This window comes from Cavia porcellus, unplaced genomic scaffold (assembly GCF_034190915.1).
Source record: "Cavia porcellus strain 051 isolate PalLab524CR breed Dunkin Hartley unplaced genomic scaffold, mCavPor4.1 scaffold_22, whole genome shotgun sequence".
Lineage (NCBI taxonomy): Eukaryota > Metazoa > Chordata > Mammalia > Rodentia > Caviidae > Cavia > Cavia porcellus.
Genome location: NW_026947505.1, coordinates 32803946 through 32858550, shown reverse-complemented (window position 1 = coordinate 32858550; position 54605 = coordinate 32803946). Strand labels below are relative to the sequence as shown.

Genomic DNA, 54605 nt, shown 5'->3' with positions numbered 1-54605 from the left:
CACCAGGACTGCATTCCAAGTTGGTTTCTCTCAGCCGAGATCGTTCCTAAGTCAGCAGAGCATAACTCCAACTGCTTATGTCTCTTTAGTCCGCACCATACCTGGCTTCTGAGCCTAGTTTTTCAGAGAGCCTCCAGTAGTTGCTGTTATCTGTCCGCCATGTTCTCCCGGAAGTCCAGTTTTTATTGTTAATGACCAATCTATATTATATCACTGCAGCAATGTGGATATAAAATGGAGAATGTCTTAACTTACATACCATCTCTACTGGGAGGTCTACACTGATAAAAACTGGGATTGGAGGTTTTGTGCAGTAGATACTAAATGAGTCATATTCAATACCATCTGAGGAATTTAGTGATGATCTTTTTTTAAGGTGCCAATTTTTAAATTTATTTTTATTATTTTTAAAGAGAATAAAATAAAAGAGAACAGAACAAAGCAAATCATAACAGGACAATGCAAGCAAGACAACACTTCACAACAAGGCAACTGGACATCAACAGTAGCTACCATAGTGTCTCTTTTGTTCGACATAATTGAGCATGTCAATAATATCAAACATAACAAAATAGTATAAAACCATTCAAAAGAATGAAAGCATTACAGGACTTCAAAACCAAATAACAAGAAATGCACAATGGCTACTATATCTCATTTTCCTCAAAAATTTGTTTATACCATCTCACATAATAAAATCAAATAAAACACAACAGGATAGAACCAATCAAAACAGAAGAACGCAAGCATGGTAGGACTTCAAAACAAGATGATAGTAAGTCAGCAATGGCTGCCATAATGTCTTGTTTTCTTCAAAATAGCTGTTCATACCATCACACATAATAAAATCGAACAAAACAGAATAGAACCAAGCAAACCAATGAATGAAATCATTCTGGGGTTGGGGATTTAGCTCAGGGGCATAAGCGCCTGCCTTGCAAGCAGGCAGTCGTGAGTTCAATCCCCAGTACCGATAAAAAGGAAGACCAAAAAATAAATAAATCGTTCTAAGACTTCAAAGCAATATAATAGGAAGCCATGATTACCATAAAATTATGTAAACAATGCAAGAGTTCAAGATAAGACAGTAAGAAATTGATAGTAGTTTCCACCTTTCCCTCCCAGGTGTTTCCTCCCTTTTGCTCTTACATTAACTATTTTGCTTTTGGATTCCATTAACTCCTTCTGTTTCTTACGTTAGGGTTCACTGTTTCTTATGTTAGGGTTCACTCATATGAGTATGAACTGTATCAGCCATGAAAATGATCTCAGTTGCATCCATTTATCTACAGGAACCTTGAGATTATTCTACTTTATAGCTGAATAGCTCTCCACTGCATGAAAATACTGTAATCTTTCTTATCCATTCTGCAGTTGATGGGCAAGTTACTCTTCCTTTTTTTTTTTTTTTTTTTTTTTTTTTTTTTTTTTTTTTGGTCTCCTGTCACATAGAACAATTGTTTTCTCTCCTTTGATTTTCCATCTGTGAATTTCCTTTCCAGTTAGATGTGTTTCTTGTACACAGTATATTGCTGGATCTTGTTTCTTGATCCACTCTCCCTGTGTTTCCTTTTATTACTGACCTGAGGCCATCTACATTAATGGTTACAGCTATCATACATAGGTTTGTCTCTGCCATGCTATCCTCCTGTTGTTGGCCCTCCACTTTTCCCCTCATTCAATTGCCTGTCTTGTTTGGCAATCCTCCTCTGCTGCTGGTCCTGGAACTATGGTCATCTTTATCTCTCTCTAGAATAACCTTTAGCACTCTCTGTAGGGTTGGTTTGGTAGTCATGAATTCCTTCAGTTGTTCTTTATCATGGAAGTATCTTATTTTTCCATCAATTTTGAAATAGTTTTTCTGGGTCGATCAGTCTGGGTTGGAAGTTGTTTCCTTTCAGGGTTTGACTTGATGGTTTGTGTTGACACATCTCCTGTGATTCTGACTGGTTTTCCCTTATAAGTGATCTGTCTCTTTTCTCTAACAGCTTTTAATATTCTGTTCTTGTGCTGGATTTCTGGGATCTTAATTATTATATGTATGGGTGTAGATTTACTTTGGTTATGGCTAGTTGGAATCATATATGCCTCACTTAGCTGCATGCCAGATCCATTTTCCACGTTTGAGAAGTTTTCTTCTATTATTTCTGTGAATATCCTTTTCATTTCATTTGTGTTGACCCTTGCTTCTTGATACCTGTCCCTCTTAAATTATGCTTCTTTGCAGCCGTTATTTCCTGATTCTGTGTTATTTTTAAGAGATCTTTGCTTTTATGATCACTAGCTGCAATCCTGTCTTCAAGGTTTCAAAGCCTATCTTCAGTTTCTTTCAAGCAGTCTTGCCAGCTTTTGATTGAAGTTTTAATTTCCTGCCATCTCTTTTTGAATCTGTTTCATGCATTGTAATTCCTTTCTACATTCATTCAAGGTTTCCATCATTTTTCTATGCTCCTCTTTATTGTCTGTCTTTAGACCTACTGAGGGGCTGGAGATTTAGCTCACCAGCATAAGTACCTGCCTTACAAGCAGGCAGTCATGAGTTCGATCCCTGGTACTGATAAAAATGAAAAAAAGACAAAAAAAAAAAAAAAGACCCACTGAACAATTCTTTCAGTCTGTTTGTGACTTCTTCTTTTACCTGAGACATTATTTCTGATTTGACTGCTTTTACAATCTCATGAAGCTGTTTCCTTACTTCAGTTGCTATTCTCTCAGAGATTTCAGGTGTGTGACTGCCGTTTTCTTCCATGACTGTATCTCCCAGACTTATTGTGTGAGGGCTAGAGGTCTGAGTTTGCCTTTTGCTCCTTCATCTTGACATTCTCCTGGGTTCCTCCCAACAAGTTGGTTGTGAAGTCGTAGGCACTTCCCACATTTGTTGCCCCTAAGCAATGTAGGGGAATGGGATAGGCACCTGGGTTCCTCTAATTCCAGATTTACAGGGAGGTAGTAGGGTGTGGACTGAGCTTCTCCAGAGCTATGCAGCTATACCGGAGCTTTGCTGACAATCAGTGTGTCTACACTGGAACTCCCATGATGGTGACAGGAGGGTGTGTTTGTCTGATTCTGCCGGTAGATAATGGCTGTCTGAGGGAAACAAGGGCCTCAACAGTGGCCCACAGATGCACAGCTTTGTGTTGCTGCCTTGCTGTGTGTTCCTAATTCTGCTGGCTGCCTGCAGGAAGGAGCCTTCCAGTGGGAGCTCCCTGAAGGTAAAGGTGGATCTGCTTGGTTCTCTCTGCCACACTGGCCACCTGTAAGACGTGGCCTTCTGGTGGAGGTGCACAGCAGACAGAGGTGGATCTGTTTGTCTTCTTAGGCCCCCGCTGGGCACACAGAGGAAAGGGCCTTCCGGCAGAGGCACCCGGTAGGCAGAGGTAGGTCTCCTCCTGCTTCTCTCTGCCCATGCTGGGTGTGCAGAGGTAGGTCTCCTCCTGCTTCTCTCTGCCATGCTGGGTGTGCATGCCCCCTTTGGGGGCATGGGTCTCCTCCTGGTTCTCAGATGATCTTATATACAAAGTCTCACTTTTCTCAATTACCCAGTGCCAGCCACTTCCTTAGGGATATGCTCAAATTTTCTGCTGCCTGACTGAAACATCAGAGTTTTGTATTCAATGGTCCCTGCACCAATTTCCACCTTCCTTTTTGTCCTCATTGTCTTCATTGTCTTCTGCTTTGGGCAAAGCATCACACTGCTGTGCCTTGACATTCTGCTCATTACCTTTAAAAGTTTCTGCTCTTGACTCAAGTTTTCTGTCTTGAATCCCACTCTCTCCACTGGACCAAGGACACAAAGCAATAGCTTTTTTCCCCCCAGGAATCAAAGGTCATCATGGCTACACTCACAGCAAAAAACCACACTTCTAAATTCACTTTGTATATAAACTCTCTTGCTAATTGTATGATATGCAATTTTTATTATTTATTCAATCATTTATTTATTTGTAGTACTGGATATAGAACACGGGGGTGCTCTACCACTGAGCTACATTCCCAGCCCATTTTTTTTAAAAGAGGGTAAAATTAAACAAAATAAAACAGATCATAACAATGTAAGAGACACAGATTTCAAAGCAAGACAACCTCCAGCCCATTTATATTTTTCATTTTCAGACAAGATCTCACTAAATCATTCAGGTTAGCCCCAAACTCGCAATCCTTCTGCCCTGGACTCCCAAGGCATCATGGTCCATGTACACAGTCTTTTACGTGTCAGCTTCCCAGTGTCCTAGGCAAAGTAAATAAGGTCAATACAACTTTTTAATTGTACCCAGAGAACCATTTCTTCTCATTCAAAAACCTTACCCATTTAAGGAACAAGGAACAGGAAAGGGAGCAAAACATAATATTGTTAACTCTTGTTGGTGTCCCTAGAGCCCTGTGTGAGTAAAATAGGTAAGAATAAAGACTGTCTCACTAGTAAGAATAATAACTGAAGTTACTTGCTTTAAAAAGAGATAATTTTGAAAATGAAGGGGATCTCCACTTTCTATCATTCAGCAACAGGAAGCACAGGTTTTTCTCAAATTTCCCATCAAAACAACAGTTTCATAGCAACAGCCCCGGAAAGGTAAGGCAGGTTTCTGTGATTTCGATTTTACTATCTGTTATGCATTCTTTATGACTCAGTCTAATGGTAAGAAACGTCAACCCTGATATTAAGTTCTTTTTATGATTAGTGAAAAAACAAAGATGAAATATATCTTCCAGTAACTGAAAAGCAACAAATTAAAGGAATTTATAAAAGTCTGATTGTTGAACCCATAGAAAGTTTTTCTCTTATTTAGCCTGTAATAGTTCTGACTAAAATCCTGGAAAATTCTACTGGTAAAGAGCAGTAAGTCAAAAATTACAGTAAGCTATTTTAATACCAAAAAAACCTACCCACAGTTCACTCAACTTTTTCAGTTTTAGCAGCAAGTAGGAAATATCACTGAAGCCTGGCATTATAAGTTCACCAAAAGTTTGGTAGTATAGCTCAGAAGTAAAGCACATACTTGGCATGTGTGAGGCCCTGGGTTCAAGTCACCACACCATGGTGGAGGTGATGGGGGTTGGGGGATGACTTGCCTAAAACCTAGAGAAAGGCAAAACCAAACACTGTCACTTTACCCTAGATATTAGCAGTAGTAAGAGCCAAGATCGCCCTGTATCTAATTAAGGATACTTGATGAACAGTACTAGAGGTCGTTATCATTAAAATCACTTTCTGATTAAAGTGTTTTATATACATGTTGTTAAAAGCAGTTTCTCATAATTTGCAATTAAGGATTGTTTTTTCTGAAAGCGCTAGGCTCAGAGAATTTTACCCACTTTGATTTTTCCCACTGGATCTATTAAAGTTTCCACTTTCAGTCACTAGGTTATTTCTTCTCATTGCTCCGTCACATGCAACTAAGTTTCCTGCTCATTCATTCTTTCAGGCTGCATTTCAGAATATTCTGTATGGACACCATTTATATTTCTGTATTTAGGGTGACAGTAACCTATATAATTAAAGATTTTTCTACTGAGGGCCAAGAATTAACTACAGTTATAAAGACATATCTTCTGTGAGCACTACAGTAGACTAAATATTCTGAATTGTAACTATCTTCATACACCATCCACATGCCATAAAAATTAGTGACAATTTTAAACGTATTGAAGAGATTACGGTTTTAAATGTATTGAAGGGGGTAGGTTGAGCTGGGGACTAAAGGCCTCAGGTCACACTGAGGAGGGATGTTGATAAAGAGCATTTGGGCCTGAGTGAGTTGGAAAGTGAATCTAAGATCTTCACATCAAGCCAGAAAATAAAAAGTCCCAACACCATGGAAAAAGTAGGCTAGGAAAAAAATGTTCTGCAGGGATCTTCCCTAGCTCAACAGTGAAAAAGAAGATGGGGGACCTTAATAATAGACATGTTTCACACCAACTCTCACCATTTGCCTAGTGGTCCAGAGTACACTATGCAAGCATGTAGAATCTCCAAATCAAGAAAGGAGAACAGCCTCTAGGCCCTAAAAGCAAATATAAATTCATCTGGAAAAAGGCAACCTCAATGTGGGTACTTTCAGAGTTCCAAAGTACTTTCATTTTAAGGAAACAAAATCAAAATATGTAAGGAGGGGGTAGAGGTGTGTCTCAGCAGTCAAGCACTTGTCTAGCATACACAAGGTCCTAAGCTTGATCCACAGCAACAAGGGGAGAACAAGGGGAGAACACACACAGACCCCACTATGGTTAAGTCAGTAGCTTAAAACGAAAGATTTTAATTTTTAATTAAGAAAGACACTGGAAGTACCAAAAATAAAATAAAATAGCAGTAAAAATAAATAAGCAAGGAACATAAAAATAAGTAGGAAAATTTGAAAAAGAATCAAACAAATTTTCTAAAAATTAACCACTGAATATATACATATTTTTGAACCACTGAAAATGAAAATTCAATACACATGTTAAACAACACATTGGACTTACATGAAGAAAGAATAGGTGACCTAGAATACAGCCCTGAAAAAAAGCACTCAGAATGCACCATATGGAAAATACAAAGAACAGAACAAGGAAACCCAACATAAAAGCAATTGGCATGTAGAAAGAACGGATAGAATAAGAGAGGTAATATTTCAAAAGAAAATGGCATAGATGGCTCCATAATAATGAAAAACATGAAGCTATCTGACACAGAAAACAATATCCTAAAATGAAAAAATCTGTATGTAAACACATTATAGTGACATTCTAGAATACCCAAGAAAAATTTAAAAGCAGTCAGTCTTGTAACAAATGGTACTCATACAAGTGGATATCCATAAATAAACATAAAAACAAAATTCACATACATTTCAAAAATAGATCACAGAAATAATTAAAATATTTTCTGCAAAAGACTGTTAGGAAAATATAAAAGCAGCTGAAAATACAAACTGCGTCCTGAGAAAATGTGCAAACAATGCACTTGACAAAGAACTAGTACCTAGAACATATAAATTCTCAAAACTGAGAAACAAAATATATCTAATTAACATTGGCATTAATGTTAATTTCACCTAACAGGACATGCAGATGGCAGAGTTCTTAAAATATTTAAGATGGTTAGCAATCAGAGAAATAGAAATTAAAACCCAAATGAGATGATACTACATACTTAACAGAATGGCTAAGATAAACTATGGTGACCACATCAAATGTTGATGAGAACATGGAGAAACTGAATCACTTGTACCTTGCTAGTGGAAATGTAAAATGGATCACCTACTCTGGTAAAAGAGTTCAGCAGTTTCTTAAAAATCTAAATATGCAGCTGCATGCAGTGCTACAACTACAAAAGGAGGGCAAATCTGAGCCAAGCCTGGGCACCTTAGTGAGACATTGTCTCAAAATAAAAATACATGGAGATGCCATAAAAATTAAGTTAATACATGCAACAATCTGTAAGAATCTCCATGGAATTTAGCTGAGTGAAGGGTGTGGGGTAAACCCAGGACTACATATAAAATTCAATTTATATAAAATTCTTGAAATGACATACTTACTGGAATAGAAAACAACTAAGTAGTTGCCAGGATTGGGGGGGAAGCTATGGTTATAAAACGGCAACATGAGGAGTCCTTATGGTGATGGGAGTTTTGTATCCTCACTCTGTCAATGCCAACATCCTGGTTATCTACTATACAAGAGTTTGCAACATGTCACCTGGAGAGAAACTTGGTACAGGGTACATGAGATCTCTCTGTATTTTTCTTAAAACTGTATGTGAATCTACAATTATGTTCAAATTTAAATTTTTAATTAACAAAAAAGCAGCCACAGAAAGTTACATTACATCCAAAAGAATGACATTTAGAAGAGAACAGATCTCTCCACAATAGGAAAAAGACCAAAAAAAAAAAAAAAAAAAAAAAAAAAAAAATATATATATATATATATATATATATATATAACTGAGAAAAAAAAATAACTGTCAGATTAGAAATGTGCATACAGAAAATCAACTTTAAAGAACATGAGTGATTAAAAACACTATTGATAAACAAAAACTACCATGTTTACCATCAACAGATTTTCAAAAAAGGTATGTCAAACAGCATGCTTCAGGACAAAGGAAGATTGTTCTAGGCAAGAGGCCTGCGATACAAGAATAGTGAATAAATCTGAACAATTTATATAAAGAGTAATATCCACAGGATTTAAGGGTAAGAAGCACAAGCTAAGACTAAAATGCTGAGTAATTCTAGCACAAAAGTTGAGATAAAAAGATAAAAATATTAACGAGACACTTCAAGTATAGACATTAAAAATGAAAGAAAATTCTCCAAAATAAAAAAATGCGTAAATTTAAATACTTTTTAAATTAATCCAAAAGAAAAATGGAAATCACAAAAAAGCACAAAATATGAGGGCAGAAATAAACTCAAGTACTTCAATAATCACTGAAATGCACTAAGCTCATGAGTTAAGTTTTAAAACTAATCGTTATAACGCATACTAAAACATAAAAATATAAAGTGAAAGAGTAAAAATCTACTGAACTACATGAACTCTTAATTTAAAACCACAATTAAAGTAACAAATTCCCAGAAAAATGGAATAACCCAAATGACTAAGAAATAAAAAGGCTAATAATTTTATAGTCACTGAAATCTAATCAATACTTAGATAATTCCTCTCACAAAAGGAAATACAACTCTCAGTCAATATTATAGGCAAGCTCTATTCAACTTTCAAAGAACAGATAATTTATTTTTTTATTTTCCAGAGTAGGGGGGTATTCCCTAATTTACTGTATAAATTTCCTAATTTACTGTATAAACTATAGATGACAAAACCAGACAAAAACAATACAAAAAGAAAAATTACCTGTCAGGTTTATCACCATGCTAGAGATTACAGCCAGATAAATCACTAGAAATTAATATTCAGCACTTCTAGAAATTTCAGCTTGCAAACACTATAATATGTACATACATATTTTTTAATTTAAAAAAAAATAATTGCTGGTAAGATGCACAAGCCATGCGGGACCCAGAAGCCAGATAATTCCTCCCATGAGCCTACCCACCCCCAACCTCCACCCCACCCCATTGCCATGGGGAGCTGGCTGGTTCAGAGGACAGGCTAAGTTGGTGGCAGCTGACACACGGGCACGGCTGAGTGCTTGAACTGTTTGGTTGACTTTGCAGGCCCGGGACATTGGTGTGAGCATCTATCTAGAGGAAGGATAACAATGTACAGTATAGCAGGTATGGGGGATTTCCTTGTTTTTAAAATCCAATACTTTCTCATTGTTTTGTTTTACTTTATTCAATATTCTGTTTTGACTGGTTTTGTTTTGATTTTGTTATACCTGATGGAATGGACAACTACTGTGAATATAACAAAATATACTATAGTAGCCATTGCTGTTTTCCTATTATCCTGCTTTGAAGTTCTGTAACATTTTCACTGTTTTGTTTTAATTTGATTTATTGTTTTGTTTTGTTGGGTTTTATTATCTTTAAAATAAAATTTTGAAAAATTAAAAAATAATTAGGAAAGAAAAAATAAAGACTACCATTATTTACATAGTATTGACCACATAAAACACTCAAAAAGACTATGGACAAATGTCAAATACACATACATATGACTAGCAAAACAGCTGGGCACAATGGCACATGTCTATAATCCCAGCTATCCAAGATACTGTAGTAGGTCATGAATTGAAGGCCAGCCCAGGCATCTCTGCAGTAGACCTTGTCTCACAATAAACAAGGAAAAAGGACTGGGAGTGCAGCTCAGTGTTAAGAGTACTCGCCTAATATGCATGAGGTTCTTAAGTTCAATCCCCAGTTAAACAAACAAACACACACATACACACACATACACCAGCAAAATGGCTGAATTTAACAATAAAAATAAAACAATGTAATTTCTGAGTTCAGCGGTTATATTTTTAAAAGACACCACTGACAACAGAAACTAAAAATGAATACAATCAAAATTATTCAAACATTTTATTAGAAAAATCAGAATAGAAAAATATGCTAGCTTAATGTATAGTAAGACTCAGTACTATGCAATTTTTTCTTCCTCAGTGATGTTTCAACATGAATGTAATTAAAATCCAAAGAGAACTATTTGGGAGATAAGTTGGTTCCAAAATTGCTTCTTTGCCAGGTCATTCCTAGCAACAGAACAGGTGGAAGAATGGGGCTGGGGATTTAGCTCAGCGGCATAAGCACCTGCCTTGCAAGCAGGCAGTCGTGAGTTCGATCCCTGGTACAGATAAAAACAAAAAAAAAAGAAGAATTTGCTTAAAGATCAAGATTTCCCCTAAAGTCAGAGAAACATGTTTTTGGTGTTGGCCTGGGACAGAATAAAAAGTACATGAAATAAAACCCACAAATATACAAAAACTTATATACAACGAGGGGAACTGTATGTATGTCAATAGAAAATGGACTTGCTTTTCAATAACGGGCTTTAGACAACTGGTTATACACAGTTAAACAATGCCTAAAAAGTGAATTTTTTTTTGTTAGTGGGGGTGGGGGGTGGTACCGGGAATCAAATTCATGACCTTATGTTCTCCAGGGAGACACTTGTGCCACTGAGCTATATCCTCAGTCCCTAAAAAGTGAATTTTTATTCACTTTATTATAGCAACTATGTATGTCAATCAATATAGGCAGAGATTTAAATATAAAAATACAAAGCTTTCTAATGTTTAGAATGTAGACTGCCTTTATTAACTTAGAAAGGTAGATTTCTGGTTTATTTGTTTGTGGCACTGAGAAGCAAATCCAGGGACTCAAGCATTCTAGGTAAACACACTATCACTGACCTACAGCCCCAGCCCTGGTATGTTCCTTAAACAGAATAAAATAAAAACAGAATATAAAACACAGAAGTAAAGGTTAACCTAACTCTAGCCAAACATCTAGAACTAATTTCTTGTTAAAGGAAATAAAGAGAAGAGGATTCCATTAAATTATTCCAGAATAATGACCTAAAACTGGGGTTACAGTAGAGTTGGGTGGGAATCAATCAACAGAAACAGGCCATAAATGATACAGATGACAGAATGAACAAGAACATTAAAGCAGCTATTAGAAATATCCTAGAGCCAGAGATTTAACTCAGCAGCATATATGCCCACTTGGTAAGCACAAGGTCATGAGTTTGATCACCAGTACCAAAAAAAAAAAAAAAAAAAAAAAAAAAAAAAAAAAACCCTAGTAGATGTACCCCTAAAACAGAGAACACCATAAAGTACACTAAGGAGTACACATGAAAGACAGAAACAGACCCAAATGAAACTTCTAAAATATAACGTCTGTGGTAGGATGAAAGTGACATTAGGTACTTCAGAAGAAAAGATTAATGAACATGAGGACACATCAATGGAAACTACCTAACATAAAAAAACAGAAGGAAAAAAGGAGGAAGGGAGGGAGAGAAAAAAGAGGGAAGAGAGAAAAAGGAAGGAAGGGGGAAGAAAAAAGAGAAGACAACTGTGATTATGACTTAATAATCACATTAGGTCTATTTTCACAAACTGCAAATTGTGCTGTGACTTAACATACATGTAATGGAGCCCCAGGACAGAAAGGAGAAGAGCACGGCAACAAACATAAATGAGCAAACAATACCTCAAATTTCTGAATTTGATGAATACCATAAACCCACAGTAAATAGCTGTAGCAGGAAAAAACTACACTGAGGACATCATATTCAAACTGTGATTAAAAAATACCTAAAGAGGGGCTGGGGATTTAGCTCAGCGGCATAAGCACCTTCCTTGCAAGTGTGCAGTGAGTTCGATCCCTGGTACCGAAAAGACAAAAAAAAAAAACCTAAAGAGCAGTCAAAAGAAAATAATAGCTTACATGTAAATAAGAACAACAGTTTTCTTGCTAGAAATCACAATAAGATATCACTTTAACAATTAGTACGTTGGTAAAAATTTTAAAGTCTGAAATTAATGAGTATTGAAAATGTGAAACAAGGGTAACAATGAAAGACAGTGCTGATACGGGTATCAACTGGCACAACCACTTTAAAATATAATTTAGCAACACCTTGTAAAGACAAAGATACTCAAACCATGTGACCAAGCAGTATCACTCTTAGGTAAAGGATGTTCTTATAGCAGCACTGTTTGTAACAGCAAATACAAAAACATATGAAACCAAAATATACAAAAGAAGGAACAAATTATAGTACACTCATATAATACTACAATAAAAATAAAAATGACTTAAAAATGTTAAATTAAAAAAAGAAAGTCACAGAAGTAAACATACATTATGCCATTTATATTATATTCAAAAACATAGAAAATTAACAGTTCATTTAGGGATCCATACAAAAGTTGTAAAACTACCATCAAGAAAATAACAAAACAGGATAATAATTACTTGAGAAAAAGGGCACAGTTGAGACTCCTGAAATATAGGAAATGTTCTGTTTCTTAAGCTGGCTGATAAGTACAGAGACATTCGTATTAATTGTTCTTTAAATCTTATATATACATATTTATACATTCTTGCAGTATGAAATACTTCATTTAAAAAACAAGAGTCAAAATGTGAAAGACACTGAAAATGAATACTACCATTTATGTGTATTAGTGTAAAAAAAGTATACACAGAAAATGTTCAGTTCTTGATCAAGTGCCCTATTTCATCAGTCTTAATCTAAAAGGTCCAAAATCCTAGTATATATATTAAAAAAAAATAATACGTAGTTTTAACTTCTCTGAAAAAAAATCTAAACATCTGTTCTTCTGATCCTCTAAATGAGGCAGGAGTAAATATGTTAACACTCATTTCTGATTCATCTTTTATCTGTACTTAGATTTGTCTTTGGATTTCTTTGGACTTCTGCTTCGATCTCTCTTTTTACTCCTTTCTCTCTCATAAGCATCTGTTTGGTATCTGGACTTGTGACTATTACTGTAGTGCCCGTCTCTTTCTCGAGATCTACTACGACTTCGATTTTGAAGTCGGTCTCTCTTTTCACTCTTGTGTTTCTCCCAAGAGCTTTCTTCTTCATAGTGACCAAATCCCATTTCCCTGTAGATATCCTGTCAAATAAATGCAGACAGAGTTGAAAGTCAAAATCTGTAAAATAAATACTTCGTGAGCACTGTCAATTACATAAAACCTTGAAAAGTCCACCATTAGCAAGCTGTTCTAACAACTCAAATTTGAATAATACCATTAATGTCAAGAATATCCTATGTTAAAAAACAAGGTAATTTTAAAAGATTTAACCATTTTCCTCATCAATCTCACTGTTTTGCACTACTATTTTAGTTCAACTGAGGGATTAATACCACATAAAACTGAAACAGCCTGACCAAAATTGCTCCACTCCCTTAAAAATGTGAGCCCATACTGAGCTTTTTTTTTTTTTTCTGTCTTTTTCATACCAGGGATCGAACTCACGACTGCCTGCTTGCTAAGCAGGCGCTTATGCCGCTGAGCTAAATCCCCAGCCCCGAGCCCATACTGATTTACATAAAACTGCTAAAATCACTATACCAATTTTTTTTTTTTTTTTTTTTTTGATACCAGAGATTGAACTCACAACCTTGCACTTGCCAGGCAGGTACTTGTGTCCCCAGCCCAACAATACCAGTCCTTAAAAATCTCATTTAAATAGCACAGGAAGCAAAGGTTTTAGAAAAGACAATTGTCCTAAAATGAAAAATCGGATTCTGTGTAATTTGATATGGGCAAATAATCTTTAAAGAAATGTCTGATGCTGGGGATTAAACCCAATGCCTTGCACATGCTAGTAAGCATGCTGTCAACCACTGAACTATACTCAGTGCCCAGTTTAATTTTTAAAATTTTATTTCATAATTGCTCCTCTCTCAATCTTCTAATACATTGTGTATGTTTAGACTAGGCTGATAGTTTTTGTTAATATATATCTTAAAACTATTAGTTTAGAAACATTGGAATAATCCATTGCCCCCAGACAATACAATGGTTGCATTTAATTCTATTTTTAGTGATTATGTAGTAGGCATTTTCCCACAGAAGAGGGCTAGTTAACACAATTCTGTTTCTGTTTGTGTCCTACTCTTAATTAAAACAAGTACCTCAGTCAATGCCTGAAATCGAAAGTAACCAGAGCTAATCCTCTCTCCTTTTGCTCAAAGGAAAGGTAACTCTAAGGACGATAGTCCGAAATACTTCTACTCTATCACAATAGTTTTGTAGTAAGCATTGAGTGTCAAAGGCTGAAAACAAAGTGATACTCATAATAATTAAGAACCCGGTTTTATACAAATGATTATTTCATAGCATCCTCAACATGTACAAACAGGCACATAAGTGTTGAATGTTTAAAATAAGAGATAAAAAGCTCTGGGATTCCAGATGTAGTGCAATGGTAGAGTACTTGCCTACCATATGTGAGGCCCTAGGTGTGATTCTCTCTCATTAAAGAGAAAAAGAAGCTATGAAATAATTTTTGAAAATCTGAGGAAGCAGAAAATTTGAAAGGTACTAAAATTTTCAAACCATTTCTACTTGGAGTTGTTTTCAAAGCTAAACAAGCTTTGACATCAGGCAGATCTGGATTTAAACTGACTTTGCCACTTAGGAGATATGTACAGAGCACTCTTGAAGTTACATTTAATAGCTTCAAGAAAAAGTTAGGATTTGAGGTGAGCCTAAAAAGGACAGTGGGTTTGGGTTTGAGTTGCCTAGCAAAGGGGTGATGGAAATAGTATAAATGAGAACTGGGAAGCAGGGAGAAATCAGGACTGTGTGTTTGTAGGAGAAAGTTTAGGCGGCTGGATGAAGTCATATCAGACCAGAGCCTCTATGTGCCAGTTCAGTGTAAGCACTTCAGGAACATAATATTACCCTCACAACTGAAGCAAAAAGATTGAGATGCATGAAATCTACACAGGTCAAGGATAATTATTTAACCAATCGGTAACTTGACATACAAAACTGAAAAGGTAAGAATGGTAAAGAATAAAAGGAAAAGAAAAAAATCGATTGAATTAAAATAAAGTTCTACGTCCCCTTAAATATAAAGACCTAAAAGCTTGTAGGATCACCATCTTCATATCTAAAGTGAAAAAAACAAGATGAACAATAAGTCCTTTTTACCACGGACTTTAAGAAGTTCTATTATTTTATACATTTTAGACATGAAATAAGATGGCCAGAAAGGCAAACAAAGCACAGAGGCCAATTTAAGGCAATTAACACAGAAAATGACTTGATATAAAGTAGTCAAAATATGTCTAATCAGACTAAAAGCTAACCATGCTCGGATCTCTGGGATTAAATCTAATATTCCATTACATTTAAATCACTAAAATAATATTAAATTCTTTAAATCACAACAAAAATAGAGTGTCAAGTTATAAAGGTACATACACTACAAAAACACCAGTGGAGAACTAATACCCAGTGTGGGTATTTCTCAGCTAGGCAACCTCATTTCCTGTAACCCCAGTAAAACCTAAACTTCAACAACACGAAAACTATCTTTGGAATTAAGACATGAGATGGAAAAAATTAGAGAATTTTTCAGATTGAATAGTAAGGCTGTTGAATAAAAAGCAATTTAAAGCAATAAATTAAAACATTCTTAGGAAACTATACTCTCTCAGCAAAGTACCAACAAATAGGAAAATTTGAGGTATACCTGAAATGTAACTAGTGGTACAAATTCCCTTTAATTATTATGTCTTTCAGACTGAAATTAAAAAATTGTGCTGCTGAGTTTTATTAGAAAGAAAAAGTAATGTGGTTATATTATTAAATCAAACTTTAACAGCAAAAAACATTTTAATATACTGAAAGAAAAAAATAAGAGTTAAGAGATTATTATTCAGAAATTAGCAGTTTTATAGTTACCAACTCCCTTAAAATTATTTTGATAAAGAACTTGCTAGCAGGAAGTTTAGCATGATTGACATTCCTATTACATCAACTACTCAGGCTGAGGTAAGTGAGTCACAAGTTTGACAAGGCTTAATAAGGTTCTGTCTCAAACACAAAAAAGGGCCAGGGGACTCAATGGTAGAATGCTTGCTTAGCCAGGATCTGAGTCCAACTCCCACTATTGCCAAAAAGTAAAAATAAGGAAGGAAATAAAAAGAAGTAGCAGGTAACAGCATTCTTCCCAAAACATGTGATGCCCAAAGGGTGTTCTGTACTATAAAGCCTTAAGTAATCATTAATAGCAGAATCAAAAGGTTCACACAAGTGAGGATGGGATAGACTTAAAATGTAAGCTATCTTCCCATTTTTGTAGACCTTTGATCATCTCACACACATCAACGTTTATCTCTGGTCTCTTAAATTTATTTAAGATTCCACGCACAAGTTCAGAGGGAAAAAATGCAGCACAAGTTTGGATGGGAGGAGCATTAAGCTCTTCTGAAAACTGTGATATAACTTCCATCTTAAAAGTCTAGAGTCCCAGGGTGGTGATGCATGCCTGTAATCCCAGTACTTGGGAGTCTGAAGCAGGAGAATCACCACAAGTGCAAGGCTGCCCTGGGTTACTTAAGTGAATTCAAGGCCACTCTGCATCATACAGTGAGACCCTGCGCCCCACAAAAAAACCCTGGTGTGACTCTTTTGGAGGGAAGTGACTAAGTACAAAAATTCAGACAGAGGGGACATTTCAGTTATACCACACTGAAGCACTACTATGGACAAAGTATTCTTGGTAGAATAATAAGATTGAGGAAAGAAAACTGACAGGAATATATTCTTGGTACAAACTGCAGTAGAATAGTTAGGAATACGAATCTGATCTAAACTGGTTCCATTATTTACGAGCTATATAAAACCATGGACCAGTAACAATCTTTCTTATATTTCTGTCTTCGTTATGAAATGAGGCTAAAAGAAATCACCTCTTATTACAAAGACAATGAAGATGTTAGCTACTACTGCTTATATTATTACTGATTCACTTGAGGAATATTTAGAAAACACACAGGGCATCTTTTACTATTGGGACAGAGCATGAATGATGAGACTCTTTAAGCAGTTAATGGACTATGGAAAGAAGACTATACTTCTGCTAGGCAACAGCAAAGGGTAGGGATGTACACTATGCAGGACAAAGGAAGCAAGAATACTCATCAAATATATATTTCTTAAAAAAATTTTAAATGGAGAAACCATAAAATATGTAAAATAGTTACTATGGGGGAAGGAGAAAAAGGAGAAGAAACAAAAATATAAGTGGGTTCTTTGTATGTACCAACATGTATGCTGTATATTTTATTTTTCAATCATATAGCTTTTAAAACTACAAACCAAAAAAATGTTTAAGTAATCCTTGAACTTCAAAAATAAAGTGAGACAAATTAAAATGTTAGCTCAGTTAATGAAATAACCACAGGAGAAACTATTTCCACTAACTCTAAAACAGTAATGTTTCTATAATAGTACAAGCGATAGTAGTAAGAATATTCAGTGATGAAAATGTTTACACACACAGTTTTTTTCATTTAATCTTAACACATACCTATTAAGTATTTAAAAACTGTGGCTCAGAAAGTTAAATAACTTGTTAGATTCATATCAATAACTAGCAGTGTAGAAATATAAACCTAGGGGCTGGGGATTTAGCTCAGTGGCATAAGCACCTGCCTTGCAAGCAGGCGGTCATGAGTTCTATCCCCGGTACTGATAAAAATGAAAAAGACAAAAAAAAAAAAAAGAAATATAAACCTAACTGTTCAGACAGCAAGTTCTTAACCTTGCCTACTATACCCAATCCATCTGTCACTCACCCTAACCACCTCAGCCTGCTGAAATCCTTACCCACTAGGGCCTAGTTCACATGTCTTTCATGTGCTAAAACAAAAGCAAGGGGCTGAGATGTAATTTGCATTTTTTTAAACAACAAACAGTACATAGGATAGACATGCTCTCTTCATAATCAACTTTTTCCACCAATTTTTCATTTTCATTATTTCAGAAAATAATTCATTCAGGAAAACTTTGGGATGATCCAGTTAATTATTAGTTTAGTCTTACTTTCAATATGGAAGAACATTAAGTGTTTCATAGACTGTGAAACCTCAGGACTGCAAGTGCTGTGACTACAATACTACCTGATAACAGAGAAGCATTTTTCCAGTACAGTCACACTTGTTTAGATAGGAATAAATGAATAGACACAAATATGGAAATTGCTCTAGCTTAACAATATAGAAATATATATTAAGTCACTGTGAAAACAATCTTTTATAACTTGTGATACATATTCTTGAAATTAAAGCCCATTACCACATACAACCAATCTAAATTTTAGGGCTAGGAACTATATACCAATCCCTATGTAGAACTATCCATTACCTACTAAATTACACCACCAAGAGGTGATTTAAAAATGGACAACAGTCAGGCATGGTGGCACATACCTATAATCCCAGCACTTGGAAGGCTGAGACAGGACTGCTGTGAGTTTGAGGCTAACCTGAACTGCACAGCAAAACTCTGTCTTAAAACACACACACACACAAAGACGGGGGGACAACATACAGTGGCACCTTGGTTCAAAAAAGAGCTTTGCCAACAAACAATTTGATTCACAAATAAAAGCATTTGGCAAAACTTTGTTTTTGTTTGTGAACTATGCATCAGGTGACCAGCATGACCACAGCCATCTTTCCCAAATGTGGCTATCTTTTCCAAAATCAGAGAACAAATTAAGTTTGTGAGCCAAGATACCACTGTATCTGCTTCTCAAAACCTATGTCTGGGTGTTAGAAATACCTGGTTAACATTTTTGATTGGCATATAGTCTTCATCTTCTTTTTCTTCAGAGCAGTGTCGTGTTTTTTTCTTGTGTTTTTTACTTGTGTGTGAGTGACTTGATTTTGAGTCTTCTGCCTGCTCATCTAGTATAAGATCATATTTTGCACTACAGCATTTAGTTAAGGATAAATATGAGAAATGACAAATAAGACATCAAAACATAAGAATCTGATAAACAAAGGAAGTCACAAGGCTAAGTATAACTTTTTAAAGTGAACAGCATGTCAAAAGCATAGAATACATTTCTAAAAGAAAACTAATAGTTTCATTACATAGTTGAAACAAATGGAAAGAACAATCATCTTAGTTACCAACTAGTGGGCAAAAATATATAGAAAATTAAAAAATTATTCATAAATGAAAATTCAAATAGCATAAGAAATAAGGACCTGTATTTGTGAGTAATGAAAAAAATCTAAACTTAGAAAACAAAGCACATGTGGCCAGGGATTTAGCTGAGCAGCATAAATGCTTGCCTGGCAAGCTTGAGGTCATGAGTTCAATCCCCAGTTTTAAAAAAAAGAACAGAACAGAACAGAAAAGAAAGCATATTTTTACCTATAAAAAATTAAGATACTAAAAACACTAGTACCCAAGAAACCATATAAGATATTGCATATGACATTCCTTTTACATCAATTTCTACAGGAGGAAATTTAACACCAATACCAATAATTACCATGTTTAAATTCTAATAAACTTATGAAAACTAAAATAGTAAGTTATATAAACAAAGACATACATGTTAGAATTATTTTTAATGTCACAAAGGGGAATGACAAAATAGTAATAAAGATATACTTAAACACATTAATAGTTTTGAGACTGTTGCAAGATCCTACCCCTTCAATTTATTAGGGTAGAGAGGTACTGCCCTCTTGGCCCAGCCTCTGGTTCTTTGGCACTGGCCTATTGTATTATTTATGACCTTTAGGCAATATCAATCTTGGCATACCAGAAAAAAGAACTTAAAACAATCATATCACCTTACCTAAAGCAGTACCATCAACAGAAACAACAGCATTAAGCACAGCCTAGAAAATGAAGAATTGTGATAACTATTAATTTGCCAACTTTTAACTGTATCAACTAGATTTGTGATTATATAACAAGATTTAAAATGAATAAAGAATTGTATGCAGTAAATAAGCCTTCAGTATGACAATCTTACCCTCTGGGGATAAAATTTAAAAGGGATTAGGGGTAAAAATAGAGAAATAGAAGAAGAGGAAGAGATTAGAAGCAAGGCTTGAGGACAAAGGAAGATTACGCAAATTGGGAAACTAGTGAAGAATATGTAGGGAAAGAGAAGGAAGTAATAAAAATAGTAACAAAACAGAACAACAACAAAAAAATTAGAAACCATATTCACATTCATATAAAAACAAGAACAAACAAGGAAAAAACCAAAACCAAGGGGGGAAAAAAGGAAATGAGAAAAAATGTTCACTTCAAGGCGTGTCTCCACTGTCACTGGCAGAAAAAGTGGGCAGAAAAGAGTCCAGATCCAAACTGATTAATCTCAACAAGCCAGCTGTAGATATATGGCAGGATAGTGGATAATCCCAGCTAACCTGCACCTTTAGTTCCACTTAAATTCAGGCTGGTTTCTGGCTGTGAGGCTGGGATTTGTTCAGCCTGCAGCCCTCCATATATCTCCTGCTAACCTGACACTTAGCTTCCTGCCAGCATAAACTTGGCTCCCTAATCTCCTACCAACTGCAGCCTCACCTGGACCCTGGACCCAATAGATGGAGCCAGCCCACAGTTGTTCTGAGTTCCCACAGATTCACAACCCAGCCAGCTACGCCCAGAGGATATCTCTGAAAAGTATCCATTTCCTAAGGGTTCTATCCATAAGCAATTTACACACATCACACCAGGAATTAAACTAAAAAATATTATTTTTAAAGACAGAAACAAAAGAAAAAATAAAATGAGAAAAAACTTAAGCAAGATGCAATCCAAGATTTCAAATTCACAAACAGCAAACCCAGGGGGAAGTGAGGAAAAACACTTGAAAAGCCACCTACCGGGATTCTCTGAAGTGGTAATAGCAAAAATAACAAACCAGAAGAATGAGGCTTTAGAAAAAAATCAAGTCAGAAATAATTTCTCAGCTACAGAGATGGTGACCATAATGAAAGACATGGTTAGTGGCTTGGAGAAGACTGGGAAAATAATGGAAATCAAGAACACCTAACATAGGAAAGAAATGGAATAAATGAAACAGATTCAAACAGATATCCAGGAGAATAAAAATTCCACTGAAAGTACATAAAGAACAATGAGCCAATATGAGGCTAGAATATCAGATATAAAAGAAAATATTACAGTTAGCAATCATGCTTTGGTCCTGTGACCTGAATCACTGTTTCAAAGATGATAGTGTGTAATCTATTAATTGGTGATATCTTACTGTTTTTTTTTCTTTTATAATTCTATATTACTTGTACCCTTACACTGTTTTGCTTTGTTCTGTTTTTTTCTCTTTTTCCTTAAAAAAAAAAAAAAAAAAAAAGATGGCTTAAAAATAGGAAGAGACTACAAAAAAAAAAAAAAAAATTCAACAGTTCCTAGATGATGCAAGAAGAATAATACAAGATTAAATGGTGCCAAGGGCACTGGGAAACAAAGCAACCCACTTGCCTCTCTGGTAAGCAGCCATGGCTCGAGGAAGCGACAGGCACTCCAGGGGAAGAACCAACAGCATCTTCCAAGATCCGAGCCATGGTGGAACTTAGGGTGCTGGGAAACAAAGCAACCTACTTGCCTCCCTGGTAAGCAGCCCTGAACCTACTGGTGCTCGGGCTTCAAATCAAACATCCCATCCCCCTGCTCCATTACCATATGGGAGCCAGAGGTCTGAGCATCTCTTGGGAGGTTGACCATATGCAATAATAACAAGTATGGGGGATTTTCTTCTACCATCTCTTTGAAGGCAAATATTGTTATCACTGTTTTGCTTTGTTCTGATTAACTGTATTGCTCTATTCAATATTGTTTTGATAAGTTCTATAATGTTTTGTATTTGGTTTGATTTTGCTATACCTGATTGAAAGAACAACTACTGTGCCGATAATGAGATACACTATGGTACCTATTACTGTTATCCCGGTAACCTGCTGTGACGTTCTGTACCAATTTCACTGCATCATCTCAATTGGCATTGCTCTGTTGTATTTTACTACCTTCAAAATAATAAAAAACATTTTTAAAGAGATTAAATGAAAAAACAGGAGAAAGGACAAATGACATCAAAAATCTGTTCACAAATTAACAAAAGAAAATTTCCTAAGCAGGGAAAAGATTTGACATACAGATAAGTGAGGCATACAGAACGCCAATTAGCCATGATCAAAAAAAATCTATACCAAGACATATATTAGTCAAAATTCCAGAAATTTAACATAAAAGTAGAACACTAAAAGCTGTTAGAGAAAAGAAATAAATCACTTATAAAGAAAAGCCCATCACAATGACAGCAGACTTTTCAACACAAACCCTCAAGTCAAGGAGCGCTTGGAGTGAAACATTTCAAGTTCTAAAGGAAAACTACCAACAACTCAAATTGATAGACCCCAAAACTATTTTTCAAAATTGAAGGATAAATAACATACTTTCATGACAAAGAACACCTGAAGATATTCACAAATACCAAGTGAGCACTCCAAAATGTTCTGAAGAACATTCTAGAAAGAGGTAAGTTTCAAGGACTACAACTCTATGAACCTCAATAGAATGAGTCTACCAGGCAAGGCAAGTAATAAAATAAACACAGGGGGTAGGGAAAACGGGAATGAACAAAAAAATAAAATGACAAAGGATAAGTCAATACATATGATTTATAAGCATCAATATAAATATCATCAACTTACCAATCAAGAGAATACAATACATACCAGTTATAAGCATCAAATAAAGCATCAACTTACCAATCAAAGAAACATCTGCAGAGTAGATCAGGAAGCAAGACCCAACATTATGCTTCATACAAGAAACACATTTAATTCAAACCAAAATTCACAGACTGAAAATCTAAAGATGGAAAACAATACTCTGTGAAACAGGAACCCAGAAGAAAGCAGGGGTAGCTATTCTATTCGCAGACAAAGTGAATTTCAAGTCAAAACTGCTTAAGACAGACAAACAAGGTCACTATATACATGTAAAAGGGACAATTCAAGAGAAAGAGATAACAATCATATACATAAAATACCAGTGCACCAAACTATGTAAAACAAATATTAACAGACATGAAAAATCAAATAAGCACTAATACAATTACAATGGGGGAACTCAATACATCACTGCCACAAATAGATCAACAAGACAAAATATAAACAAAGAAATAATCAGAAATGAACCAAAATTCTGAACAAATGGATTTAGTGGATGTCTACAGAGATTCCACCCCACAACATCAGAATACACACTCTTCTCAGCTGCACACAGGGCATGCTAAAAAACAGACCACAGAGTAGTTCACAGAACATGCTTAAGTAAAAGCTGAATCATGAAGATATAAAAACCCTAAATAACCCAATATCAATAAATGAAATCAAAGGTATAATTAAAAAAAATCTATCAACAAAGAAAAGCCTAGGCCTGGACAGATTCACTGCTGAATTCTACAAGAAATTTAGACAAGACCTACCACCACTACTTCTCAAACTCTTTAATGAAACTGAAATTCATTCCTGGAAGCAAACATTACTCTGACACCAAAACCAAAGAAAGACTCAAATAAGAAAAACGAATTATAGGCCAATCTCCCTAATGAACATACATGCAGAAATTCTCAATAAGATACTGGCAAACAGAATGTAGCAAATCAAGAAAATATATTCCTTGACTAAGTAGGGTTCATCTCAGGGATCCAGGGATGGTTCAATATACATGAATGTAATATGCCACATTAACAGAGCAAAGCACAAAAACCATATGATATAGAAAAAGCATTTCACAAAGTCCAACACCCATTAATGATAAACTCCCTAGAAAATCTGAATAGTTCTTACCTCAATCTGATAAAAATCATCGATGACAAACCAATAGCCAACATCATACTAAATGGACAAAAACTGAAAGCTTTCACTCTAAAATCAGGAGCAAAACAAGGAGGTCTACTGTCATTGTTCTCATTCAACATAGTTCTAGAAAATTAGCCAGAACAATTTTTTTTTTATCTTTTTTGAGACAGTGTCTATTATGTAGTTCAGGCTGGGCTTGAGCTCACGGTGTAGTCCAGGCTTGTCTCAAATTTGTAACCATCTTCCTGTCTCAGCCTTCTGAGGGCCAGGATTATAGAAGAGTGCCACCATGCCCAGCTAGCCAGAGCAATTACACAAAAGAAAAAAATAAAAGACATAAGGATAGAAAAGAATTTAAAATATCACTATTGTGGATGATATGATACTTTACATAGAAGACTCCAAAAAGTCCACCAAAAGACTTATAGATTTAATAATCAAATTCAGTAGCACAGCTAGATACAAAGTCAACACTCAATAGCATTCCTGTAATAATAGTATACAAATAACAAACTCATTGAGAGAGAAATCAGGGAAATAACACCTGTCACAATAGCATCTAAAAAATGAGATACCTAGGATTCAACCTAACAAACGAAATAAAGACATTGAAAATTACAGTACTCTGAAAAAGGAGATGAGAAAGGATATCTGAAAATGGAAAGATACACCTTGTTGTTGAGTAGGAAGAACCAATATAGTGAAAACGGCCATACTTCCAAAACTGTTATACAGATTTAATGCAATTCTGATTAAATATCAATAGTACATATAACAGAATTAGAGAAAATAATCCTAAAATTCACTTGGAACTGGAAGAGACCTAGAATAACAAAAGCAATTCTGAGCCGGGCATGGTGGCATATACCTATAATCCCAGCATTAGGAAGGCTGAGGCAGGAGGATTGATGTGTGAGGCCATCAATCCTGAGCAAGAAAGTCAAGGCGGAGGCACCTCAATCCTTGACTTGAAATTACATACAAACCTACTATGATTAAAAATATCACAGTGCTATCAAAAAAATGCAAAAACAGACCTAGGATCAATGGAACAGATTAAAAGATCCAAAAATAACTCCAAATATGCTCAGCCACCTTATCTTTGACCAAGGGGCCAAACACATTCACTGGAAGAAAGATAGCCTCTTCAAAAATTGGTGCTGGAAAAACTCGCTTTTCACATGCTGAACATTAAAACTGGACTCATGTGTTCCACCATGCACTAAACTAAAATTGAAATGGATCAAAGATCTAAATATTAAACTAGAAATATTAAATCTTGGAAGATAGAAGGTGAAGAACTCTTGAAGACACTGGTGTAGGTAAAGACTTAAGAACAAAACTCCAATAGTGTGCTCACTACAGCAGCACACATACTAAAATTGGAACAATACAGAAAAGATTAGCATGGCCCCTGCACAAGGATGACATGTAAATTCATGAAGCATTCCATTAAAAAAAAAAAAAAGACCCTGATCACACAGGAACTATCACAAAGAATCAACTGGGATTTCATCTTATTAAAAAGCTTTTGCATAGCAAACGAAACCATCAAAAGAATGAAGAGACAACTCAGTGTGGGAAAAAATGCTTACCAGCTTTTCCTCAAAGAATTAATATCTAGAATACATAAAGAACTCAAAAAAAATTCAGTCCCGCCGTCCCACAATTTAAAGACCCAACCCAATAATAGCATCTGAAATGAATACACACTTCTTAGATGAAGAAGTAGAAACTGCAAATAAATGTATGAAAAAATGTTCGACATCACTGGTCATCCAAGATATGCAAATTAAAACAATACTGAGATTTCATCTTACCCCAGAAAGAATGGTTGTCATTAAGAAATCAACCAATAACAAATGCTGACAGAGCTGTGGGGAAAAAGAAGCCCTTCTCCACTGTTGGTGGAATTGTAGACTGGTGCAACCACTGTGGAAATTAGAGTGAATATTCCTCAAAAAACTAGGACTATGGGTGGGGGCTGGGGATTTAGCTCAGTGGCATAAGTACCTGCCTTACAAGCAGGCGGTCGTGAGTTCAATCCCTGGTACCGTTAAAAAAAAATAAAAAATAAAAAACTAGGACTACAGGCTCCATTTAACCCAGCTGTCTCTCTACTTGGTACCTTTCTGAAAGAATTGAAAGCATCATTCCACAGCAATACACGAACACCCATGTTTATAGTGGCACAGAATGAAATAGCTAAATCTCAGAAACATCCCAAATGCCTATAAACAATCAGCAGATAAAAATTTTTTCTTATACAATGGCATACTACTTGCCACAAAGAAGGATAAGCTTGAGGCAAGTCTAGCTAAGTGGATGCAACTTGTAAGTGAAATAAACGGAACATATTTAAATACGATATTGTTTCTCTGGTGTAATAAAATGTATTAACAGATATTGAGAAATGGATAGAAAATGTTCAAATGAGAAGGGGAACAAGGGCAATGGGAGTGGGAAAGAAGAGACAAAATATAGAAACAAAAGTTTTATAAATAAGGAGAGGGAGAGTTGTTGAGGAAGGGGAGGGGAATAAGACAAAAAGAAACCACAAGATATATCATGTATAGGTAAAAAATTCCCTATGATGAACGTTATCATTAGGTATATAAAATGTACCAACGAAAAAATAAATTTGAAAAACAAATGCTTTAAAAACTCAAAAGAATGTTTCATGTGTAAATTACATAAAATTCAAACTTTAGTGTCCATAAAAAGGTTTTAATGGAACACCTACATTTTAAAAGTGAGCTCAAAATACTGTGAATTTTAAAAAAACTAAAATTAACAAAATTTAGGACTGGGGCTGTACCTTAGTGGTAAAGTGCTTGCCTAGCATACTCAAAGGACTGGATTCAACTACCATACTGCAAAAACAACATCAAAAATAAAAATAAAAAAGAAAGAAGAGAAAGAATTAAAATTTAAAGTCATTTATAGATATGGGAATGTAGCTCAATGGTACAAGGCTTGTCTAGCATGTATGAGGCCCTGATTTTGATCCCCTTATAGTTACTCAGTTCATCCTCCATCTACCACATGCAGTTTGTATCCTGGACAATGGAAATGTACTACATTTTCATCACTGAAGAAAGTTCTAAGCCAGACATAGTAACACATGCCTGTAATCCTAGCGCTCGAGAGGCTAACGCAGGAGGATGGTTGTGAGTTCAAGACAAGCCTGGGGTACAAAGTGAGTTCAAGGCCAGCTCAAACTGCATAATGAGACTCTGTCTCAAGAAAAAAGAAAGTTCTATTAAACAATACTAGTAATTTGTTCACAAATATGCTTAGTTTTTTGTCTTAAATCTTAGCAATCTACCTACTTGAATCTAAAGCACTTTAATACTACAAATTTAAAACATTTCAGGCTGAACTGCTCCATGGAGAAAAAGATCTTCTTCTAATTTATGCTCTACAACCTCACTTCCTTTTACATACTTCCCTTCTTCCAGATGCAATTATTAGTGGTTAATCTAAATTTGTAAATAAATTACAAATGTATATATTCTACTTTTTATGATTCTGAGCTTTCAATCTCAAATCCTCTAGTGTTGCATTTTTCAGATCAAATCTTAGCTTGTTGGTCCATCTGCCTGTGAAAGTTTCTTCTTATGCTGACAACCATCAGCATATTCCAGATTTTATGAAGCTTTAATCCCTCACAATGCTTTATGCATTGCATATAATCAATTTTAAAACATGAACATATAAAGGTCAGTGAGATATTCATCTTTCCTTGATGAGTACTCGGAAATGTGTACATAGCATGAGAAAAGAGAATCTAGGAAACAAAGACATCATTTACCTGAAACAACCACAAAAGACATAACCTTTGCAATTGTGATTTATAATGAGAAAAAAAATCAGTGAGGAAATTAAAATGACATAATATAAACAGTATGTTTCATTGCTTTTTACTTGTGTCAACCTAAAACTTGAAAGAAACTGAATTAAGTGGTCAACAAATTTCTCTGTAATCCTCTGAGAGTCAGTTCTTGCAACTCATCAGGAGCTAAATATTTTTGCTAAAATGACAATATACTACACAGAAAGAAGCAACCTAATCTTATAACAAAGAATTTCAGGAGTTTGTTATATATAGGGAGTAAAACATAAGAGAATGGTTAGGATAAGGAAATTTCTGATAATGAGGAATTTAAAACATAATTATATACACAGAAAACAAAAACCTTACCTAAAGACCTACGCATACGGTAGATAGGAAGGTACTTACCCTAAGAGTAGGAAGGTAAAAGATTTAGCCTAAAGATTTCTTTTAAACCTAACTTTCTCCATAATATACAATATAATGAAAGAGCAAAGTATATGCATGACACTGAAAAGCAATAATAATACAATACTTCTTCACAAATGATCTGGATTCAGAGCTTTGCTTTCAATAGCTTCATGACTTTTTAAAACATAGCACAAAGTACTCTACACATCACAGTACATGGTCAATACACATCGACGGAACCTTGTTAAGGATACTCCTGTTTGGGCTTTGCTTTATCTTTCAGAACCAAATTAGATGGTTTGTTCTGTTCCTTTTCATACTCCTTGAAATCGCTTTTGGTGTATTTCCCACCTATTCATTAAGAAAAAGAATTCAGTAAGAAAAATCACCTAATTGATCAGGAACAGTAACTATCTTATAAGAGATATGAACTATTTTTAAAAATAATATATATTACAAGAGAGAAAAAGGGCCAGAAAACAAAAGAATCCTAGTAATTCAATCTCTACTATGATTTGAACAGAAATCAGATACTCATTTTGCTAGGCAGTCATATGCTGCCACCTAGTGATATATGTTAAGATTTACAACATCAAATTTGCAAATAACTTAAATGTCAATAGTATAGTGTATAAGCACAGCCACTAAGTTCATGAGAATATTAAGTGCAGTGGAGGGCCAGGGATTTAGCTCAACAGTTCAGCTGCTTGCCTGGTAAGCATGAAGTTGTGAGTTCAATTCCCTATATAAAAAAAAAAAAAAAAAAAAAAGTAGAGTAGAAAATTGAAGTTTTAGGACCTAAGTTTGGGATCTGAAAGATCTAAATTTGGAATAAGTGAAGCTCTGACAACCTCTGACCTGTTTCTCAATAGAGGAGCAGACAAGCAGGAGACAACAGAATGAATATAGAAGCTCACCAAAGAACATGAGAGGGATGAAGAGAACACCAAAGAAAAATGTTCCACTTTGAAACGCAGGCTTACAGGCATCTTTACTCCTCTCAAATGCCAAAAAAGAATAATCTTTATAAGAACATAAGGCTATTGTTACTACCTGGCTGGCCTCCAGGAGCAGGGTCACAAAGGAAGAGCACACACATAGCCTTTCTGCACTTCAGCCCAGTCTCCTTACCAAAGGAGGATTCAGTTTCCATGCACGTTCCAGACCTGCCTTTCTTATCCCTCAACTACCACTTCCTAGTACTTCTTGTGGGAAGGTTTCCTATGGAAGCGTCTGAGAGGCCATGTACAAGCAAAGCAAACTGGAGATACAAAGAAAGGAATGTGAATCCTATAGTCTTTGATCATCAGAGATTTAAGGAAGATATGAACAAGAACGAGAAAAACAAGATAGGTGTCAAAGACAAGATGAATGTACTTAGCAATTCTAACGGCAGACAGTGTTTCATGTATTATGAAACAGACTACTGCAAAAGTTAAGACAACTGGAAACAGTAATAAATTGATATTGTTTTATCAGTGATTTGCCATGTGTCTGCCATTAGGAGTCTCACTATAAATGAGGCAGGTTTGGGGGGAATTTTGTGATGGGGGAGGGGTTTTTTGTTTGGTTTTGCTTTTTTTTTTTTTTTAGACAAGGTCTTACTATATAGAGTTCAGGCTAACTTGAACTCACTTTGTAGCCAAGGCTAGCCTTAAACTGACAGCAAACTTCCTGCCTCAGCCTCTGGAGTGCTGGGATTACAGGTATGTGCCACCATACCTGGCTGAGGCAGTTATGTTATAAAAGAAAGAGTACCAGATTAAAGAGAGAGGTTTTGAATTCAAATCTTAACCCAAGTGGGCAATCCTTCAATTACTGCAACTTATATTCTTCATTTAAAAACTAAAAATAGCACCAAAATTTCCCAGAACTGTTGAAATTGTTAACACTATAAGGGAAAGTACTCGGCACTGTTAACTGCATATAGGATACCCATTTTTTCCAATATGAAACAATTATATATATTAAACAGACATATTATCATCTCAGGATTAACTAAGGTTAAAAATAAATGATGTTTATGATTACATATGCAAAATCAAAGCACCATTCTCACTTAGGTGATATTTTATTTCAGAAAAACATGAAAAAATTCACTTAAAAATTATCTTGTAAGGACTGTGGATGTAGCCCTTACAAGGCTACACAAGGCACATGCACAGAACAGAAATAAAATAAAACCAACATACCTTTTCCTTTCCACTTAACCTTTGCAACAGACTGGCTAAAGTCTACATGTATTCTTCTGTCATCTATAAGTACATTATCCATTTTGAAGAATGCTTTCTCACAATCTTCTTCCTGATAATAATGGTAAAAACTTAAAGATTATGGAAAAGATTTCTGAAGCTAGGAGAAATACAGAACATACAGTCTGTTGTTACTAAAATAACTGAATACTTATTATACATCAGATATTGTTAAATGCTTTGTGTTATCTCAATTAAGTCTAGCAACAATGCCTATGAGGCAGTATATTATCGTCCCCTCAATGAGAAAACAGAAGTTTAATGCAGTATAGAAGTTGCCAAGTCACACAGCACAGGTCAAAGCCAGGATTTTGAACTGAGGCAGTCTGATTACAGTGGAAATACACACACTTAAACAACTGCTACACAGTACAAATCGATGATCTTTTTTACCAACAACCCAAAAATACTGTATCCTAAAAGTAAAAGTTTTCATAAATTTTGTATTAAAAATAAAAGAGGCTAGGGCTGTTGGTCAGTGATAGAGCAAGAACATAAATGGAGCCCTGAAGAAATCCTAGCACCAAAACAAAAACAAGAACCAACAGTCTTAGCAATTTGGCAGTAACATCTGATCTAACAGGAGTCTATAGCCTTTTTAAAAACCCACTTGATATGAATATCCATTTTTTTCACTGTAAAATATTGTGATTCTTAAAAAATTGCTGGCTCACAAGGATACTACGTAAACCACAGACGTGTGTGTGTGTGTGTGTGTGTGTGTGTGTGTGTGTGTGTGCGCACGTGTGGCCACACACAGTGTACCTTTCTTAATTGTGAAAAATTCTGAATTTTTTTGTTGTTGTTCATTTGTTTTTTGAGACAGGGTCTCACTCTGTAGTTCAGGCTAGCCTTGAACTCACTTTGTAGCCCAAGTTGGCCTTTAACTCATGGCAACCCTCCTGCCTCAGTCTCCTGAGTGCTGGGATTACACGCATATATTACCACATCCAGCCTAAAAAATTCTAAATTCAGAAGCACAGCAATTCCCTAAAACTTTAGATAATGCACGTTGGGCCCATGATACCTAGGGCTGAGCTATACAAGAACCATTCCTATCAATAATTTCACAAATTCTAAGTCTTTCTGACATCTGAAGACCACAATAACATATTTCAACATGGCACTAATCAAATTTTTTCTATATTCCTGGATATTTACTCTTTTGTCTACTTACAATGTACTACAAACAATTCCAAGAGAACTGGATAAAACAACTAGTTACAATCATTTACCCATGTGTGTCAAGAATTAATATACACTGGTTAATAAAGTCAATGGATTATTAACTCCATGAAGACACAGACAAGGCTTTATCCATCTACATCATTAAGAATATCATCTGGCACATGGTAAGCAATCAGTGTTACATTTGATGAAACTGACTGATATACTTGGACAAGTGTAATCCCATCACTGCACCATTTCCCCCCCCCCAAAAAAAATTGTGAGATCATTTTTTCACTACAGTATTTGCAAACGAAATATCTATATTTAATAGTTTAAAAAATCTTTTCAAAATTGACAAATTAATTACAATATATATATGGAAATACAAAATCCACAAATAGCAAAGATAATCTTCAAAAACAATAAAGATGAAGGACCCACACTACAAAATATGAAAACATTATAAATGCAGTGATCAACAAAAGAACAACAAAAACAGTGGCAAAAAAAGAAAAAAAAAAAAAAACAATGGCACGAAAATATACAAAAAATGACCAGTGTAACAGAGAACAACCAGAAACAGAATGTGAATGTTTGATTTATATGCAAAGGGAACCCTATACAGCCTGTGTGAACAGGACAACCTTTTCAATAAATGATACCAGGACTTCTGGCTACCAAGAAGAAGAAAAAGGCAACTTAATGTAGTCCACATAATATACAAAAATCAAATCACAGATTCAAATTGGGAGTAAAGTCACAAAGCTTCTAAAAAGTAGAGAATATCTTTGTGACGTTAGAGTAGGTAAAAGTGTTTTGTTTTTAAGGAAAGAAAGGTTTATTTAGCTGACAGTTTGTAGAGGTTTCAGTCCACAATTGGCTGACTGCAAGGTAGGGTAACAAATGACAGAGGGGCAACAGTTCATGGCAGTGGAAGACAGCAAAAGCAGTAAGCGAGACACAGACAGAGAAACACAGAGAAAGAAAGAGGGAGGAAAGCTAGGCAAAGATTTTTTTTAACTGGCCATGAAAAAGGAAGAAAAATATTGACAAATTGAACTGCATTAAAATTACAAACTTGTTTATTAAAAGACAGCATTAGGAAAGAAAAAAAACCCCACAGAACAGAATATATCTCAAAAAAGAGGTAGCACTCTCAAAATACAAGAATTCTCACAAATAAACAAACAAGCAGATTACCAAACTGAAAAATAGGCAAGTCTTAAGGAGGCACTTAATTTAAAAAGAACAACCAACCAGGTGTTGTGGTGCATTCCTATAATCCCAGCAGTCAGGAACCTCATGATTCTGAGGCCAGTCTGGGCTACACAGCAAGACACTGTCTCAAAAAACAAATAAAAAACTCAAAAAAGGGTAACCAAATGTAATGAACATAGGGAAAGGTATGCAATCAGGGAAAAGTGAAATAAACCACAATAAAATGCTACACTTCTACCAGAATGGATCGAATTTAAAAGACTGACCAATATTAAGAGTTGATCAAAATATAGAAAAATATAGATGGCCATTAACTGATAAGTGAAAATTAATATAACTGCCCTAAAAAACTAATTAGTTATCTACTAATGCTATACTTACCCTGTGACCCAACAATTCACTCCTAGATATATATCCCACAGAAACACATACATATCAAAGCAAATATTTATGGAACATTTGCTTTAAAAAATAAAAATAAAAACATAGTACATAAGTAAACAGTTTGTAGTGCAACATTCATAATAGCCAAAAGCTAGAAAGGACTCAACTGTCCATCAACAGCAGAATGAAAATATAAACTGTTTTATGTACACAATGAAAAACTATTGCCAATGAAAATTAAAACCTAACAAAGCAAGATATAGTAATACTTATGTTACAACGCAACACAAGCAAAAGAATTTAGACACAAAATAATAGTGCCCTCATTTATATGAAAAATTAAGTGAAATTAATGTGATGTTAGAAGTGATAAGGAAATTACTGGAAAGATATTTAGGAGGTCTTCCAGAATGCTAGTAATTTTTTTGCTAAGTATTTTATGTCTTGAGTCAAATAATAATTTACACCTGTTAGCTTTGTAGTAATTCATCAAGCTGTTCACTAATGATTTGTACATTTTCCATATGTATTTAATTCAATTTAAAAAACTTTTGAGCCAGGCGTGGCAGCACATGCCTGTAATCCCAGCACTCAGGAGGCTGAGGCAAGAGGATTGGTATGAGTTTGAGACCAGCCTGGGCTACAAAGTGAGCCCAAGGCCAGCCTTAAATGCATAGCAAGATCCTATACCAAAAAGGGAAAGAAAAAAAAAAAAAAGGATCAAATTACCCAAAGCCCATGGAATTTGCCTGACATACAAAAAATACAAACTCAGTTACACTTACAAAGAAACTACCAACCACAGAAATAAAGTCAAATAATGTAATTAAACTTGATTAGTATCGAAAGAGCATCACGAAGGACTTTGCCTAAAAATGCAAAGCTCTAAAGATAAAATCAGGCAGACCACATCTGAACCTACAGTAAAGGGTCATATATTAAAATCAACAGGTTGAGCACAGTGGCGCAAAGACTGTATCTCACAAAACAACAAAAAACAAAAAAATCAAGAAGTTGAATGTACTCCCTATGTGAATAAAAAAGAAGACTCACTTTCTTGGGTCCTAAACAAAATGCAATCCTAGAAACTAAAGAGAGTTTTATAGTTTTTCACATTTAATGCCATATAAAAATGAACTAGCCAGGCACAGTAGCACATGCTTATAATGCCAGCTACTCAAGAGACTGAAATATGAAGATCACAAGTTCAGTACCCACCCAGGTAACTTCAGAAAAAAAAAAAGACAGACAAAACTTAGCAATGTAGCAAAATCCCATCTCTGCATTTAAAAAGCTAGACATGGTTGTGTATGCCTGTAAGCCCAGCACAAGGAAGTCTGAGGCAGGACAATCACTGTAAATTCAACGTGAGCCTATGCTACACAGCGAGTTCAAGGTGAGTCTGGACTATATAGTAAGACCTTGTCTCAAAAAATAAATAAATTTAAAAAGAGCTGGGGACATCAGATGGGCATGGTGGTACATATCTGTAATCCCCGCACTCCAGAGGCTAAGACAGCCAATACCTCCATGAGTTCAAGGCCAGCCTGGGCTACATAAGTTCAAGGTCAGGCTGAACTACGTAGTGAGACGCTATCTCAAAAAATACAAAAATTGTTGGGCATTGTGGCTCATGTCCATAATCCCAGCACTCGGGAGGCTAAGGCAGGAGGATTGTTACAAGTAAGACAAGCCTGGCCTACAAAGTGAGTTCAAGGCCAGCTTGAACTACATAGTGAGTCCCTGTCTCAAAAAGATGAAATAATAATAATAATAACACCAATAATAATCATATACAGCTCAGTATAAAAGCTCTGTAGTCAATCACCTGTGCTGAGTGAATGAATGAATGAATAAATAAATAAATAAATAAAGCACAGGGGCACATGCCTGTAATCCCAGCTATTTGGATGACTGAAGCAGGCAGATGGCCAAGTTCAAAAGTGGCAGCCTACACAACTCAGTAAGGCCTTTTCAAAATAAAAAGAGGGCTTAGGATACAGTTCAGTGGTAGAGTACTTGTCTAACATGACATCCTAGGCTCAAACTTCAGTGCTACATACACACAAAAAAAATTTTAAAAGCCAAAAAACCCCCTAAAATATCCAGATTATGACATACCTTTTCAAATTCAATGAAAGCGTAACAGAGTGACTCTCCTGTTTTCCAATCTCGGATAACTTCACAACTAAAAGACAGTTTTATAAAGTGATTTAAAGTAAAAACTGTTCACTCTCACTGTTCAAAATCAAAGAACAAAATAAGTCAGTTATTAAATGACAAAGTTAAACTCAGGGATCTATATGTCTCCAATTTCTTCAATAACAATTCTTTTTTTAAAATAGTTCATTAATCCAATAACTAAATTATCTGAATTCTACTCTAAATGCCCATCGTAGGCCTGTAGTCCCATACTCTCTAAACACTAAAAGAAGCATAAAATTAAAATATTTTAAAAAGTCCAGAGATTCAACCAACGACAGAAAAAGAGTTCAACAGAAATGAGGCAGAGAAGATTGGATGGTAGGAATAGCTATTTTGGAGAAAACAAGACATCATAATAGCTAGTGCTGATTTAGTATCATCTTGTTTTGAAGTCCCATCAAACTTGTATTCTTCTGCCTCCATCGGTCTTAAAAGGTTGTATCTTATTGGATTTTATTATATATGATAATACAAGCAAAAACTTTTATAGACAAGGAGATTATACAGAAACCATTGTTCATTTTCTGTTAATGGGTTCTAAATACCCTGTAATAATGTCATTCTCTTGAATAGTTTTATAGTGTCTTGATATGTTTGGTGCTACAGTATACGAAGTTATACTCAAAGATTTCAAGGAAAGAGACACTATGGTAACTATTTTTATGTCAGGATATCTTGTGTGAAACACTATTTTGCTTAAATGGTTATGTTCTGACCTGTGCTATTTTGTTATGTCCTCTTTTATCTCAATCCCCCCCTTTTTTTAAATTATTTTTTTATTTTTATCTTTTTAATTAAGGGAAAAATAAAAAAATAGCAGGATACATTATAGTAACCTACTTTGATTTCCTATTAACTTGATTTGAAATCTTGTATTGCCTTCACCATCTTGTTTTGACTGATTATCCCCTATTCTGCTTTGCTTGATAGTACCAAGTTCGAAAGTATAGGCAACAACTGTGAAGACAATAAGATTCATTATGATGCCCATTCTGGTTGACTATTACCTTCTTTTAAAGTCCTGTAATGTCGCCAATGCTTTGGTTTTATTCTTTACTGTTTTGTTCAATTTTATTATAACTGGCAATTCTTCTTAAAATAGCAAGAGCCAGTATGGTAATCATTGTTGATCACCTTGTATTTGTTTTTACATTATCTATTATGTCCATCCTTTTGATTTGACTGACTCTGTTCTGATATGTCACATTTGGTTTTACTCTCTTCAAAAAAAATAAGAACTGTGGGAGTAATAAAACCCAAATGTGTAATTGTCATTGTACAAAAGAAAAGAAAAGGAAGTGCTCTAAAGTATATAACTGCATATATGTTTAAGTGTATAAGATAGATAACCATACTACTGAGTTTTTTTGGATCATTGAACAAAACTGTTTGCACTCTCACTGTTTGAAAGTCCACTTTATATGCTTTAATTTTGTAACTTGAACAACTATTTCTAAGATGAGAATATGTAATCTATTAACTAGTGATTTCTTACTGTTTATTTTTTAAATTTTGTATTACTTGTACCCTTTTTCTGTTTTTTTCTTTTTCTCCTTAAATTAAAAAAAAAAAAAAAAAAGTCCAGAGATTTAGTTCAGTGGCATAAGTGCCAGCCTGGCAATCCCGGTATCAAAAAGAAAACATTTTTTAAATCAAATTAAAATAGTTAACTTTCCTTTAATAAAAATAAACCACTGCTAAAATTTTCTCAATCATAATTCTAGCCCAAATATAGACAAACTGTAGGATATGTTACTTTAGAATAATATATGTATATCCATACATATATAAATAAATCTATGCTTTGGAATTTTAATATAAACTGACTCCAAATTTAACACTGTATGTATAGCTATTACATAGAACTTATCCACCATCTAACAACCAAGTGAAAGGGCCAGTCAGCTGAAGTTGAAGGCAACTGGTTTGTCTCTTTCTCCATGCATCATACAATCATCTTAAAAACTTGAAAGAAAATCCTAAACATAATAATTTTTATTAGTTACAAAACAGTTCCACTTTCTCACTGAAATAGTAACATTATTTAATTTTGCTTTATTAAATAATGCAGAGATAATCAAAAGAAAAATATTGGAAAGTTTAAATTTTACTTAGATTGCTGATAAGTTTAGTTGATTAAATGAGATATTTTAAATATTAAAGAATACTCTTGAAAATATTACAGAACTAAACTTGAATCACTCCCCTCATTTCCTGTTTTAAGGTAAAAATGTTTGTCAGGACTTGGAGAATCATTTAAATATTTAGTCTGTGTGTGTGTGTGCACACGCGTGTGCACACATGTGTACTTATACTTTTCTTCTCAACTGTCCACTTACCTACAAAAATTCAACATTACTAAATTCACCCAAACTTTAGAGATTCACCAAAAGTGTCATTAGAAAACTATCGACTAATACTTAGATATTACTAAATTTCTCATTCACTAACTCTAGCCATTACCTTTTTATTGGGCCAAATCTTGAAAATATTATTTCCAGATCCTCATCTGTAGTCACCGGATTCAATTTACACACAAACAGCACATTTTCTGGTGGTTTAATATCTGCATCAGGTAGGTCTCCCACCTGAATTATAAATGAGCAAGGATACAAATCAATTCCTTTATTTAGTTTCCACTCTAAATACCTCATCCAAGCCTTCAACACCAATGGCCCTAGAACAATGATGTTTATATCATAAACCACTGCAGGCTCAGGAAAAGAAATCTAAAGATTTGAAAATTTGAAACTATACATTCTTGATATTAACAATATTAATACCTAACAATTACCTAACCCATACTTTGTACAAATACCACATATAAACCCTCCAAATGCACTGTTGCCAATTCTTTTTTTGTTTTTTTGCAGTACTAGGAACTGAACACCCAGAGATTTCACACAACCCCAGTCCCTTTTATTTTTTCCCATTTTGAAATAGCATCTGCTAAATCACTGAATTACCCAAGATGGGCTTAAACTTGCGATCTTTCTGTTTCAGCTTCTGAGTGCTGCCATTAAAGGCAAGTGTCATCGTGCCCAGTCCCATTACTGCTAGTTCTTAAAACAACTCTGCCTGGCAAATAGCTCAGCAGCAAAAGTGCCTCCCTGGCAAATGCAAGACCCTGAGTTCAATATCCAGTACAAGAAAGAAAGAAAAAAAGCAAGCAACTCACGCTGCAAATTCAATTTTTAAAAAACATGAAACTCAAGAGGAGTAGGGAAATAACTTGCCCAAGGGCAAAGAGTACACCAGAGGTGGAATTTGAAATGAGATCTATCTTCGAACAACCAATTTTAATTACTTTTTTTACTTTTTAATTACTTTTTCCATTTTTTTATAAAAAAGTATGTAAAGTATCTAAATTAATGAAGCAAAGAAATAAAGAGCACCTAGATAAAAACAACCTACCTAATATAAGAACTAAAACAGTCCTCGATGAAAGAGTTTTCAGCCTGTCACTACAGATTATAAATATCCAGCTTTTTAACTTTCTTTTGGGGATATTCTCTGGAGTATCTTTAGGATTTTACCACCATATATACACATTCCTAAAGAACTTATTGTTTAGATTTATTTTTGAACTTTTGAAAAATATCATACCGAACCTAACTTTCTATGATTCATACTGCCCAAGTCATTCCACATTATTGCTTAGTATGTAAGATTTGCTTGGTATGGTAGGACATGCCTATAATCCCAACACTCCAGAGGCTGAGGCAGAGGCAGGAGGACCACCATTAGTTTGAGGTCACCCTGGGCTACACAGGGAGACCTTTTCTCCAAAAAAAAAAAAAAAAAAAAGGAAAAAAAAAAAGGAGCAATTCCTGAAAAGTGTTTCTAGTTTTCTTTCTTAAATTCTCAACCTCTGGCCTTCTACTTTAACCAAAACAAAGTCCATTTCACAAGTCAGCTACTGCACTAAGTAGAACATACTACTTTCTACTGAAGAACCAGTAAAGGAACAGTGAGAAAGATGATGGTATTGCTTTTACTGTGAAAAAATTATATTTGCATGAGCCATTTAGACAGGTTAGAGGGCACCTGCCTATAATCCTAGCACTGAGGAAGATGAGACAGGAAGAGCAAGCACTGTGAGTTCGAGGCCAGACTGGACTACACAGTGAGTTCAAAACAGCACAAATTACATAGCCACACCCTATCTCAAGAAAACAAAAAAGAAGAAAAACTTAAAAACTAATTTGAATTTCCTGATTTTGATAACTGTACCATAAATAGGCTACTGTTGCCCTTAGGACTCACCGTAACTAAAAAAATAAAGGAAACTGATAGGCAACGTACTTTCAAATAGTAAAAAACAAAATGTTTGCTTATGTACATGTGTAACCAGAACAAACAAGCAAATGTAGTAAAACGTTAAAAATTGGTGAATCTTGGTAAAATATATAAAAAAATTTTACACATTTTCCCATAAGCTTAAATTTACCTAAAAACAGAAAGCTTCAGAAACATTAATCCTGTTTTTAGTTGGTTGGTTGGTTGGTTGGCTGGTTTGGTTTCATTTGGTTTGGTTTTGAGGCAGAGTCTCTCTAGCTAGTCCAGGCCGGCCTCAAACTCACAGCAATATTCTTGCCTCTCAGTGCTGGGATATAGGCATGTGCCACAATACCCAGCTAATCCATTTTCTCTTCCGGTAATAAATGTCCTAAAGGTCTGTTGTTGAAAAGAATGATAATCTAGTAATCTTTCTCTTAGTAGTCTCTTACTCTTTTGGACTGTTACACAAAAGCTCTTTCTTCTAAATCTAGTAATTTTCTTAAAGTTTCCGTTGGTATTCATTGTTCTAGGTTAATATTTGTTAGAAGCCACCACTGAAGCTGGAAATTCAACACACCTGCGGGAGCTGGCCAGCTAGATCAGAGAACAAAGACTGCCCAGGTCAAGCCACAAAAACAAGTGACACTGGCCCCCAAAATTCAGGCCCTTAGGTTGCTACACACGCAGAGTACTAGGCAATGGGGTGTCACGTAACCTTAAATTGTTAATTGTTTAAATAAACACCCCTAGAGTGAGGAAGTAGCTCCTTTCTTCCCCATCAGGTAAGAAAGGTCCCCAGCTTTCATCTCGCCTTTATTTTTCTCATCCTCTAACCATCCTTCCTCTTGGTAAACATCTGGAGCTACTCAGGTCACGCACATATTCTTAGATATAGAGTGTTTGCCTTAAAAGGTACATTTTAAATTTTTTTTGTTTTGTTTCACTAAAGGTTTTGAAATTATAGCCTTGGTATATATTTATTTAGACTAGTGATGCTAATATAAATTCAAAATAGATCAAAATAATTATTCTCCAAATTAACTACATACTATTAGTAATATAGAGAAAGTATATTTTAGAGTGATCAGTTTCTATCCTGATTTATTTTACTCTCCAACTATTGTTCTACTATGCATACATATATTTTGTATTTGGGGGCTACAGATTAAACCGAAATCCTTGCACATGCTAAGCACTCTACCATGAAGTTACATCTCCAATCCCTATTCCATCATTTAATCTCAGTATTTGAGTGGCACAATAATTTACATAAAATTCAGTCTTAAAGCCAGGCATGGTGGCACATGCCTGTAATTCCAGCATTTGGGAGGCTGAGACAGGAGAATCACTGTGAGTTCAAGACCAGCCTGGGTTACGAAGTTCAAGGCTAGCCTAAACTGCATTTCAAGACCCTGTCTCAGAAAGATAAAACAATAAAAGCAGTATTTATAAATTAGATACCCACTCCCCATTTTTAAAACAGGTACCTAGGTCCAAATTTGTTTACCCTCATGTGTTATTATGCCTATAAAATTTAATCCAGAAAAATAACTCTTCACTGTTTTTACTATTTTAAGACAAGAGTCAAAAATTGTGCCAAGAATGCTACAAAACAATTATTTGAAAAAAAGATAATTGTCTTACCATCTCTAAAAGAATAGCTTGAGTTTTGGCCTCTTTTTCTGCCTTTATTTCTTCTACTTCTTCAGCTGATCTTCCTTTGAAATCATCAATTTCTTCATCTGCTCCTATTCGACCACTCTGCAAGGTAGAATTTACTGATAATACATATTTAAAGAATAAACAAAATCTGAGAAACCTGGAAGACCTATGATTTATTCTTAGTTTCACCAAATGTGCTTCAATAGCAACTGCAACAAATTTACAAGAAAACTGATTTAAATTAATTGTATACTAGCCAGGTTGGGCCTCTGATTTATTATAAAATCAAAATAAACATTTACATAGCTATTAGTTTTATTCAACTAGGTACTGAAAGGAGAAGATAAATGATCTTTAAAATGAGCACTAATCTCAACCATAAATTCAGCTGTGAGAAAGTCTTATAAGCAGAAATCAATAGGTTAAAATACATGAGGAAACAGTCTGCGCTACTCCACAGAAATATTTGGGTTCCACCCTGACTCCAAAGTAACCTCAGCTGAAAATTTCCCTCACAAGATGATAGTCTAATTTCGTTTTAAAGCTATTCACTAAACTAGAGTTAGACAATAAAACTTGTTTAATTGCTCAAGCAAGACAATCACTATGAAGTCTTAATAACTATAAGCTAAATCATTATATTGTTAATATACATGTATATTCAATTAGAAGACTTTACTTACATCTAACTGTTCTCTTGTGGGTTCTGGTGATCGATCAGGGATTAATAAATCAGGAGGGTCATCAAATGGATCATCTAAAATCACTGTATGATTTATCCTTACAAAACAAATCCAAGTCAAATGTTACATTTTTTTCAGAATCTGTATTTTATTTTCCTATATTATGGTTGGTGTCTAGATCTTTCTGCAATGCCTCACGCTTCATGAGAGGTAGGCTTTTCTGAGGTAAATGAATCCAGTTTCAATGATTCCAATGCTGGGATTAAGGGTGTGAATGCCACCCCCCCCCCATCCTAGGGCAAGTAGTCTACATACAATATAAAGGAGGGAAAGAAGCTTACTCTCCCCTCCTCTCCTATTGCTTTTGGTATCTTCCGCTGCCATGATGAGGTGCCCCTGTGCTAGCCATCCTATCTTAGAGACAGCCACTATGAACTGAAACCTCTTACAAACTGTGAGCAAGCTAAATAAACGTTCCCTTCTTTAACCTTAGGTGTCCATATTTTGTCTCAGCAACAAGAAAAGTAAGTAAGACAGTGTCTCTAATGCCAAAAAGCTGCAAATAGCACACAGATATTACTAATCTACAGTATACTTTGATGAATATTGCTTTTTATTAATATTGTAACTGCATTACCTTAAGATGTAAATGTCTGAATCTTAGTACTTTCAACCAATTTCTAAATAATCTGCATTTTAAAAACTAAAACAGAAATATTTCCCAATGTAAGCAATTATAATTAGTACAAGCATAAAATCTTTGTAAAAAGACTCTTACCATCTTGTATTAAACCACATTTTAGAATTTTTCAGAAACTAGTCCTATGCATACTACTCTCATCCAGGCCACTACATATCAAAAGCCACAATATTAAGCCATTATAGTACAAGCAAGATATTAAATTGTAACCATACCTGATATCTTGATATGGTACAAAATCCTTGTCAACAAAGGTCTCGTTAATTTTCTTAATTATGTCCATGCCTTCTGTCACTTCACCAAACACTGTATGAACACCATCAAGGTAATCTAGATTTTCTCCTGTAGTAATAAGAAACTATACAAAAAAGACACATAACACTATAAATATTAAAAATATATACAACTCTAAAATCACTGAAAAACAGGCAAAAAATACACAAAAGCAAGACTCCATTTATTTGCCAATTCTCACATACTTGTTAGTAGGATTAAATAAAAACATGAATTTTAGAGCTGGGCATAGTGGCACATGCCTGCAATCCCTGCATTTGGGAGGCTGAGGCAGGAGGATCACTGTGAGTTCAAGGCCAGCCTGGACTACATAGTAAGATCCTTTCTTAAAAACGAAACAAAACCACAAACTTTATATACAAAATATCAATACACAGATACTCCCAATTGTTTAAAATACTTGGACAAGCCATGGCCCAACTTCCTCAGGCAAGAAGAGTGAAAAATAAAAGCATCTACACTAACAGTTGTTGTGAGGATTATACAATACAATGAATGAAAGATGCTCAATATGTTTTAAAATAAGTAATAAATGCTAAAAGTAAACAGGCCACAGATAAGACCAGTAATATTCATGGGTGATGAGACTGTAGTCAATGTTACTTTCTGCTTTGCCCTCTCTTGTATTTTCTAGTTTCCTCACAATGGGCGTGGCTTACATGATGAGAAAATAGTGTTTTGTTTTGTTTTGTTTTGCTTTATAGTGCTGAGGATTGAACCTAGGGCCTTGCACACATTAAAGCACACCTTGCACAACTGCACTACACTCTCAGCCCAATAATGCTTTTAAAAATATCTTTGACTATGGCCATCCTTCCTGGTAAGTGGCACTAGCAAGAGAGTAAGTCAGTGTTTCCCGCAAGTTTATGGGCCATTAGGCTGAGAATCAAACCTAGCAACTGGATGGTTTCATGGTCAGCCAGAGCTGATAGCATCTAAGATACATAAAGCAACTAAATGCTTATATTGTTGGGTTGATCATGTAGCTATGAGGCCAGAGGTCTGAACATTTCTTAGGAGGATGACCATATGCAATATAGCAAATATGGGGGATTTCTTTCTATCTTTCTTTAAAGGCCAAGATAGCTTTCACTGTTTTGCTTTGGTCTGATTATTTTGCTCTATTCAATATCCTGTTTTGATTGGTTTTCTAGTGTCTGTTTTTGGTTTGATTTTGTCCATTCCTCATGGAATGGACAACTATTGTGAAGACAACAAGATATACTATAATACCAATTACTGTTATCTCGGTATCCTGCTCTGCAGTTCTGTCCCAGTTTCACTGCCTTGTCTTGACTGGCTTTCTTCTGCATTGTTTTGTTGTATTTTACTATCTTTAAAATAATCAAAATTAAAGTCAAATTGATCTGAAAAAATAAATAAATAAAAACATCTTTGACTATATACTCTCATTACTAAATAATTAAAGAGATAACTTTGTAGGTTCCTCCCAGTTCTTCATTTGTAAGCAAAGCTCATCAAATATCCATTTTCTAACCTGAGATCCATGCTGATCACTGCCATTGTTCACCATGGACACAGTGCCTTTCTTCTTGTGCTTAATTCTTGGCACCTTTTCTGCCTCAAAAAAGCTTGCCTGATCTCCATACAGTTGACTGAAAATACAGTAAGGTTATAAAACATTAGTATTCTCAAAGTAAAACACAGAAGTAGCATGAAATACAATGTTAGCAACTATTTATAAAAATATTACTATGATTCAAAATATTTTATTTTTGATATAAACATTTAGGAAACAAGAAAAACTCTACAGTTGAAATACATTTTAAAATGATAATGAAACCATACAGAGTTCTATTTTTTTAATTATTTTTATTTTTCAATTAAAAATAAAAGAACTTACCCAAAAACTGATTCTCCTCCACGGCCAGTACCCGTAGGATCGCCAGTTTGTATGATAAAATCCCTCTATAATATATAGGATTCTTTATTGATTCATAGAATTTGCTAGATGGTTCTAAAAACAAAGGACATGACTAATACCTACCAACTCACCTGTACATTGTGAATAAGGCAATAATTATAATATTTTGTTTTACACAACTTCAGGAAATTCAGGCAAGCTGAAAGAAAGTAAACACTACATTTACCACAGTAATCCACAAATTCAACTGTAAACAAGCAAATTCAATTTCATACTAACACAGCTGGTATAATTTAATTTCTAAATTATTAAAAGGATCAAAAAAAAGTTAAGTGTACAAAGCTATTATGCAGCCAGGCATAGTGGTACATGCCTATAATCCCAGCACTCAGGGGAGGCTGAGGGTGGAGGATTGCCACGAGTTCAGGGCCAGCCTGAATTACAGAGTGAGACTGTCTCAAAACAATAAACAAACAAAATAAAATAAATTGGGAATGAGCCTTTTAAAAGGCAATATTTTAAATTATCCATTTATTTTCTTTATCTTAGGACTTTTTGGGCATCTGAATAATGCAGGAAATTATTATTTATCATCATGAGATAAACAATCAATCATTTGATGGCTTGGGTTTATTAAAAGAAAAACAGATGATTAAAGAGGGCACTATGATGGGAAAAGATGTAGCAGAATATATGAAAATAAGTACACATTACATAAAATAGAGAAAATCAGACCTCTAGGGACTTTTTTTTTTTTAACAATAATTAGAAAATACATCACAAAAGTCCATGGTGGGGGAGGACTCCTGGGGACTAAACCCAAAGCCTTTGCACTGAGTTATATCCCCAGCCTTTTTTTATTCTTTTATTTTGAGCTCTCTGAGTTACGAACTTCATCAGGCAAGATTTGAAATTTTGACATTTTGCCTCAAACTTCCTGTGTGCTAGGATTACAGATACTACAATACCCAACAAAAATCTGTATTTAGTGTAAATAGGCTTCTCATAGAAATTTGTTCACTCAGTTCACAAACATTTTACCTTCCAGATGCTTGGCACTGCCATCACAAATCCCATAAGCAATGGTCCCTGCATTCTACTGATTGATAGGTTAGTCACAAAGAGACACACAAGACTTAAGACACGAAGTCAGAAAACAGACGGTAGGGGCTGGGGGTTTAGCTCAGCAGCATAAGCACCTGCCTTGCAAGCAGGCGGTTGTGAGCTCGATTCCGGTACCGATAAAAATGAAAAAGACAAAAAAAAATGGGCTGGGAGTTTAGCTCAGTGGCATAAGCACCTGCCTTGCAAGTAGGTGTTCGTTAGTTTGATGCCCAGTACCGATGAAAAAGACCAAAAAAAAAAAAAAAGAAAAAGAAAACAGACGGTAGATACATGAGGCAATCCTTGCCCTCAAGGAGCTTTTATTAAACTAGGTTACTTACAGTTGAACATAAACATAACGCTAGGTCTATACAATGACACCACCTGTGCCATTGAAATAGTAAAATGATAAAAAGTAGTTTTTAAAGTACCGTAAGAGTTTAAAGAAATGTTTCTAGCTTAAGAAATTAGGAGACCTAGATGCTGGGACTTGGGGACCAACCAAGAAATCAACGGGGCAGCCATCCTGGTAAGCTGTGCAAGCAGTATGGGCTCTAGGGGAGATAAAAGTCAAGGCCTCCCGTGAGCCTACCAATGTACAGGTTGAGAATCAAACGATGTCCATGTCTATGTCTGTATCCCGTCCCCCACTCCACCCTCAGCAACCCACTAGTTTGGAGTACTGGCTGAGTTGATAGCAACTAAGGTTGATAAAGCAACTAAATACTTATATTGTTGGGTTGATTATGCAGACCTGGAGTTAGCTGTTCTGAGCATCTTTTGGCCTCTAGGATGATAATATGCAATATAGCAAATACAGGGAATATCCTTCTAGTTTGTCGTTGAAATTCAATATTGTTTTCACTGTTTTGCTTTGTTCTGATTGTTTTGCTTTATTCAATATTCTGCTTTGATTGATTTTATTGTGTCATGTTTTTGGTTTGATTTTGCTATACCTGATGGAATGGACAACTATTGTGAAGATACCAAGATACACTATGGTAGCTATTATTGTTTTTCTGGTATCCTGCTTTAAAGTTTTGTACCAACTTTGCTGCATTCTTTTAATTGGCTTTGTTCTGTCTTGTTTTGTTGGATTTCACTACCTTTAAAATAAAACCGTTATATTAAAAAAAAGAAATTAGGGGCTGGGGATTTAGCTCAGCAGCATAAGCGCCTGCCTTGCAAGCAGGCAGTCGTGAGTTCGATCCCTGGTACCGACAAAAAGGAAAAAGACAAAAAAAAAAAAAAAGAAATTAGGAGACCTCATAGAAGCCTATAGTAAGCATTAAAAGAACTGGATTGTATCAAATTATCACACAGCTCTTCATAAATATGTACAATTTTATGGGTCACTTATATAAGAACTGGAGAAAAAAAGAACTGGACAAACAGAGAGCAAAAAGTAATTTCATATTAGGAATTTATTATGAAAAAACATGAAAGTGCGAATTTAAATGTTTTTTGAGGGAGGGATGTCCAAAAAACCAGTCTTTCCGTAATATTCAGGTATCACAGAATAACAGTGAAAAAGGCAGAGAAATGTTGTAAAGTCTTGAATATACACCTTTCAGTTATTTTTCATGAGTATATTTCTCAGCTCACAAGCAAGAGTAGTCCTTTTACAAGACAACAAAAATAATGCACCTAGGCAATAATCATCAATGGCTGCCAAAATCTGTAGATGAAAAGCTGATGGAAGCACTTATAAAGTAGACAAGGCCTAAACCCACTGACCAATTATAACATGTTAAAAACAGCAACACAGATATCTAATGTCTCCTGGATGTGATGCATCCACAAGTGCACCCTATCTTATAGAAATATTCTTGCCCTAAACACTAAATCTGACTCTGACCAAGACTCAATCTAAGTAGCAATTTTTAGGAAATGAAAGAGATAAAGGAATATGTTAAAAGACATAAAAAAGAAAGAATTAGCCAGGTGGGCCTGGTGCCTGGAATCCCAGCACTTGGGAGGCTGAGGCAGAAGGATCACCAAAAGTTGAGATCAGCCTGGGCTACACAGTGATTTCAAAGCCAGCCTGAACTACTTAGTGAGATCCTTTCCGAGAAAAAAAAAAAAAAAAATCAGACAAAATGAAACTGGAGATATTCTGTAGACAAAGACTTGGATTCTTTCTCAAAAAGTGTTAAAGGAAAAAAAAAGGGGGGGTAGATAAAAATTTAAAAAATACCTAATGCCAGGCATGGTGGCACACCCCTGTAATCCCACAATTTGGGAGGCTAAAGCAGGAGGATTGTCACAAATTCAAGACTAACCTGGGATGTATAGTGAGTGACTCAAGGCCAGCTCGAACTATATAGCAAGACCCTGTCTCACCAAAAAAAAAAAAAAAAGTTAAGAGATCTATCCACTACTATGTAGGTCTTGATGAGCTAATTTAAATTACCAACTTGTATTTATGAGGTGACAGGAAAGTTTAAATGATACCAAGATATTGTTAATTTTTTATGATGTAATAATGACTTGTGCTTCTGTTTTTTTAAATCATTTTTTATAGCTACATAATGAACTAATTTCAGATTAAATAAATCCAGTGGTGGTAAAAGTACTATAAATTAAACCAGGAGTGAGGGATGTAACTCAGTGGTAGAGTGCCTACCTAGCTACCCAGCAAGCCTGAGAGCCTGGTTCAATTCCCAGCACAAGCATGGAGAGGAAGGGAGGGAAGCAGAAAGGGAGACAGAAATGCAATAAAGAAGAAAGGGAAGAAGAAAGGAAGAAAGCCTGCCTGGCTGATACCCACTGCTGAGAACCATAGGTGAAGATGGTCATCAATGCAAGAAACTTAATTACAGAACAGAATTTTCCCTACCCTGGTATATTTTTATTTTTTTCTAATAAATAAAAAAGGATAAGTCTAGGTATGTTACTACTCAATGAAAAGTAGATAAAATGTAAGTAATTTCCAATTATATGCTTACAAATATGTACACATAGAATACAGTTGTATTTTAGGTGGTGAATGCTAATTGTAAAATCACTGCATATTAGAAGAGACGAAATCTATCTCTCCTTTAGTTTCTCACAACTCTGGGCCAGGAGATCTATTCATTTTTGAAGGTGCTGCACTGCATGGAGAGTGTGTCAAAAGAGCTCCAAGGAAAGCAAAACCAAAAGAAAAACAATGCGCTAAAACGCTCTTTAAACTTCTAACTTCAGCTATTCAGAAAGTCAAGTTTACCCCAATAACATAAAGCAATTATTTTACTTAAGCTAGTTTTAGATTTTTATCACTTGCACAGAGTCCTACCACAATACCTTTCAGTCTATCAGTAACTATATGAACCTTAGTGTGTGCCCTCAAAGTGATAGAGATTGTACTCAAGATACAGAGATAAAATTCAGGTACTTCCTGCTCTCCCTGGAGTACATTCTTTAGAGAAGACAAGACTTGGAAGTAATTCCAAGACGAAAGGTAAACTTTATAATAAAATAACTGTCACGTGATTTAATGAAATAATGAGTGCAGATCTAACTCTAGAAGGGAGCACTGCAAAGCAGAGATCATGCTTGATTTGAGACCTAAGTAAGTAAAAGGTTGGCCAGGAGGACAAGAATGGAAAGCAACGTGAGGCAGAGAAATAGCAAAGAATGGCAAGGATCATGGTAGAATATAAAGTGCTTTTGGGGAATGCGGAATAGCTGAGTGGGGAGAAAGTGTATGGAAGGAAAAGGTGCCAGCTTGTTACAGCTTGTTACATCCTCTCTGATGGACTCCATTCCATAGCAGCAAGACCCTTACTGTAACTAAGCTCTTCAAGTCTCTGCTTCCTCCAACTGATACATTCTCTACCTGCTGCCTACTTTCTTCCCAAAGCAACCCCAAGCTTCAATTCTGCTTTTAAAACCTTCAAAGACTGGTGACCTGTAGGGCACAGAGGATTTTCAGGACCTGACTCATTACTTCCAGTCACACCACTTGATGTTTCCAAACAATTCCAAGTAAATTGCTAGGAAATCCCTCGTTCCCAGTCCTATCTGAAAGAGCTTGCTGAAATGCCCTACAATCTAGTTGCTTTCCTTCTCCCTACGCCCTCCTTTTTCCATAGCAACTCACACAATGTACTACTACAAAACTTACAAAGCTAAAACGGGCTCTCCCTCAATCTCACCTTCAGTGGAAAACGAGACCCTGAAGGACAAGACGCCTGGAATAGGGTGTAACTCCGTGCCCTGCAGGGTCTGTCTATACCTGTGAACACCCACCTCCATCCAGGCAGGATGCGATGTGAACCATCCTGAGTCAGCCACTCACTGAGCCGTGCAAATCTTACCACCTTTCTTCAAGACTCAACTGACTACATACCGAGTAGCATTTGATGTGTTCTCCACAAGTAAATAAAGCACAGCAAAGCCGCAAAAGCCACTGGTATTGCAATATACATTCCCCATCACTCAAGCATCCCAAAAGCAATTAATGACTGCAGCGCCCTCCATTTGACTGGCCAACGGGATACAAGAGCGGCTCATGAACGAAATCTCACAAAAACTTTTCTAACCACGGCCCATTAAGTACAGCCCCATGGCGGGCATCAGAGGCTCCACCCAACGCCGCCAAGGGTTGTGCAGAGAAAAAGCAGGCTAGCGGCGCGGCCCGAGCTGAGCAGGACGTGGGTCTCACCTCGCGGCCGCTCCTCTGTGTACAAATCGATAACGACGTCGCCCAAAGTGGTCTCCAGCAAAACCGCCATGGCGCCTGCTCCTCCTCAGAACCAATTCCGAGAGTAGGAGGGGAGGGAGGTGACAGGCGCAACCCGGCGTCGTCTACGTCAAACGTCACCTGGACGCGATCTATGTTACGTCATCACTTGGCGCCACCGCCCCCGTTTCTGGCTCCTGGCTCCTGGCTACTCCTCCCTAGCCGTCTTAATGCGTTGTTGGGTACTGCTGGTTTTGCCTAGGCGCGGGCCTTTTGAAAATCCTGGCCGGTCGTCGGTGACTTGCATAGAAGACTGTCGCTCAAAAGGGCCACTGAGTAAGACTTTTGTGCATTTTGGCCCATATCCAGAACTGGGTGACCGTCTACGCGGTCCCTTCTTTTAGCCACCAGGGTGCGCCTTCTCCACGTCCTGCCCCACTTTCTTGTGGGGAAGAGTCCCAAGGCTTCCTCCTCAGTCTTGTCGCTGTAAAGTAGGAAACGTTAGGCCTCTGGCTTGCTGGAGGTCCTGGCTTCAATCAGTAGTACCCGCGCACTCAGGCCAGACACACGGAATTTGCTTACAGAAAGATGATTAACCTAAGGAGTTTTTTTCTTGCTGATCATAGCTAGACCAGGAGCTAGATTTATTAACATCAGATGACCAGGCCTTTGTGTCACAAGCTTAAAAAACAGGCTTCAGCCCAAAACCTCCACCAGTGTTATAAATGCTGTTATCTTTGAAGACTTGCAAAGTTATTTTGGCCTCTACTTGGGTTTTGGACCCTGATAACATTTTTCCATACAAAGTTTAGTCCCTATTCTGGCCAAACCTATTGTTCTTCTTCATGCCATTTTACACATATATGCAAATCTGGTATGTGTACACTGCTATTTCCTATCCAAGAAGGAGAAGAGGAAAATCTTAATTTTTAAAGTTGAACTTTTAGGAAAATTGCAGGTTCAAGACACGAAGTTACCCAAGATTACAATGCTACTTTCCCTTTCAAGAAACTCCCCAACGGCCCATCAAAATCCTAAGAGTCTAAAAGGTTCAGTAAGCCTGTAAATCAGGCCCAGGCCTTTCACCTGTAAGTTAAGTCTGTGCTAAATCACCAACCTAGACTCCGTCCCAAGACCACAAAAACCCCAATTCTAGATCATACTGTTCACCCCTTCCTCTTTTGCTCCTTCCCTATCTCATCCACCCTCTGTGGGTTTGTAATTGTATAACTCTGCCTGATAAAACTGTGTATCCTTCTCGCTGATAGGCAAACTTACAACCTTCCATGTGGGTGGAGTGAATTGGAATCCCCATCCCCTCTTTGAGGGACTTTGTCAAATCCCTTCTCAAACACTGTGTCAAATTATAAACCTATGTAAGCAAAGAAAGATAAGGGGTTTTTTAATTTAAAATGAAGGTTACGTAAGTTGTTGGATTTTTTTGTTTTTTGTTTTTTTTTCCCCCCACTGGGGATCAAACTTACAACCTCGTGCTTGCCAGACAGACACTTAAGCCACTCAGCTAAACCCCGAGCCCACATAAGTCATTTTTAAGCAATGATCAGAAAGGTAAAGAAGGGTGTGTCTGTCTAATAGAACAGACAGTTGCTAAAGAGATGCTTCTTAGAAGTAGTCACTGAGTAAAATCACGCAAACTTTTCAGAGAGTTCTTGAAATTTTCTTTATATGCATGTGCTCCTAAGAACTCTTCTTTTATGAGCTTCCAATTCCATTTTGTTAGGGTTGTGCATAAATGACTGTTGTAGTTTGAACAGCTTTCACCCTTACAATTTCAAATAACTTTTTATCTGCTAACCAAATTTACATACATTTCTATTTCTCTCCATACAGCTTCTCCATAGTACTTACTTCACCGTCTAGTATGCTACTTAGGAATTTGTTTATATTTGTTCATTGTAGCTAGAATATATACAGCAGAAGGATAGGTTTGCTTCTGTATACCTACTGCCTATAAAAGGTTGGCATAGATGCATAAATGAATATGTGTTGAACAAAGGAATATTGGCAATTAAAGGAGTGAATTATAGTGGAAGTGATTATAGTGGAAATATCAAATTGGATTGCCACATTGGAAAACAGATTGACAATTTCTTCCAAAGATGACCATGGTTTTGCCTTACTTTTATGGTTTAGAAATGGTTTGTTCTCGAAAGATTCATGAGCTGGAAGCTCAATATAATGGTATTGAGAAAAGGTATCTAGGGAAAAGTATTTAGGTCATCAATATACCACCCTTGAAAGGGATTAATGCCATCTTGTAGGAGAGAGTGAGGTCTCTGCACTGGAAAAGTTACCATGCAATTGGGTGACTATAAAGCAAATCAGCCTCTCTTCCACATGGGTGCTCTGTGTACACCACTTAACTTTCTGCTTCTTTGCCAAAATATGAACAATATGTGGCTTCTAGCTAGAAGTTGACAAAATGATAGTGTCATGCTCTTGGGCCTCCAGAACTGTGAACTAAATTTCTCTATCAGTTACCAGCTTAACCTGGTGTAGTGGCACATGCATCTAGTCCAAGCTACTACCAAGTCTGGAGGATAGTGACTTCAAAGTCAACATAGGCAAAGTAGACCTCCATTCAAAAAATAAAAGCACCAGTCTCAAGTACCCTGTTACAGCAACACAAAACAAAGACACATGCTATGCAGCAGTTAAGCATCTAGTTATTTATTCAAATAAGTAAAATGCACAAATGTTTATTGTTACTTTATTCACAACTGCCAAACTGGAAGCAAGAAAAATGTCCTTCAGTAGGCTAAAGAATAAACAGTGTGTTAAAAAAAAAAAAAGAATGAACAGTGTGGTGCACTAATCCAATGTAATATTATTCAACATTAAAAATGAATGAAAAGATCCATATGTGGTGATACATACCTATAAACCAAGCTACTTGAGAGGCTGAGACAGGAGGATCAAAAGTCAGTAAAGGCAAATTAACAAGACCTTGTTCCAAAAAAATCTGGGATGTAGTTAAGTGGTAGATTGCCCTGAGTTCATTCCCTAGTCTTTCTGTCTGTCTGTCGGTTTGTCTATCTGTCTGTCTGTCTCTCTCTCTTTCTCTCTCTCTCTCTCTCTCTCTCTCTCTCTCTCTCTCTCTCTCACACACACACACACACACACACAAATAAATGAACCTTCAAGCAACAAGATTTGGATGAAACTTAAACATATTGCTAAGTGAAAGAAGTTAATCTGAGGAGAGTACACAGTGTATGATTCCAACTATATGACATTCTAGAAAAGGCAACACTATATACAGACAGTATAAAGTGATTGGGCTGGAGATGTAGCTTCGTAGCCTAATATGCATAATGTCTGGAGTTTGAGCACCAGCACTATGAAAAAAAATTCAATGATTGTTCAAAGTTCCAGAAGCAGGAAAGAAACAAACAGATGGAACACAGTGAAACTTTAGGGCAGCCAAACAACTGTACATGATACTGTAATGGGTAAATAAGATTATACATTTTCTGCTTATTATCAAGAAATCAAACAATAGCAAATGCTTAAGGAGCTGTAGGGAAAAAGGAACTCTTCTCTACTCTTGGTGGGATGCAGAATGTGCAAACACTGTGGAAATCAGTGTGGAGATTCCTAAAAAAACTAGGGCTAGAGGACCCATTGAACCCAGCTATTCCTCTTCTGGTTATCTTCCCAAAAGAATTAAAAACATCATACCACAGTAATATATGTGCACTCATGTTTATAGCAGCATAATTTGTAATAGCCAGACCTTGGAAACAACCTAAATACCCCATGACTGAGGAATGGATGAAAAAAAATACTATTTTTATACAATAGAGAACTACTCATCCATAAAGAAGGATAATCTGGAGACTTGTATAGGTAAATGGATGTAATGTGAGACCATATTCATTAGTGAAGCAAATAAGACAAACAATATCGTATTGTCTCATTAGTGTAAGAAGCTAAAAGAAACAGCATATGTGTATGTGTATGTATATGTATATGTTAGGATAAAACCATTCAATACGTTGACCTTTATTATT

The 54605-nt window shown here is 35.7% G+C and overlaps 1 protein-coding gene and 1 non-coding gene across 2 annotated transcripts; one reads left to right on the top strand and one right to left on the bottom strand.

Moving 5' to 3' along the window:
• Positions 1-9956: 9956 nt before the first annotated feature.
• Ppil4 (peptidylprolyl isomerase like 4) lies at positions 9957-50710 on the bottom strand. Its single transcript, XM_003466348.5, has 13 exons — positions 50554-50710; positions 44933-45000; positions 44781-44845; positions 44415-44532; positions 42838-42980; positions 41923-42019; positions 41222-41338; positions 37760-37884; positions 35213-35279; positions 30260-30371; positions 28322-28418; positions 18747-18894; positions 9957-13054 (listed from the first exon to the last, which is right to left on the bottom strand). The coding sequence occupies exons 1-13, from the start codon at positions 50621-50623 to the stop codon at positions 12812-12814; spliced, it is 1470 nt and encodes a 489-aa protein (XP_003466396.1). The 5' UTR covers positions 50624-50710; the 3' UTR covers positions 9957-12811.
• Positions 25174-25280, top strand: LOC111755805 (U6 spliceosomal RNA). Its single transcript, XR_002790358.1, has one exon. It is a non-coding gene; the product is annotated as a U6 spliceosomal RNA (small nuclear RNA).
• Positions 50711-54605: the final 3895 nt, after the last annotated feature.

Excerpts from the sequence above, each read along its gene's own strand:
- Ppil4 (XM_003466348.5), bottom strand. The coding sequence starts at position 50,623 with ATGGCGGTTTTGCTGGAGACCACTTTGGGCGACGTCGTTATCGATTTG. Across the intron at positions 42,981-44,414 it reads GTGATCAGCATGGATCTCAG|TTTCTTATTACTACAGGAGA; the intron begins GTTAGAAAATGG and ends TTTTTTGTATAG. Across the intron at positions 41,339-41,922 it reads CCACAAGAGAACAGTTAGAT|AGTGGTCGAATAGGAGCAGA; the intron begins GTAAGTAAAGTC and ends TCTACCTTGCAG.